This window comes from Brachyhypopomus gauderio, chromosome 1, assembly GCF_052324685.1.
Source record: "Brachyhypopomus gauderio isolate BG-103 chromosome 1, BGAUD_0.2, whole genome shotgun sequence".
NCBI classification, from domain to species: Eukaryota; Metazoa; Chordata; class Actinopteri; order Gymnotiformes; family Hypopomidae; genus Brachyhypopomus; species Brachyhypopomus gauderio.
Window position 1 is genome coordinate 34069880 of NC_135211.1, and position 60948 is coordinate 34130827.

General features: G+C 42.6%; 2 protein-coding genes and 1 long non-coding RNA gene across 9 annotated transcripts; 2 read left to right on the top strand and 1 right to left on the bottom strand.

The window, feature by feature from the left end:
- The first annotated feature begins 33365 nt into the window (after nt 1-33365).
- Nucleotides 33366-45325, top strand: LOC143518471 (uncharacterized). 7 transcript variants are annotated; one of them, XM_077010958.1, is made up of 13 exons: nt 33386-33461; nt 35241-35400; nt 35813-36000; nt 37661-37854; nt 38246-38336; nt 38616-38765; nt 39165-39282; nt 39847-39973; nt 40194-40289; nt 40632-40805; nt 40902-40943; nt 44793-44919; nt 45140-45325. In XM_077010958.1, the coding sequence occupies exons 6-13, from the start codon at nt 38735-38737 to the stop codon at nt 45175-45177; spliced, it is 753 nt and encodes a 250-aa protein (XP_076867073.1). In that variant the 5' UTR covers nt 33386-33461; nt 35241-35400; nt 35813-36000; nt 37661-37854; nt 38246-38336; nt 38616-38734; the 3' UTR covers nt 45178-45325. The 7 variants fall into 7 exon arrangements, with proteins under 7 accessions (XP_076867091.1, XP_076867073.1, XP_076867109.1 ...); XM_077010994.1 differs by lacking the exon at nt 40902-40943; XM_077011002.1 differs by lacking the exon at nt 40194-40289.
- A 2389-nt stretch (nt 45326-47714) lies between these two features.
- LOC143518507 (uncharacterized) lies at nt 47715-49048 on the bottom strand. The gene is made up of 2 exons (XR_013132219.1): nt 48369-49048; nt 47715-48285 (listed from the first exon to the last, which is right to left on the bottom strand). It is a non-coding gene; the product is annotated as an uncharacterized LOC143518507 (long non-coding RNA).
- Nucleotides 49049-56303: 7255 nt separating this feature from the next.
- Nucleotides 56304-60622, top strand: LOC143528191 (uncharacterized). The gene is made up of 3 exons (XM_077024150.1): nt 56304-56418; nt 59831-59895; nt 60305-60622. The coding sequence occupies exons 1-3, from the start codon at nt 56304-56306 to the stop codon at nt 60620-60622; spliced, it is 498 nt and encodes a 165-aa protein (XP_076880265.1).
- Nucleotides 60623-60948: the final 326 nt, after the last annotated feature.

Genomic DNA, 60948 nt, shown 5'->3' on the forward strand with positions numbered 1-60948 from the left:
AATGTCTGCTGTACCCAGTCAGTCCCAAAAATGACAACCTGTCTTTAACTGTGTCTGGTTTGGGATGATGCAATATGGTGGTTCTGTGTGAAGGGGAAATGCCGGTCAAACCCCCTGTGACTATGCGGCCTAGGAACTGAACTCTAGGCCTGCAACACTGCAGCTTATCTCGTGACACGCTGTAGCCTGTCTCCCACAGTTTTAGGAGGACACGTGTGGTGGCCTCCAGGCAGGATTCTGCGGTTTCTGAACTGATTAACACATCATCAACATATTGGATCAAAAGAGACCCTTCTGGCATGTGGCAGGTTTGCAGAGATATAGACAAAGCTTTATTGAACTGTCCCGGTGACAGGGCCAGCCCCTGTGGAAGTCTGGTGTACCGGTACTGCCTGCCGTTTAAGGTAAATGCGCAGAAGTCTCGGCATTCCTCTGCTAGTGGGACACAAAAGAATGCATTAGCCAGGTCAATGCATGTGAACCACTTCATTTCAGGTGACAGTGAAGATAAGGCAACGTATGGGTTCGGTACTGGAATGGTGGGAGTTATCAAAATTTCATTAATGGCCCTTAGGTCATGTGCCATACGATATGTACCAGTGCCTTTCTTCTCCACTGGGAGGATGGGGGTATTCCAGTCTGAATCTGCCTCTTCTAAGACCCCCGCAGCCCAAAGCGCGTCTATGGTCACAGTGATCCCAGCTTCTGCAGCTGGTTTGTGTGGGTATTGTCTCACCCACCTGGGGCGGTCGGCCTGTACCTCAAACTTGACTGGTGGCTGTGAGATGAGGCCCACGTCATGAGGTCCCTTTGACCACAGAGAAGCCGGTATCTGATTCAGAATTGTCTGTGAGTCAGGGTGATCGCAGAATTCTCTCCCGTGGAACCTGCTCAACATTTCATGGGTTAGTTTATCTTTGTCAAAAAGATTATCTTTGTCCCAAAGAAGGGTCTTTCAACACTTCTACCATTGGAACCCAGAGAAGGGTCGAGAGAGCTGAAGGATTTTAGCTAACACCCTATTATCAGCTGTAAGCAGGCACTTTTGTTCTGTAAATAAGGCCATTACTGGCACACCACAGGAGGGGGCATGCCTCAGCTCACAACTAATTGTTGTTTTTCATTGAGTTTAGCCATTTAGTTTCTAGTTAGTTCTATTCAGTTTATTGTATTTTATAATATAAAGGTTATATATATTGTATTTAGTTTAGTTTTATCTGAGCAACAAAGCACAAACAATAAATTATTTTTTTATATTTTAAATAGAAAATTAGAAATTTTATAGCCAGGTACATGTGAGTAATGACCAGAAGCATTTGTGTCTAAGTCAGGAGGACTGAAATTTCAGCATGAGAAACATACAAAAGAACAACTGTTATGTTTCCATGCTTTTTTATGTTCCATGCTTTTTATTATTGCCATAAAATTATACAAAAAATACAAGGAATAAAACAATTACACATATATTTACAATAGGCTGCAGTGTGTGTGTGTGTGTGTGTGTGTGTGTGTGTGTGAGTGGCATGTCCTTCTTGTGTGACTAGCACTTCAGCAGTCACTCAGCAGTCTGTCAGAACATGCCTGGCACTGCCAGGGTATCTCCCTGGTTCATGAGTGTTCTCATCAGAGCATTCACATACAACTATCTACCCAGTCTGCCAGTCCCTCATTTGGGGAGAAAGCTACAGTATTGTGGCTATACCCACTTTAGTGACCCCATTTTGTTTCTCTTTCACTCAGACAATAAAATATTCCAATACAGTGAGGTTATGCACTTAAGACGAAAATTTCAGACCCCTCCATGATTAAAAATTGTCTAAATTGTCTAAAGTCGGGAATAGCCACAATAGTGTAGGTTTCTCCCCAAATGAGAAAGACTGAGTGGATAATTGTATGTGAGTGCTCTGTTGAGAATATTTCAACTTTATTGTATATATTTCTAAACTTACATCATGTCCTCTGTAGCTTCTGCTCTGAGCCAGGCCCTCTGACTGCCTCTCTCACCTTATGCATGTCCCCTGCACAACAATGCAGCTGGGGGATGGGCAGACACACTCAGGACCAGCTTACAGACTTTTGCATGACCTTTTTTGAGGTGGATCAACACAATTAATTTGGTAATTTTTTTCAAAAATTGTTATTTTGAACCCACTTATCTTTTTTAGAAGAAAAACATTACTAACATTACTACATTTCTACCTGAGCCTGCCAAAAGCCAGTGCTGAGGTATTTTGGATCATGAGGCCATGAGGCCATCCTTTGTCATGCAGCGACTTCTAGGTAGACGGGGGGATGGGTGATAGTGTGAGCTATGTTGATCCATTGACTCAGACGGAGAAGAAAAGACCCTTTCAGAGAAATCTGAACTTTAGCTATTTTGACCAATAATCATGTCACCTTTTGCAGTGAGAAAAAAATCCAAAATTAGTACAAAGGAGGCAGACTTGAGATGTTTTGGAATTATAGTTCAAATAATGTCTGTGTCAGTTTTATAATAAAGAGAAAGATGACTGTAGCCACCTACATGTGGATGAAAATTCATGTCACCACACATTTCACTTACTCTGTTGACTGAGAAGCAAGGATAGCAAAGGTTTCCAGTACTCAGCAGGCTTTGTACATGATCCTGGAGGGGCCGTGGGCGGGTTGGGTTCCCTGGTCTTTCTCTGCCTGCCTCTGGCCTCTGGGGCCTTGCTAATAAGTACATTCTGTACATTTATCCTATGTTGCACTTACATAAACACACACACTCACACACACATACATCAGTCATTTGTGCTGTATGTCTTACTTTCTGCTCTTCATTTAGTAGCAGCAGTTGGTGAATCATTTGAGCTGTTTTTTCTGCTCTTCTGTCTTTTCCCTTTTTACTTTCTCTCCCCCTCTTTTCTCTCCTGTCCTGTATGGTTCACCTAACCCCAATTGTTTTTATCACTATTGTACTGTATTATACAGAATTGTTTTCTTTTGATCCTTACATGAAAACAAAGTTGTCCTCCAAAGGTGAAAGGGTGGAGGTGGGCCAAAAAAAACAGTTTGAAAAGCCCATATGAAGCAATTTTCAAGCCTAGGGTCACAAACGTCACACACAACACATTGTTAGTTTTCAGAGAGTAGTGAAAATCTGTAGTAGTGATATCTCTTTTGGAAAGATTTCCTAAATTTCCTATTTTTGTTTGCTGGTTATGGCTGTATTTGGAAGAGACACACTGCGAAATCTTGATCTTGATAAGTTAAAATTGCTCAATAATATTATTCTATTTCAAGTAGCTGAGGGTTTTTTGTATACATTTATGTAAAAACATTTTTACCTATTAGCAGTTTTTCAAAAGACAAAACTACTTAAAATAAGGTTAAAAATATCAGAGCCATTTTGACTAATCGATATGCCACTTATATGCCATTATAATTCAAATATTATGTTTGTGTCAATTTCACATTATTTCAACCTTTCACAAATCAAATCTCAAACATATGGTTCTGTAGATGAGGAGACTTCTTGCAAGAGATCTTGCACAGTCTCATATGGCAGCCAAGGAGGTGCAAGCTCTCAGCAGCAACCACCCATACCTGACACACGCCTCATTTACATAACACTGGAGGCAAGTTCAGCTCTTCTCCCCCTGCTGATTCCTCAGGCAATGGGCACTTTTGCAAATGAATGGACGTTAATTGGAGCCACCAGAGGTGTCAGTTTGGACTAAGGTTCTTTGGACCCTCTTTAGGGACTTCAGGGGGGTGGTTGAAATTTCAGGCACTTCTAGTGTTAATTCCCAGTCCTCAGCGGCTGCAGCTCTCCTAATCATGCCTCCTAACTCCTTAGCCATGTGTGCAGGGTGCAAAGCTAATGAAATATGTGGAGCTGCCGATTTGCCCATCATGTACCAGCGTCGCTGTTCAGGTGTCAAACGCACGGAGGCGGCGACCCCCTCGGGCCCTGCCATTATCCCCCGGGTCTCTATTTCCCATACCTGCCCGTGTAGCTGCTCCTCAAACTCTTCCCCATAAACTGGATCCCCTACTGGATCATAAAACAAAGTGACATGCAGTGGGTCGGGGGGCGGGACATAAGGCTCAAGGAGATTGATCCACGGTTTCTAGGACATAAACGCAGAGTGGATGCCCTTTGCGGTGCATGAGTCAGGTTCCAGGAGCCCCCAGTATATGTCGACTGTGGGGGGCCACTCCGTGGAGATCAGGTACATCCCGGTGTTGGTTTCCTGTGAACACTGGATTTTGGTACCGTCCGACAGCGTCACCACCAGCCCTAGGGGACTACACAACACAGTAGCTCCTAGTTTAGTCAGAATGTCTCTCCCGCAGAGGTTAACAGGCGCTGACTCTGAAATGAGGAACCTGTGGTTAATGGCCTGCTGGCCACACTGTAGTCATTGGAACAGTTTTATGCAGACTTTGAAACTCCCCCGAGAACCCACGAACTATGACAGCATCGGTGCTCACTAAGTCATCCGGCAAAACACAATTGATCGCAGAGTGTGTTGCTCCTGTATCCACCAGAAATTATAGTTCTTGAGAGCCGACTGTCAAGGACAGCATGGGATCCGCCGTAGCGCTGCTGTCGGAGTTCTCATTGGGGCCCCGTCATGCGTGCTGCTCAGCCCCCCAGTCTCCAAGTAGGAACTGTCCTGGGGCTACAGAGGGGTTAGGTGCAATCATGTACGGACCTCTCCCCCTCCCTCGCCCGCTGACATACTGGGGCCGCTCCCTTGAGTTATGAGGACACTCTCTCGACCAGTGTCCCTCCTCCCCGCAGATGAAACATCCACCCGACATATCAGGACCCTGTCCGCCAGGACCACCCCGAGTGCCTCTGCCCCTTCCACGACCTCTGCCTTTGAAACCCCCGTTAAATCTTTCGTGTGGGTGCTCCCACCCCTGTTGCACATAAGGAGCGTATTGAGGACCGTGGGGCGGGCCCCCGTACGTGTACACCGCCTGCGACATATCTGGTTGAGGTAGAGCTAGGGGAGGGCGATGGGCTTGAACCGGAGCTACCGTAGCAGCTTTTAGCTTTTTACCCTGCTTGTCTTCAGTGGCCTTGCGCCGCGCCTCAGCTAAGTGTAGTTTTAGCAGTTCTACTTCACTTTTGTCTCGTTCCTCTTTCTTTTCTTCCGCTTTGTCTAGGGCCTTAGTTAAGTGATGAATGAGGTGCTTGTTCCACTGGTCAGAATCGCAATCTGTTAAATCTGGATTTGTTTTCTATGGCTTCCTGCACATGCTTTGGGACGCCATCCAACACAGCCTTCCTAAACCAGTCACTGTGGGGGCCTTGGGTTCCTGGGTGAATGCCAGTTTGGGACACCCAGGTGTCTACAGCTTGGCCTAGGTAAGCTGTGGGAGTCAACTTATCAGACCATGTGAACTTGGGAACTGCGGATGCAGCACGCACAGGCCATTTTTTACGGAGGGCATCCCCTAATGCCCCAATGTGCCTGTTGAGAGGGGCCTCATGTAATGCATGAGTTGTGCCTGCATCGTACTCGATATCTCTAAGGTCTGTGGTAGTGCAACAACGCGCTGCCACCCCCCTAAAATCTCCTAGAGCCAGGATTTTTCCGGCAGTAAGCTTATCCAGTTTGGCCAGCCAAATGCCTCCCCCCTCGCTGAGAGGAGGAAGTTGGTCAGTCAGGGCGATTACGTCAGTCAATGTCCAGGGCTGATATTCACGCACCCCTGCGGGTCCGGACACGAGTGGTATGATTTCGGCTACTTCAGGACTTTTATTACTCATTTTAGATCTAGTGCCTGCGTGAGGCCCTGCAAAGCCCTTCTGACAGGGCTGCTCTGAGCAGCCAGACTGTGGTGAGTGAAGCTGCTCCCTGATCTTGCATAACTCTTCTCTGGCGTCTAGTAGTTCCGTTTTCATAGCTTCTGTGTCAGCTCCCTCCTTCTCACTCCCCGATACGTCTCCCTCGCTTGTTCCACTCGGCTCTGTGTGTGTGCTATCTGTATCTGACTCCATCCAGTTCCCTTCCAACACGCAGTCAATCCTCACCGCGCATCCAGCTCTCCCTTTATCTCCCCCCTTGCACCCCTTAAGCCCCCCGCACACAGCGAGCAACTAGCTGAGCAAACGGTCACGCGTGCCCGTTTGCTCAGCTAGTTGCTCGCCGTTTGCGGATGCTTGAGACAGAATTCTCTGCCTCTTGAGCCTGTGAGACATTTATCTAACGTGTTTGATATTTTCTGGCACGCGTGCCCGAAATCTCATTGTGTGCGCTCGGCTGAGCAATTTGGCTCAGCAACTTTTCGTCACCAGCCAATTGGAAGCTCGCTTGGAGTCACATGACACTTCAGTGTCACGTGGTACTAACGGTAGCGTAGACCAAAAGAAGAACAAGTTGCGGAGCTGCCGTAACTTGTTCATTATGAAAACTGTAAAATACATTTTTTTCTATTACTTTTTTTTCTAATAAATACATTTATACAATTTCTGTGTTGTTTTTTGCTAAATCCAAGTCGAGTTGAAGAAGAGCATAGCCCCTGGTAAGTAGTTAACTGGATAGAATACAGCTACATGCAAAAATATATATATCAAATATACATCAAAAGTAGTAATCAAAAGTAAAGGAAGAAGTTGAACAGATAATAAATGAGAAACAAGAGGAGACAACAACCATGAGATATAAGATAGTTAACATGGTTTATTGCATCGAATTCGGCGATAGAATAAAATAATAATACTTTAATCAATTCGGTGTAGGTTTGCCACCTGTCCCGGTTTTCACGTGACTGTCCCGGTTTTCCTTCTTTTTAATATTCGGTCCCGGCAAAAAAAAAATTAATTTAATGTCCTGTTTTTCACTAGGTTAGTTCAAACGACTATTTAGACTGTTTCTGCACACTTTAAATCTGTCTTTTTTTCTCGCTGTGTCCATTTTACACCCCCCGGTAACATTTTACGTTCGCCACCCCCGTCAACATTTTACACTCGCCACCCACCACCCCGTGTCATTATGTCTGTTTTGTCAGACAGGTGGTAACCCTAATTCGGTGTCGTCAGTATATGGTGTCTCAACCAAATGAAAATGCTGCTATGTGTTTCATAAACACATGTTTCACGACACCGAATTTATTAAATTATTTTTTTCTTGTTCTATCGCCAAACTCGATGTAATAAGCCATGATAACTATCTTATATCTCATGGTTGTTATTTATTATTTGTTCAACTTCTTTCTTTACTTTTGATTAGTGATGGCCGTTATCGGCGTTAACGCCGAAGTGTCATGTGACTCCAAGCGAGCTTCCAATTGGCTGGTGACGAAAAGTTGCTGAGCCAAATTGCTCAGCCGAGCGCACACGGTGAGATTTCGGGCACGCGTGCCAGAAAATATCAAACACGTTAGATAAATGTCTCACAGGCTCAAGAGGCAGAGAATTTTGTCTCAAGCGTCCGCACACGGCGAGCAACTAGCTGAGCAAACGGGCACGCGTGACCGTTTGCTCAGCTAGTTGCTCGCTGTGTGCGGGGGGCTTTAATGGTTTTTGCTGATGGATCTCCCTTTGATTTGCGTTTTCTGACAGCTGTCGGGCCCCCCTTCCTCTTAACTCGCCTGTGTGTTTCTGGTGTGGATTTTGAAGCGCATTCGCAGCCCTCTTCCTCATCAGATGCTTCTGAGTGTGTGGACTCTGCGTCTGAGCTACCGTCTTGTGAATCAACATATTCATACCAGCCCTCCTGCCTCGCGCGTACTTCGTCAAATGGTTTAATCCCTGGGGGTTTCATTGTGGATTTATCGCGTGTTCTATTGGGTTCCCCGTCGACGGCTTGGTTAACTTTTATAGTTCCCGTTTTAACATTGACCACAGGATACATTCCACCAGCCCCTCCGTGCGCTCCTCCTGCACCCTCCACTGAGGGAGCTGAGGCCTCTACGCGCTTAGGCTCATATGGCGGTGGTGCGAGATCCTCCTCTCTGTCTGTTATTTTCAGACCGCATTTTCTAGCCTGTTCCTGCATGACTCCCAGCCAGTACTGTTTGTACTGACGACTCCGCACTAGATCTTTTTCACCTTTAATAATTTTACGTGCCAAGCGTTTGCGGTTTAACATTCCTGCAGTCTTATGCGCATGTTTTAGTCGCTCTACTTTGCTGCGAGACTCCCGTATTTTATAGTCAATAATGTCCCCCAATGACACCCGGTCTTTCCCTTGCCACCTCGTTTTCGAGATCCATGATTTTAATTTTGTGGAACACTTGTTTTTTTGTTTTTTCCATTTCTTGGGATTGTCCTCAATAGGGGTGATTACCTTACTGGTCAGGGTTATCTGTTCGTCTAAAGTTTTCCACTCCCATAATCCAAAACCCCACTTTAAATCAAACTGCTGTTGGATCGTGTGCATTTCCCCACCAGGCATTGTTGATAAATCACTGATACTCGCCTTCAGTCGTCTTCAGGTTCTTGGTCCGAAATCAGGTGATTCTGGGGGTACCTCAGGTCCCCGGGACGCCTGTGACCCAGCTGACTCGAGATCGCCGCTCGGTCTTGCCGTCGCCTCGTCAGGCAAACGGGAGGGTTGCCACACCCCAGGAAACAAAGAAGACACTTGTTAGGGACTCCAACCCTGTATTTTCCTTTAAATCGTCTATTTTTATTTATTACCTTGTTACCTGTAGCCTTGATTTATCTTTTAATTTGAATCAAAACAAAATTTAATTTGGCATCGACCAAACACCATTAGTTCATCACAATTTGGTATTTATGCAAATGTGCAGAATTTTTGTTGTAACAGGTATTCTGCTTACCTTGTTTTATGCCGGCATGGATGAACCAAAGGTCTTTAGAGGACAGGCCCCTGGGTTCCCCTCCAAGAACATCGGGGTCACCAACTGTCGAGGGCTGACCACGTTCCCACCACTTCAGCCCAGCGTGTTCGTTCGATTGTAGGAGAAAACAGGAGCCACCAGCCAAATTGTTGCAATGCTATCAAAAGGCTTTATTAAAAATCAGAGATATATCTCGGGAGAATCTCAGAGACATCAACACTACCTGTGCATCAGAGAATTCTCAAAGAGTATGATTAGACGCAGTCGTTATATACTGTTTTCTCCACCCCTCCGTTCACTCTTCTATACCTTACATGGTAATGTCATCCACACGTACCACACTTCTTCTTTCTGCACCCCCAACACTTTTCCCTAATAGACTTATGGTCCCTGCCGATGGACTGATAGGCCGGAAAGAGGCCACCATTCATGAAGATGCTGTAAATTCATATTTCCTCAACGTCGGCACAATCAGGCCTACGCCTTCTGCTTTTTAGGTCTCACTCTACAGTGTGGTTTGCTCAACATCCTCTCCCTAGGGTTCACAGCTCGGACACATCTTAGACAGTGGTTACATTTTACTTCTGTATTATGTTAAAAGAATACTGTATTATGTTAAAAGAATAAACAAAGCATGTGTTAATTGCTAAGCAAAAAACCCCAAATCACAACATTAGCCTAAATTCCAGCACTTTTCAAATCTGAAACAAAAAGCAACATTAAAATTGATCAGGTAAATGTTCCTTCCCCTGTTTTTCTTTATACCAACACACATCGTTTCGGAGAACACTGCACAGAATGTGGCAAGTATAAACGCCTCCGCCGTTCACGGAAGTTTGCGTGAGGTGGGCGGAGCCACTGTGATGATGTCATTATTGTTTGTGTGGCCCTCTGACACAATTCAGGTTTCTAATGTGGCCCCTTGTAAAAATTAATTGCCCACTAATTGCCCATTAATTGCCCATTGATAACACAGACAGTAAGCAGTGAGAGGCGTGCTTCATTCAGAGAGGGAGGGGGGAGCCAGAGGCCTGGCACACAGTTTTTGTGTCAAAGTTTGCGGTGGAAGGCGAAAGCCATCTCTGACAGTCTCTGTGTGGGGGTAGGAGCAGGTAACCAAGACAACGACCTTCTGGGAGAAATTTGTTTGGGCGCCAATGCAGATAATCATGAATGAAGAATTTAGCAAGGAGCTCGTCCTTGAGTGTATGAACACACGAACTCCCCTTAAGTCAGCGGTCTCCCAAATGATCCAGCTTCATGCGTAGAGCATTGATTCCCTCCATGATCAAATCCAGCTTTTTAAAAGTCACAGTCTGTGTTTCAACAGTTCCAACAGTTCAAACAGCTCTACCCACCGCGTCAATCAAGTTGGGCAATTTTCTTTTAATTTCCCGATACACCAGGGCAACACCTAATCCAATCAGCAGAACCCCAGTGATCAAAGTTTCAAATAAGAACACATCCTCAACATCTTCCAGGGAGAGAGGCGCACGACACAAACTACGCCACGTCCCCCCTGAGCCAAACACATATCCAGATGAGGATGGTCCGTCCAGACATGTGGGTTCTCCCACACCATGACTCCACGTGGAAAAAATAATGCCAATTGCGTTGAGAGACCACCTGATCAAATCCATTTCTTTGCTAAAGTTCGAAGAACCATGTCAGGAAACTAAGACGAGACAAAGAAGCTAAGCTAGCTGAAACAGAGGGAGTGCAGGAGCAGAGATAAAGTGCGACCACTTCTCATGAAAGCCGGAAGAGAGCCCTGTTCTCCTGAATCTGTTCTCCTGGCCAGCTATGGAACTCTGAGGGCTGTACAAATTGATAATCCAAATTATGAACCCTAATGGTTTTGGTCTATGTCTGAAAGATTACTCCAAAATAAATAATCTTAACAATTTGGGGGCTTGCTTCCGGGATCTTTCTAGGTAAGTGAAACGATTAGCACTTTTTTAAAAACCAGTTAAATATTCTAAACTGTAACACAGAATAACTTCTCCAAAGTTCAAGGAGAAACCCTTCTCCTTTGAGGGTTTGTCATGTTCATGTCAGTGGCTACAATGGAGTCTGTGAGGAGACTTAATGTACACTCAGTACATGGCATAGTGTGTTGGCTCTGGGGTCATCCTGATAACATTTGCACTTGGAAGCTGGCCTCTTCTCTCAGGAAAAAAAATATATATATTTTTTTGGACCAAATGGAGACCACAACTTCAGCTGGGTATTCCCAATCTTCAGTCTCTGAAACTTCCTCCTCTGGGTTATTCTCTGGGTCATCTTTGGCCTCTGACACTTCCTCCTTTAAATCCTCCTGTCAGCCCAGCTTCTCTTCTCTTCTGATCATGGTCTTCTCCTGTCATGGTGAAATACGAGGTCCAGAGCTTCAGCTGCATTAGATCTCTTGGTCATTGTGCTGCCACAGACTGAACTGTGAGTAAGGCCTCAAAAATGTTTAACTTTTTTACTCTACTACTTATAGAGTTGTGAGAAAGTTTATAATGCTACATTTTTCTTTCTCAACTACATTTTTCTTTCGTCAACAGCAGTGGCAGCTGGCCAATATGTTCAGATATTAAAATGAGTTCATTATAAACTGTGATAGTTAGGAAATTATTTATTCACACTGTGTGTCAATAGCCATGTTTGAATTTATTAAGGTCACACTTACTCTCTGCATGTCATGAGTAACAGAGTGAGAACACAGAGTAGAGCAGCTACTATGCTAAGCACAAATAACCACACAAATGCACAATAAGAATATATGTAGAACAACTGGTTTATTTTTTTGTATTACATATACTTTTAATTTCATTGCTACATATTTGCTGCCACATTAACATTGATGTTATAATTTTCAAATGTCATTGATTTCACATATTTTAGCCTGTTATACTAATTGATCAGGCACTTAAAATAACTAATACATGGGTCATTTGTATGCAGACAAAGTGGTCAACACAATCTCAAAATAATACAAAAAGACTGCTAACACTTCACTGGTGTTTATTACACCTTACACACAAGAAGAAAGAGATCATAGAAGAAAGAAAAAGAGCATTTGAACCATAGTATCACTGCGAAATAGGTTTGCATTTTATCACAAAGCAAACAATATAAACAATCCAACAGAACAAAAACAACAATATATATATATATATATATATATATATATATATATATATATATATATATATATATATATATATATATATATATATATATAAGGTGATTTTGGTCCATTTTCTTAATAATTTACCCTGGAAAGTTACATAATACTCTCTTTAAACTAAATATGCAGAAAGTTCCTAAGTGAGTTTGCACATCAGATTGCTGAGTGGTGTTTTTCTGGATCATCTGTCATCTCTGAGATGGGTTGTGCCCTGTGTGTTAGTGGTTTCTGATCGAGACCTTTCCAGTAGATCAGCATACAAAGGAAAGGGTCTGAGACAACCCTTAAACTCATCAGACAGTTAAGCATCACATGAAATTCCCAGAAACTCCACAAACTTAGACGCAGGACAATATCTACAATATATGGGACAACTGTGATCATTACAAATACCAACACTGTATAATCTGGTTTCCTGGTATTGTAAGAGGTTTCATGAGTGTGTGGTGGAGTTCTACAAGTGACTATCCATGTTATGACTGTCAGAGCTAACAACAGTGGTAGACTCAACAAATAGAGATCATAGAATTGAAAAAGTTCACATAAGAAGGTATAAATGAACACAATGGTTGAGAGTATAATGGAGCAAGAAGGAAAGAAAACATGAGCAGAGAAGTTTTGATGTCTTATGGAGAGAACACTCTCCAGCACTACCATTATATTTAGGTGAAGACCATAGTGTCTCGCTGCTGACCATAAAAAAACAAGTTTCTGGCACATCTTGCCTGTGAACAGGCAGTTTTCATCCTGTAGCAGTATGAACACTATGTATGGATCCAGAAAGAGTTCCAACAAGTCACTAAGGATCAGTGTAATGACGAGGACTGAGATTCGACCTCCGCTCTTACGATGACGCCACAGAACACGACCAAACCACAGTAGAGCTGCCACACCTGCACATGCACCAATGATGAGGAAGGCGGACAGCCTTTTCATGCTAGCTTCTCTATTAATTGGTTGTCTATAGTTTAAGGACGGGGCATCTGGCAAAATCATGTTCAGTTGACTGGGTTGTTCTTTGTCCTATGATGATGAGATTTAGAATGTTTAAATTAAAAATAAATTTACTCCTAATTCAGCCACAATCCTTTAAAAACAAAAAGGAGGAGGTGGGATACAAAACACCAAATAGGCTGATGAAAGTAGGAAAAGGGGCAGAAGGGGTCATAATACTGTAGAATGTATGTGCACAACATAAAGCTGATAATGTCACCAAAATGGATCAGCAGTAGACATGGGAAACAAGGAAAGCCAATTATCTTTCAATTATCATAATCCTTCTAGGCTCAATCTCACACTCATCATTGTTAGAATCTATCAATTATGTAATCTCAGATAACACAGGTCAACAAAAAAAAAAAATTTACTGGTGCCCAAAATATTTTAATGAATTTGGGGTATTTTTGGGGTGCTGATTCTGAATATGCTATCAGTTTTGCCAGATTGGCTCAAGTTTTTGAGATTTTTGGTATCTTATTTATAGCACTTATATAGCATTAGCATATAGCATTTATAGCACAAGAAGAAGTTGTCGTAACGATCCAGACACATTCTGTTACATTTGTGGTGAATATACACTGCAAAAACATAGAAGAAACATAACAGACTTCATAAAAAAAGTGTATTTAGCCTATTTTGGGGTTATGCTTGGGGACCAAGACAAGTCTTGGGCACCACACATAGTGTGTTTTTTTTACACATTTCACGAAAAATCTCAAAAACTTGAGCCAATCTGGCAAAACTGATGACATATTCAGAATCAGCACCCCAAAGTTACCCTAAATTCGTTGAAATATCTTTGGCCCCAAAAATGCTGTTGACCTGTGTAATTTATTCCTATTGTTAACACAAAAAAGGATTCTAAGTTCTAAGAGTAGCAGAGTACTCTTTATGAATTCTAAGACTAGTTCTGCAAATTAGTAACACACACCATATTCATATACAGTATATATAATTATGAAACATAATTATAACTATAATATATACGAGTGCTCCTAAGTCTTTCATTGCATATAGAAAAAATAAATATACAGATTCTTATCCATTTTATATTTTCTATGTCAAAATGTGAAATGACATAATACACATATAATTTGTTCTTACCTCTGTCGTGAACAGTTTACAGAGTTAATACTGCAACAGTGAAATGTTCTTAAATGATGGAAGAGAAGACTGTCCCTCCTCCTGTCACCAAACCATCACTGCTGAAATAAAAAAAAGGGTGAATGTGGTAATGAATGTTTCCTGAACTGTGACCTTGCTATAACATATAAGTTTATAGAGCACCTTTCACTTACTGGCAAATAGATGAAATCTTACAAAACTTATGAAGATCAGCTCTGGACACTTTTTTAAACCTCTATAAGACCTGTTGAATTAAAAAGACATTTTTTAAGGAGTGAAGCATTTTAAAAGTGCTTGTTGAAATTACTGAACTAAATAGTCAAATTACATTTGTAAGAAACATCCATTCTTCAAATGAATGAGGCTGTGATATCAATGTGTATCATTTGGAAGATGATTCTTAATTAAGAAGTCTGGCTGTATCTTAAGACCATCAAATGCAGACAGAATTATAGTGTAATGTGGTAATGACTTACTTCAAGTTTGCAAATGAAGCATGTTATTACTTGTTGAAGCCACAGATGCCACAGAACAACTAAGAGAAAACCTGCTACCATAATATGCATAAAATCTGATAGAAACACCTTTTACAAAAGTCTGTGTGAAAAACAAAAGTCTGAAGTACCAGATTGCAACTTCACAAGAGGCACCCCAAACCAAGTCTCAGAGTTTTTAAAAGTGTATTCAGAGAATAGATGGCTGAAATAACATTTTACAGGAGCAAACAGAAACAGAATAGGTTTTGACCATAGTTGCCAGTGGTAAAAAAAAAGAATGTTATTATTAATAGGAATGCTAAGATCAGCAGCAATTTTTTATTAAAGCGTTTTTATTCATTTGTACTATTGCAACAAATGATACAGCCTCTGTGCCTCCTATATTAGGGCGTACTCACACTAGGGTCTGTGAACCGGCCCGGGCACGGTTCCCTGCCAAAGCACGGTTCGTTTGACTAGTGTGATCGTGTGAGGGCACGATTCACTTGGACTCGGGCTCGGTTCGCTTCTAGTATGAGTGCTATCTGTGCCTGGGCCCGCTGTATCGGTGTCTTGTGTAATTGGTTCATTTTCCCGGAACTCAAACATGACGTCAGTGATGTGACGCTCATGTTAAACAGTCATGGAGGCAAAGGGATTGTTGTGGTGTGTGGCAGAAGTTCAGTGTTTACTGGAAATTTGGGCGAACGAAAGTATACAGCAACAACTGGATACAACACACAAGAACACCGTGATTTTTGGTAAAATATCTGACCTTCTTCAAGCTCGTGGATACAAAAGGACCATAGAACAGTGTCGTGACAAGCTGAAAAAACTTCGACAATTGTTGTGTTAAATGATCGATAAATCTGTGCTTGCACCGTGTTTCTGCACTCCCAAAACGACTCAAAAATACAATAAAAAGAGAATTGGGAAGTCCATAGTGTTGTATGAGCACGCTTTTTTTCCAAATAAAGTCGCGTTGTGATAACGTAAGTGTGCTTGGGCGCGGCTTGATAAAGGCTGTGTGAGTGCAGGCCAGAGGGGGAGTGGGGATAACCGGGCCCCAGCACGGAACCAGCAAACCGTGCCTAGTGTGAGTACACCCTTAAACGACATATTAGCTATATTTTTAATCTTACTAATGTCTTATTAATCTACTGTCTCAATAATATTCATTTGTTATTAGCCTAGCAAAATGTTTGACTGCATAGATAATTGTGATTTTACTAAAAGTTGTCCACATGGGCCCCACATGTGATTTATCTGAGCAGGGTTTGATCTGGGCAGTATGGGTATTATCTGGGAATGGGCTTTGAGTGGGCTTTTTGAAGGGTTCCATTTGGGCCCCAGTTGAGTTACATTTGTGGGCCACACTGGGGTTATAAATCCTGGCCCCAGCTGGGTTATAGTTGCAGGCCCCAGTCGGTTCCACATGGACATTATTTTTAAAACATATCCAAGTTTTTTTTATTCAAGCTACAAAACAGACATATTTACACAGTGCATAGTTTTATACCTCAGCTCAAGCAAAAGAATGGCAGAACTGCATATTTCTCTGGCTCACAAACAAATGAATTGCATGCCGTTTCAGTTTAACCTGTGAAGCAATTTTAATAACTAAATTCATTCAAAATGTTAAAGTTAACAAAAAAACAAAGTTAATGTACCGGCCTCTGATTTGTGGAATAAACCATTGGCCCAATACCCCTCACCTCCACTTGTGCGCCCCCAACCCCACGAAAGTCTAGAAGGTTCTCCCGCTGTGACAGAAAGTAAGATTTTTTTAATGGCTTTGGAGACATCACACACAGACGTAAGTTTCTGTTCCAGTTTCTGTATTTTTGCTATCTATGTGTACAAGAACAAATTTACAAATATAGCCACAAGCGGCGATTGGCGGGTTCACACACAAATAGGCATTTTGGCCTCAATAGGCAAAAGGAAGCCCAAAAGGTCCTTTAGACCTAAAAGTGAAAAGAAGCTGTTTGGGTTTGGCCAGTGTGTGCTCTACAGATAGTGTGTGATGACATCTGCGTGTGTCAGAAAGGGAGACACAGAAATAGCACATCTGGCTAGGGCTGCATCTATGTGAACAATATAGGAAGGCCTGCATGCGTCTATACATGATTGGGCCTGTATATTACAGACAGAGAGATTGGGGGAGCCAGAGACTATGCTTTGTTAATTCACTCCTTGCACACCTAGTATGCCTAACATGACTGCCCGTGTATTCAAAGTATGAATGTAGTCTGCAAAGCCTGGCATAACATGACTGACATAACTGATATGGCTGGCATGACTGGAATGACATCACTGGCATGATGAACAAAAGTAACATGACTGATATGACTTACATAACTGGCATGACTGGAATGAGTGTCATGACTGGCATGACTGTAATGACATGACTGATATGACTGACATGACTTATGTCTGACATGACTGGACTGACATGACTGATATGACTGGACTGAAATGACTGACATGACTGATATAACTGACATGACTGGACTGACATGACCGTTATGACTGGACATTACTGGCATGACTAGCACATACTATACATATACTATAGACAGTGATGCCGGTAACGTGTTACTTAGTAACGCGTTACTGTAGTCGGACTACTTTTTTCAGTAACGAGTAGTCTAACGCAACTACTATTTAAAAACTAGTAGTCAGATTAAAGTTACTTATCTAAAACATCGTGCGTTACTATTTCTGCATTTCGGGGGAACGTAGGTTATATTTATTCATTCTTATTTTTTGGCTACACGTTTCTTACGCGGTTACGTAATCTCTGCTCTGCGGCGCCAAAGTCAGATGGAAGGAGAGGTTCGCCTTTAGCAGCTGGAAATACAGGCATTATTTTGATTTTATTTCGGCTCAGGAAGACAACATTAAGGTCCGTTGTACACTCTGTCCTGGCGACAGAGTGCTGTCTACTTTCAAAAACACAACGTCAAACCTGAAAAAAAAACCGGGGCTTGGCGGCGAACGTAAATTGTTACCGGGCGGGGTGTAAAATGGACTAAATTCAGTATTATATCGCGATCGATCGATCGCCGGTGGTTGGCGCCAGATCGAACTAGTAACTCATTGAATCATAGATGTGGATCAGAGGTAAATAAACTAGATTTTTTTTCGGCGTGAGATATCGGAAGTGTGGCGTGTAAGCGTGTGAAGACAGTCAAATGCGTGTGTCTCAATGCGTGAGAGATGGCAACCCTGTAAGTGGGCGGAGTTGAACAGAAAGACTGTCTTATTTATTTATTTAAAAAACATGTAGGCCTAAGCCTATTTCAAGAAAAAGTTTACAAATGCCAGTGTCATTTTTGATGTTCCGGTTAAAATACATGTCAATAAAGTGAGTATTGGCAGAACTGGTAGTCATTTTCATGTTATCAGCCTCTGCTGAAAGTAACTAAAAGTAATCAAACTTAGTTACTTTTAAAAGCAAGTAGTCAGTAACTTAACTGAGTTACTTTTTAAAGAAGTAGTCAGTAGTCAGTAGTCGGATTACTGTTTCAAAGTAACTATGGCAACACTGACTATAGATATGCATACAAACTATACCAGGGATGTCAAAGTCAAATACACCGAGGGCCAAAAAACCAAATTTGCTACAAGCCGAGGGCCGGACTGGTTCAATGTTTATTAAAACATATTGAAATGATTGCACATAGCCTATTGAACCAAGACCCAACACAGTGTATACTATTTAATGCTTAAATGAATAAAGCAATATTTTCTTATGGATCTGTCAGTAATTTCAAGTGAAAACATTTTTCAACAAGCAAACAGATAAAACCAAACTTCCTTCAAAGAAAACATATCCTGTACATTAAATTAATAAAGTAATAAAGGTTTGAAAAGTGCTGGAATTTAGGCTAAAGTACTTGAAAATGCTTGAAATTGTAACGACTTCGTTTCACAACAAATGTATTACGTTAACAAATACGAGCCTCTTGTAATTCCAGGACAAAACATGAGAGAACGTGAAGACGTTAAGATTGGGCGTTTTGAAAATAAACCACCATTAAATAATGTGATAATTATATCGCTAATTATAGCAAATTATTTAGAATCATTTTGAGTATATGTATAACTATTTAACTTTATTAAGTTTAACGTGCTGGGAAATATTTAAATGGACCTTGAAAGTGACGTACAAGTGCTTGAATTCCACCTTTAAATAATGTGAACAAAAAAGCGAATTATTTCGAATCATTTCGACTATATGTATAAATATCTAACTTAATTAAGTTTAACTGGTGCGCGCAGTTACAAAATTCGAGAGGTGCACGACCTTGCGAATCGACAGCGTGCGACGCCCTCGCGCACGGGCGGAGCCACTGCGATTGCGTCATTTTTGCCGTGCAGACCCTCGCCGCTTGTGTGTGCTGCAGTGACTTCGCAGGCTACCGTTGCATTGTGGGGAATGTAGTGTTTGTGCGTGCAAAACACCATCGGGCGGCTGTGGCCTGCGGGCCGGTTCTAATAGTAATTAAATATCATCCAGGGGGCCATAGATAATCAATTCGCGGGCCGGATCTGGCCCACGGGCCTTGACTTTGACATATGTGAACTATACATACTGTGGCGAAGTCAAGAAGGAGGTCGGATGCGGGTTGCTCATTTTTAGTTAGTTTATTCAGAAACCAACAGTGCAGTTTGGCTCTTTAAACGAACAGAGAACGCACCACAGCGCCCACACACACTCTTGCCGTGCCTACCCCCCTTTCTCACACACAAGACACAGAGACGATGAGCACGAACACATCCTAATTCGCGGAGTGGCTCCCCCCTAGCGCGTGCGTCGTATGTTTTATTTTTATGTTTTATTAGAGATTTTTAGGCCTGTGTAACCACAAGCTGGTCCGTGTGTGCCGCTAAAAGTGTGCACCATACATTCGCGCGCAGCACAGACGTGCACTGCAGAATTGTAACCCCTTGTTTGCCAGTCGTTACATTTATTTTTCGCTGTAAAATATGTTCAGTTAATTGTTAAAGGAAGTCAATATGTTGTGAATATGTGTAGTTAAGTGTGAATTGTAATGTTTAGAGCTGATATGTGTTCATATAAGGCTAAACCGTGATATTGACGGAGTTAAATGACCTATTATAGGTCAGGTTTTTTTGCTAGAGTTCAGATTGGACCCCTTTTTTTTGTTTGATGGCGAGCCTCCCTGGATTTCGACCCTGGACGCAGTCTGCAAGTGCTGTGGACAACTGTGATTAGTGAAAGTGAAACTATTCGTTTGCTGTTGCTGAACTTTCATTCATCTTCAGAGCGGTAGGAGAAACGCGTACCATTCCACAGATTGGATATTCCAACTGCCACCTGTGAAACAAACGGACATTAATTACACCTACACACACAGATCACAAGGGAAATTATATTGTATAACTATTTGAAACATACATAGATATTTTATTGCTGATTGTAATTGACACCAACTAGTTAATATATATATTATATTATATTATTATTATATGCATAATCTACCTAGAGATATTATTCATATTGGATGTTATGATTGTTTTGTTTTATTTTTTATTTTAAAGAAAAAATTATTTTTGCTTACCTTGTCATTAAAAGGAGGTTACCCTAACCTCCCAAATTCCAAAACAGTGGTGCAGTGTCATCTCTAGTGTGGTGTAGTCCTTGGCTCCGTAGATGATCCTAGGTCTTCTGATTGGCCCACAGTATTCCCTTTATATTTCCTATTAATTAACCTCAAACACTTACCTTTGGTATTCAGCACTAGTATTTAAATACTGAAACTAGTTAACTTATTGCAACTTCCTAGTCAGTCTGTTACAATAGGAACTGGAATTTTGGTTCTAGGACCTACGGTGTAGGAGATATGGACAAAAAGTCAATATGGTCTGCTATAGCGCCACCATCAGGCCAATTTGGGTCCCTGTATGGGAATCTGGTCCTTGGAGTTAACACACTATGTGTGTGAACCCTAAAAAAAGAGAAAATTACTTGAGAATATGATGCATAATATTATCTAGCTTGCTACTAGCAAAAACAACCATTAGCTGTTAGTATTGAAATGTAGATCACAAGCAGTTAATTTGTAATGGCTAAAATGAATAATAATTTTTAACATTATGTTTACACATTCGACACAACTAACCTAGATATAGTTAACTGTGTAAAGCCATGGTACCAATAAGTACACACCACGAGTAAAAACCAGAGTGAGGGGTGGACCCAAGTCCAAGCTCATGCTGACGGAAAGATAGACAACGCCTGTCGTCAGTGTGAGAGAGAGTCACGAGCACACAGTAGAAAAAACAAATGAAAAAACAACACGGAGAAATCAACGCGAGCACACAGTACAAAAACAAATAAACAACGCGGGTAAGTCAACGCGAGCACTCAGTAAAAAAAACAAACAAAGCAACGCGGATAATTAAACGTGTGCAAAACGAAAATGAATCGTAGCGAAACGGGAAAGGCAAAACAAAAGGACACAGAAAAAACTCAACGCATATAACAAAACTGAGGATTCCAGGGGAAGAGCTGGCTGCAGGCAAAAACACACCGCAGGAAAATAAAACCTTCCCAAAATAAAGGTAAAATGGATAGGAAGAAAACAGTGGGGGAAAACTTGAGAATGGCTAGACAGCAGCGCAGGAGATAGAGACTCGAATAAGTGAAAGTAAAGCAAGAGCGAGTAAGGTGGCGAGACACCTTGCGAGTGAAAGCCACCACTAGAGAAGGAAGGGAAAGGCTGAAAGTGCAATGGCATAACCACAACAATTCAGCAGTGATTTGTCTCCACAAGCTTCCTTAAGAAGCCCATAAAACAGCTGAGACGAATCACTGCTGATTATGCCGATTTAGTCTGGGACTGACTCGGGTGCATCTTGCGGAGGTAGAGGGCGTGGCATCTGAGCCAGCCCTGGCAGAGCCCCCCCTCTAGGCCCGAGACCTTGCAGGCCCAGATTAACAGCCCTATCGCGACGGAGGTCATGGATGAGAGAGCGGTCAACAATGAGGGACGAAGGCACCCATGACCGCTCCTCGGGCCCATACCCCAGTCCACGAGGTACTAGACATGTCCCCAGACACAACGCTCATCCAACAGCCTGTTGACAGTGTACACGGGGCCCCCGTAGGGGTGCACGATATGGACTAGAATTGCGATGTGCGATAACGTTGTTGGATATCCCGATATCGATGTGAACCACGATAAATTAAGATTAAAATACAGAAATGTAGTGTCTCTCTGAACAGCAGCATGTTAATTTGTTTTGTTTTTTACTGTGTAATGAATCCAGAATAATTCCAAATATTTTGCAGGTTTATTCAACAATAGATTCAATCTAGGTTTATACTTTCACGAGTGAGCGACTCCGCACACCTCGTTAACCTCCGCGAACGGCGGAAGCGTTTAATCTTGCGTGTCACATTCTTTGCAGTGTTGTCCGAAACGATATGTAGGCCTAGTAGTATAAAAAAAAAACACCCCTCAAATACAGGGGAATGAACTTTTACCTGGCCAATTTTAATGTTGCTTTGTGTTTCAGGTTTGAAAAGTGCTGGAATTTAGGCTAAAGTGTTTGAAAAGGCTTGAAATTGTAACTACTTCGTTTCACAACAAATATCTGTCTGACTGAACAATTCTCTTGTATTACGTTAACAAATACGAGCCTCTTGTAATTCCAGGACGAAACATGAGAGAACGTGAAGACGTTAAGATTGGGCGTTTTGAAAATAAATATCCATTAAATAATGTGATAAAAAAGCAAATTATTTCGAATCATTTAGAGTATATGTATAAATATTTAATTCAATAACGTGCTGGAAATTATTGAAATGGACCTTGAAAGTGACATACAAGTGCTTGAATTCCACCTTGTATAGGTGTATGAACCCTGCAAACATGACTGTTCTCATAGCACCGAGACGCAGCGCGCGCGAACTTTAAATAAATAATAACATTAAATAATGTGATAAAAAAGCGAATTATTTCGAATCATTAGAGTATATGTATAAATATTTAATTCAATAACGTGCTGGGAATTATTGAAATGGACCTTGAAAGTGACATACAAGTGCTTGAATTCCACCTTGTATAGGTGTATGAACCCTGCAAACATGACTGTTCTCATTGCGCCGAGAAAAGAACGTACAAAATTCGAGAGGTGCACGACCTCGTGAATCGACAGCGCGCGAGGCAATTGCACACGGGCGAAGCCACCGCGATTACTATTTTCGCCTCCCGGACCCTCGCGCCGCATCAAGTGTAAACCAGGCTTAAACCAAATCGCGTGTCTGATGAGCGTGTTCACCCCACTCCAGGGTTGCCAGGTCCTACAAAAGTTTTCCGCACAAAATCTGCGAGTGTAAGTTGTCGGCGGGGGGGGGGGGGGGGGGGGGGGTGTTGCGAGTGTGAACTGGAGACAAATTAAGTATTATATCGCGATCGATTCTTAGTGTTGACTTGTAACTTCCGCAGTAGCCCAACTCAAAAGTAGCCCAAAAAACCGCACCCCGCGGCCCCAGAATTTTTACCCGCGGCTGGATTTTCAAACAAGCCCAATTTGGCGTGAAAACCGCGAACCTGGCAACTCTGCCTCACTATGCCTCTTGCCTACTTACGTCACGTGATCATAGTCTGCAGCGCGAATAGCTCCCTCTATTGCTGGACTAGGATAACGCAATTAGAGTTTGCTGTTATTCAAGGAGTTATCGTGGCTCTTTCGATGTGTTTATCGTGAAACTTCACATCGCGATAACGATAAAAATACGATTAATCGTGCAGCCCTAGGCCCCCGTCCACCATATGGGGAGCCGGTGGCACACGGGGCAAGCTACACAGGACCGGACGGAGCCGAGAGAAAAAGAAAAAGACGAACATTTACAATGTGAAGTAGCAAAGCAAGAGCAAAGATGGAGGTCGCTGCACCATCAGTTTGGGCTACTTCAAGACAAACTGAGGAGAAACCTACCTGAAAGACGCCATGAAGAAAGCGAAAGTACAGAAGCTCCGGGGTCTTCCAGAATTCAGATTCTACGAAGTAGAGAGGAGACTCCAAGAGCAGGTCAATATCATCAGCACGAAGCTCCTAGAGTAACACACACACCACCTCCAGCTAGAATGCCGACACTCAAAGAAACCGATGACATCGAGCATTTTCTCACCATGTTCGAGCAAATAGCACAAGCTACGTGTTGGCCAAGAGAAACATGGGCGTTATACCTGGTGCCATTACTTGAAGGCAAAGCCCGAGCAGCGTATGTGGCCATGGATGCGGATGACGCCAGCGAATACGACAAAGTTAAAGAGGCAATACTAAAAAAAAATTAAATAAATAAAGAAACTTACCGACAGCAATTCCGGAACGCCGCGGTGAAAGAAGATGAAACCCCAAGAGAATTCTTTACAAGGCTAAAAGGTCTTTACGAGAAGTGGATGGTTCCGAAAGAAAAATCTAAAGAGGAAATAGGAGATACCATCATACTGAAACAATTCCTGAGGATGGTAAAGCCGGAACTAAGAAGCTGGATTATAGAACGCAGTCCAACCTCGGCAGACCAAGTCATGGAGATAGCGGAGGCATTCCAGGCAGCGAGACAAACCGAGGCAGAATTCCGGCATGGAAACGTCCACAGAATACATCATGCAGAGCCCGGTAAATATCGGGGTGGTAGTAGCGGTGGTTCAAGGACACAATACACTAGAATAACCCCACAGAGTCATTGGCGTCCTAATAAAAATAGCGGAAGGGTTATAGTAAACAGCGATAAACGTCAGGAAGAAGCAGTATGGAGGTGTTACAATTGTAACCAAATCGACCACAAGGCAAATGTATGCCCTAAACGTGAGAGTAATTTCAATAGATTATGTTACATTCCTCAACGCACAATGAGCACTGAGCGACAGGAAAGCTGTACAGATAGCGTGGTGTATGTAAAAATAGGAGGGAAGAGATTTAAGGCTTTAATAGACACTGGTGCTAGCCAGTCCATTGTAGGTACCATGCCTCCACAGACAAAGGAGGGGGGGTGCTTCCCCTAGGTGCATGGCCCACGTCAGGACGGATGTGGAACTACGTCATCAGACGAATCCCCTTTAAAAGGGGGGATCCCCCTTTGTTCGGTCTCTCTACCTGGCTGCATCAAAGTAGCTACCTAGAGACGAAGAGCGCGCACACCTTCGAGAACAAAGCGGTACTGGTTCTGCACTCGCGCCCGTGCAGCACGCGAGCGACGCAAGAAGTAACTAGTTCGCTACTTTTATTTCTTTTGCGGAGTTCGCGAAAACCCAATCGCTTCAGCTAGCCGACGATTAAGAACTGTTTGAACATTCGCGCGACGGCCGGACCTCCGCGAGTTCATCTTAACGTCGACAGCGTTCCCTGGGACACCACGCAACGGACCACCGAGGGACCGCCGATCGAACGGCCACTGCAGCTTCCCCTGGACGGAGCAACGCGATCCAGCGGAACCTTCTCCTCAAAAGCGCACGAAGGAGTCCTCCTCAAGAGGCTACCTGGCCTACTGCGCGGGCCGCGGACTGAACAACTCAAAGTAAGACTGTGCATCTGGGCAGACTTAGAACAATATCTTGTTTTACTCTTTTCTGTGTGCTTAGATCGATATTTTGTGAGTGAATGCTTGTTTGCAGTGGTGTTAATCACGTTCATGTTAAACCGTACTCTGTTTAAGGCTTAAAGAGATATTCTGTTCAAAGCTTAGATAGGTATTCTGTTTAAACTTGTTCGGTTATTCACACTGATTCCTATATTTCATAGTTAATATCCAGTTCCTCGTGTACTTGTTAAACGTGTGTCCCACGATATGCTCGTTGGGGCTGTATAGTGACTGACGAAACCATGCCTTAGTTAGTTAGAGTAAATTTGCGTTGTGTTCGTGACCGTAGTGAGAGCTCGGTTTGGTTTTCGCGCCATCGAGTTTCTCTTTGTCTAAAGGATCTCCTCCCCCATACGCACGTCCACACACACGTACCCACGCACGCGCATCCGCGCGCACTCGAATACACATCCACACACACACACACACACACTAGCCTACCCTGTTGCCCCCTTTGTTTGTGATGTTTTTAACTATTATGATTTGTGATTAATAAATGTTTTATGTTTAAATGCTGTGGTTTGAGTAGTTGTTTCTCTGTTACAACCTGAAGCCAGAACTATTATTTGAACTGTAACCTTCAGATTTATAGTTTGTTAATCAAACAATTTGGGCTACGGGAGTTGACCACAATTAGTGGCGACCTTAGTTAAATGAGTTTATATAAAATTCGGGAAAATTTAACAAGGTCTGAACTCCCACCATTTCGTAGGTAATTTTATGAGACTGATTACTAAATAAATTTGGCCAGCACCTACACCATGATCCTAGCAAAGTGTTTACCTGAACTTAGACTCGATCACTCAAGTTCAATACGAGTAAAATGCATACATGGGGATGAACAGGTTTACCCCACAGCAGATGTCAGCATTGAAATTAAGGGACAAACATATATGCTAAAGGTTGGAATTGTACAGAGCCCCCCATGTGACATCATATTAGGCAGAGACTTACCAATTTTAATAGACCTCTTAACTGAGCAGCAGAGTGTAGCAGAAGGGATGACAGCAACTAGGCTGCAAACCAAAAGAGAAACGGCTCAAGAAAAAGTTTTACTGGAAGAAATGCCATTTAATATGGAGAAAAAAGGCAGGACAAGGCGAAGGGTACAGTCTTGGTAGAAAAATGAGAAAACCCTAATATTCAGACAGAGATTCTACTTAGTAACATAGCACACAGAGTCAGGATCAGTCACTCAAACCATTATTTTTAAAGTATGCCAAGGACAAAGCAGCAAATAAAAATGACAATTTTTGACTACAGAGTTAAAGGTGACCAAGAGCAGTTAGTGGTACCAAAATATTTAAGGCAAGGTCATTAAACTAGCACATTCAGAACCATGGGCAGGCCACCTAGGACATGCTAAAACATTTGACAGAATAGCACACAGATTTTCTGGCCTAGTCAGCATGTAGATGTTGCAGAGTTCTGTAAGACCTGCCCTGAGTGCCAACTTACAGCATCAGCAAAAAAAATCTGATAAGGAGTGCCACTAATAAACCTTCCCATAGTAGAGACCCCATTCACCCGGATCGCTATGGACATCGTTGGTCCCTTACCAAGAAGTCAGGCAGGAAACCGGTACATACTTGTTATCTGCAATTATGCAACTCGCTATCCTGAGGCTTTTCCACATAGGAAATTCAAAACATGCCAGTTGGTCAATGCTTTGATGCAGTTAATCTCAAGAGTAGGCATACCTAGAAAAATACTCACTGACCAAGGCACTAATCTGACATCTAAGCAGTTCAGGGAAGTGTTCAAACTTCTAGGGATTAAGGGGATAAGAACTACACCTTACCACCCTCAGACAGACGGCCTAGTGGAAAGATTCAACATGACATTGAAGAGCATGCTGAAGAAATTCGTTGCAGATTCAGGCACAGACTGGGACACATGGCTCCTGTAATTACTCTTTGCTTACAGAGAAGTGCCACAAGCATCTACTGGATTCTCTCCTTTCGAATTGCTATATGGTAGAGAGGTCAGAGGTCCCCTTGACGTACTGAAGGAGGCATGGAAGGTCACAACACCGATCAAAAGCTCAACAGCCTATCCTATGTCCTCAAGATGAGAGAGAAGATGGCAACACTAATGGAGATCGTCCAAAAAAACATAGAGAAAGCCCAAAAGCATCAAAAGGTGGGTTATGGCAGAATGGCAAAGAATAGAGGACTCGTTCCAGGAGAAAAAGCCCTTATCCTTCTGCCAACATCAGATACCAGCCTCTTAGCAAAGTGGCAAGGGCCATACGATGTCATACAGCGGATCGGACAAACATCATATGAGCTACTTCTCCCTGATAAGAAAAAGAAGAAGCAGATATTTCACATCAACATGCTGAGAGCATGGAGAGAGCCCAAAATGGACATTTCAGAGCAGATGTGGATTAGAGCTATTGAGGAAGAGGAGGAGACAAGAAAACAATACTTCCCAATAAAGAGGAAGGATATCACTCAACCTATGCCACTCGACCTATCCCATCTAGGAACAGAACAGCGCAGACAACTTGAAATAATTATCCCAACAAACCTCTTCAAAGAAGAGCCAGGCAAGACAAACATCATGCACCACAATATACGTCTGCTGAAAGATGATCCTATCAGACAGACAAACTGCAGAGTGCCCGCACGCCTGATGCCAGATCTGAAGAGAGAGGTGGAAACTATGTTGGAACTTGAAGTAATAGAACCATCAAGGAGCGAATGGTGCAGTCCAGTGGTATTGGTTCCAAAAAAAGATGGAGGCTTATAATTCTGTGTAAACTTCTCAAAACTGAATGCAGTATCAGCTTTTGACCCATACCCAATGCCAAGAGCTGACGAACTGATAGAGAGGCTGGGTAGAGCAAAGTATTTGACAACACTGGACCTGAGTAAAGGATATTGGCAAGTCCCATTGACACCAGCAGCAAGAGAACCGACAGCATTCCGCACACCTAGTGGCCTGTACCACTTCACAGTTATGCCTTTCGGTCTCCACGGAGCGGCAGCAACATTTAAACGGTTAATGAATGAGGTGCTTAAAGGCACAGAGGAGTTTGCAGCTGCCTATATAGATGACGTTGTCACTTACAGCACAACCTAGGCTGAGCATGTGCAACAGGTGAGAGCAGTGCTGCAACGGATTGCAGATGCTGAGTTGACAGTTAACCCAAGTGTTACCTTGCAAAAGGTGAAGTCTCTTATCTAGGATATGTCCTAGGGGGTGGAGTCATCTGCCCACAAGTCAGTAAAATTGAAGCTGTGAAGGAGTGCCCTGTTCTGACGACCAAGAAGAAAGTATGTTCATTCTTGGGACTGGTTGGATGGTACCGCAGGTTCATTCCAAACTTTTCCAGTAGAGCAGCTGTATTAACAGACCTGGTATGCAAAGATAAGCCCAAAAGAGTGAAGTGGACGGAGGAATGTGAGGCAGCATTTCAAGACCTGAAGGCCTGCTTGTGTTCTGAACCAGCCCAGACTTCTGCGCAGCCCAGACTTCAGTAAAGCCTTCCTTGTCCAGACGGATGCATCTGAAAAAGGATTGGGTGCTGTCCTGCTTCAAGGCGAAGAAGGGGACATGCAGCCTATCCTCTATATCAGCTGGAAATTGTTCCCAAGAGAGACAAATTACTCCACTGTAGAAAAGGAGGCGCTAGCAGTGAAGTGGGCATTGGATTCATTGAGGTATTACTTAATGGGGACCGAGTTCACATTGGAGACTGACCATCGAGCACTGCAGTGGATGCAGAAGATGAAGGACAGTAATGCAAGGATTACCATGTGGTATCTCTCCCTGCAACCTTTTAGGTTTTGTGTGAAGTACCGCAAAGGAGAACAGAATGTGGCTGCGGACTTCCTCTCTCGTCACCCTTAGCTGTGACCTCTTGAAGGGGGTTGTGTGTGATGAGGTCAGAGATCTGCCCCACACTATATGCCATTTTAGAGACTGGACCTACCAAGTACACCTACCAAAGAGCTTGGGGTGGAACAGCTCCAGCCCTTATACAGGTCAGAAGGGCCCATGACCATGCAGGGAGCTGCAGAAGGACACTCAGGATTAAAAGAGAACTGGACATTAAATATACTTACCGGTAAAAGAGATTGACAATGGTCATTTGAACAAATCATTAAGACTGTATTATTCCTCGCAGCAGTGTATGATGTAAATAATGAATTGTATTATTCCTCTGTACGACACACCTACCCAGTATGTCAGTTTAGCCCAGGGCGGGGCTCAGGGTATTTAAGGGTGGTGTAGGCTAGAAGGAGGGACGCCACGGTAAGAGAATATGAAGTGACCTGCTGACTGAAGTTAGTCCAGTAAGGTTGTGAGCTGTACAATTGCTGATTCATGTCTAGTAGACATTAGAGCTTACTGAATTGTTTTATACTTGGATTTTTCTCTTTTTACTTTCACTTTGTTTATTAATAAATTGAACATTAAGTAATCCAATGGAGGTATCCTGTGCCCTTGATCTGATGAACCCTATACTCTGTACCTGACCCTCGACACACATCTCCGACAGGGAATGTTACAAAGCCCCAGCCTACAGCTCACCGATCTTCCCAGCAAGGCAGTGTGCAGATGACGATGTATGTGATGACGAAGTATGTGATCGGTGGAGAGATTCTTCAGTATAAATAACCATAACTTCTATATTTCACTACAAATTCAAATAAAAATTGAAATGTAGTCACTATATAGTATGGACATGAGATTATAATGTTCAAAATGAATGAACAAATGAATATTTAATGATTAGTTCATTGCGCTGAAGTGCGGCGCGTGTGAAGTTACAAAATTCGAGAGGTGCACGACCTCATTGCGTCATTTTCAATGACACCCTCGATTATATACATATGATTCTCTCACTGGCGCTCATCAGCGCTGGATGGATGACGGCAGTGTAGTCATATTTGCGGAGTTCATACACCTTAACAAGATGGAATTCAAGCACTTGTACGTCACTTTCAAGGTCCATTTCAATATTTCCCAGCATAAAGTTAAATAGTTATACATATACTCAAAATGATTCTAAATAATTCACTATAATTAGCGATATAATTATCACATTATTTAATGGTGGTTTATTTTCAAAATGCCCGATCTTAACGTCTTCACGTTCTCTCATGTTTCGTCCTGGAATTACAAGAGGCTCGTATTTGTTAACGTAATACAAGAGAACTGTTCAGTCAGACAGATATTTGTTGTGAAACTAAGTAGTTACAATTTCAAGCATTTTCAAGTACTTTAGCCTAAATTCCAGCACTTTTCAAACCTGGAACACAATGCAACATTAAAATCCGTCGGGTAAATGTTCATTCCCCTGTTTTTGAAGGGTGTTTCTTTCTACTACCACTTATCGTTTCGGAGAGACGAGAAAGTATAAGGAGGGAGGTAACTTTTCTACGTAATGTCAGAAAATCTGAAGGCGGAATGACCCGTAAGTCAATCAAATGACACCGCCGTCATCTATCCAGCGCTAATGAGCGCCAGTGACAGGACCATATTTCAGCCACAAAACAGGTAACACGCACGTGTGGTTTATTATGATTTGACGGAATTTTTCCCCCAAAAAATTAAATGACGGAAATCCGTTGTAGTGACGGAGAACTTTAACCCATGGTCCAACTGCAAGAATAGCGTGTTTCTTTATTACACGTTACATGTGCCCTGTCGCATAGTAGTACACGTCATATTTCCCCAACACTGAGGCCCTCCCCCAATATCTCGGTTACACCACAACGTGGACAAAGAGTCCGTTAGTGGGAGGGCTTGAGACCAGGACCGCCAGGGCCTCCTGCTTTACTGGCAGGCCTGTCCTTTTCCCTGGAGCTCAGGGCATCGGGAGCATTGATGCCCCTCACTGCCACAGTAAAGACACCTGCCGTCTTGGAGACGCGCCTGCCTTTCCTGGTGAGACAGGCATGTATGGCCTAGCTGCATGGGTTGCGGCTCATCACTGGGTTCATAGTAACCAGTAGACTTCATATCAGGACTAGGGACCTGGGGTCTTTTAGCGCTTTTGCGTTTATGGCAGCGATTTTCCAGTCGCAATATCAGCATGGTAAATCGGTTGAGAAAAAATTGACACTGCAAGGGAGTCAGTTTATAACACTGCACTCTGGTGCTGAAACGTTTGAACACTGAGTATTGTTGCACAGTGGTACATTTGAACTCTTTATGTAGTTAAAAATAACTATTGCTACAACACTTTGAAAAGTGTTAAAATAACACCCTGAGGAGTGGACCAATATAGACCCTTTAAAAGTGTTGAAGTTAACTCCCATACAGTTATTTTGTGTGTCGAATTTGCTGTGTACTTATATGCAATGCAAACATAAACTCAGTGAGCTATTTTAATAGAAACATGTTTTAGGTATGTAGTTGTCACAGAGCAGCTCCGGACCCTTCCCTGTGGGCATGCCGTTACGTTGTCTGCGTGTCGTTATGTCCAAGTTTGTACTTCCGTGGGCGTGGGTTGTTTGTGAGCGTGTTCGTTAGTATCACCTGTGCATTGTCTCGAGGTCACGTGGGTCTGTGTTATTCACCTATTTAATGTGCGTTCGCGCAGTGTCTTGTGCTCGTCTTTGTCCAAAGCTACGTGTCAGCGTGAGTGTGACTGTGTCCTGCTTGCACTCCGCACAGAGCTTGTTCGTGTGTGTTTTCATTAAATGTTCAGTGTGAACCGTAATCGTCTTGGTGCCTGCTTCCCTCACCCAAGCGTTACAGTAGTCTACTGCTGTGTACGGTGTTACACTGCTCATCCTCTCATGACTGGTCTGTTTCTGTTCACCTGGATATGAAATATGCCTACTTAATTAGTAAATTAATTAAAGTAAATCAGTTTATTTTTAGAACCTACAGTGTTTAGCAGACACATTTTCACTGTGTCTGATGAAGAAAACCTATTACATGTATAGTTATAAATGAATTAAATTAAGACTTAAGACTCAAAAAATGACTCAAAAACTGAATTAGTGCACCATTGGAAGAAAGGTGAAAAGATGTGTGCATATCTATAAATGAGCTGTGTGTAACTTTGCCGTCAGCAGTTTAGCTATGCAGAGATAACCGAGATAAAATGTGTTACTGCTTTTGGAAACAACAACTCACATGAAGGTGTATATAAATAGGCCCTAACAGAAACCTGCTTGGTCAACCACATTTTCCAAACCATCGCAGCTCAGGTACTGAACTTTTCAACATTCAGTGGATTAATTTATGTTGAAGGTCAATCCAACTTGAAAGGTTTTATATGTTCTAGAAAGATGTGAGAGGCCTTCTGTAATTGTAATTCACTAATACATTGAGAGCAAAAGAGATTTGTTTTGGAATATAATGAAATCATTTACAATTAGTTAAATCTTTACCTACAGGTAAATTAGAAGAACACATGGCAACCTTCACAGGCAGCAGAGTTTTGAGCGTCTAACACAGTGCAAAGCTGCTATTTTATTACATTTCCTGCTGTTTCCTTAGCTGTATTGTTGTCTGATTAGCTGTATTTCCAGATAGCATACGATGCTGGGCCAAATGTGGCAGTATGCCGGCAGATCTGGCTGAATGTCAGCAAAGGCAACACGGTATTGGGCCATTTGCGGCCCACTGCTGGTCTACCGGAATTTTTCAGTTGTGCTGTTTCAGTCTGACATTAAACAAGCAGATCTGCATAAATGATTTATAACTGATATATAAACTTTTTTAAACTGCATAAATGATATATAAACTTTTAATATAATTATAAAAATTATAATGTCTCATAATTTAAAGACAAATAATGAATATAATATAATATAATATAATATAATAATTTACCTTGTGTTGTCTTGGGTCCTGTTAATTAAGTGTTACTGTTTATATTTGCATCCTGAGCTAGAGAAAGTGTATTATTAGTGTTTAGTTTATTATTAGTATTAATTCATTTTTATGAACAAAATGGTTGCTAAATGCTAGTGACATGGGTAAATGTTTGCCATTTACAAATATATATATATATATATATATATATATATATATATATATGTTCAGATTACATATCACATTGTAAGATGCATAGTTTATATATATATAATTTATGTTTCCGAAAGTTGCCCATTTTACTCTGTATTAGAGTAATACATTAGTGAAGCTGTCTTGTGGTCCTCAAAGCAACATGGGGGCGTGACATATATGGGGTGGGGGAGGGGTGGAGCGGGACGGTCGTTGAGTGAACTGGTCTGAACCTGCTTCATCCTGAGGAGAGCAGCGCCACCAATGCGGGAAAAACAAGTCAAGCCAACCTCATATGGTGAGTAAAGTTTCTTTTTTCTTATAAAAACATATGTGCTTCTTTTCTTGTTTAGGTCAGAGCCGTATAGAGAGAGAGTCGCGACAACGGAAGTTCAAAACGCTTGATGGTCACGTGATTCACGGAGGCTTCAGATAGTTCCAGGAAGTTCAATTTGAGCGCATAAACACACAGACAGAACTGCGATTTGAGGATTATTGTGAACATATGGCGACCAACTTTAGGCTAATTTTAGAGCACATTGCTGTTTAATGCTTTGATTGTTTTATAATTGTTATATATTACGTTCATTTATATATTTAGAGGGACAGGAAGAGGTGAGAAATTCAGATTAATTTTCTAACATTAACATATTGTAATGAACCCCCTTTTTATCCTTATCTCTATGTAGCCAGTTACGTAATATTACCGTTTACTGCCACTAGAGGGCTCTAAGCCACTGGACCATTTAAATAGCTGCCACCACCTTTGTGTCTCCGGTACGGCCCGAACGAGCCTGATCAATCTTCCCCCGCCCTTCAATATCACCATCAACACAGGTTTAAGCCAAATAACAATATTTATTCATGATCATAATTTAAATTACCTACAGCACGACTGACCTTCCCTCCACTAGACCCATGACATCACTGCACACACACACATTCCCCCACCCCAGTTAAAGTAATACCTCTTTAAAACATCACGGGAAAAAAACCCCTTCGTCAAAACACTCTTAAAAGACACTGTGTATCACCGCACACCCCCACGGGCTATTTAGAGAAAGATCGTCGGCTATCCTCACTGAATACCCCAGTAGACCATCCCTTCCCACAGCTACCTACCCCAACTCATACAATGTTTAGAATAGAAGTCTCTACCAGCATTTCTGACCAAACAATCACGTGCTACTTTATAAAACCCAAAAATCACACCACAACACACATTAATTAAGGCACATCACCTACTACCACTTCACACACACACACCCAATAATCACACTTAATTCATTAATGCTGGGAGGCCTATACTAATTCATCAAACGGTTTATCTCCCACCCTATCCCCATTTCTCAACTGACACACATACACATAAGTTTAGTTTTAAAATAACAGACTCCCCCCCCCCCCCCCCCCCCCCCCCCCCCCCGTGTAGCTGTGGAGTCGGATGTCTTTGTTCAGCACGTTAACCCAAATGCATCACGCAACACTCAGCAGTCTCTCAGAGTTCCTCTGGTATGTCGCGAACACCTCCAAAGTCTCCAAGTCGCGTTCGCATTCTCTTTAGTCTCCACAAAAGTCCCTCAGAGTGCACCCACACAATCCGGATTCGCAGGAAAACAGTCCATTTCCAAACAAAGCGTCGCCATGCACCATCGCCCCCCCCAACGCATCTCTTCCGTTTTTAATCCCACTAAACCCCTCCCCCTAATTAACCCACCCTCTTTCTCTACGTTCATCACAATATCTTTAAATCATGGTGATTTCTGTAATCCCATGGTATTGGGGACCTAAGTAATCTAAATAACTAATGTACATTTTCTGACAGAAGGAAAATTTTCTTTGACTTCATTGTGCAGAAATATGCTTTAAAAGGGTACATTAAAACACATTACATTTACATCCAGACAGTATATGACATTAAAATACATTGATAAATTATATATATATATATATCTTGTCTTTTTAATACACACTTATTTACAGCAATTAATTCATTAAATAAATCTCTAATAATCTCAAATATGAATATCATGTCAAGCAGTTTTTCTGTGTCTTTTCCTCCGTGTTGTTTGTGTAGTGTCCACCATGGTTTGCTGTGTTGCATGGGGATGCTCCAATCGAGCAAAAATGTATGGTTTCCCCACTGATACTGAGAGGAGAAAAAAAAATGGTTGTCTCAACTAAGCAGTAGCAATCTTACCCTCACTAAAGATTACAACAGCAAATATATATGTGAGGTAATCATCAAACACTGCATTTGCACTTTTCACAATAAACACACTATTGGAAAGCTTAATGCATAATTTATTAAAATACAGAATAGTGAACAAAAAAAAATCAAAGACTCCAGACAGACTCGGGTGCAGGGTGAGGGTGCTATCTAGTTGCAGGCTCCATTGAATCCCCTATGGTTCTTTGGCTTAAAGAGAGAGAGGAGAAAAAGACAGGAGAAAATTATTATTATGAGTATTGATACAATATGAATTTGAATTTGTTGCACATCCTTGGTTGTTTTTTATACATGTAATGAGTGTATACGTATCCAGTAAGTGTTCTCTAATACTGTGTATTCACCCGCTATGGGATATGTATATGGGTAGACAAAACTGAGTTGTCATGTGTGAGGAGTAAACTCACATCACTCTGCAGGCACATTTTGAGGCAGACCAGTTCATCAGAACCAAACGGCAAGACTAGACTGAGAGCAGATGCTGTTCCCACCATTTTTGTGCATCGCCCCGCACTCAGAAAGAGGAAGCCCCCTGCACTACGATGCACCACTGGACCTGTAAAGACAGGGCCCATAGCTGCTGATCACAGCTATAGTGTTGACACAGGTATAATAAGTATTAACTCCTAATAATTATATTATTTCTTTAAGTGATAGAATATTTAAAACTTAATCACACTAAATAGTATACGTCTTTTATATCCAGCAGTTTCAAAAACTGAGGAAATACGTTAATAAAATAAAATAAAAATAAATAAAACGAAATAAAAAGGAAAATAAAATAAATAAAAGTATGAATAAATAAAATAAAAGGAAATAAAACGTTAGCTGGTATTCCAAAATGGATATCCTCATTTCACCTCCTCGACCCAACACACTCTACAATCACACTCAAATGTTATATTTAACCAATACTTAGCTGCCCCGCAAAAACATCGCATTTAGGTGAAATGGCATTAAGATAGGAATTTACAATTAATAGGCTGTCGGTCGTTAATGTGAAATCTCGCTAACCATATTTTTTTTTACAAGATGCGGCTCGCGCGCGTATTACAAAATACTATGGAGATATTGTTTTTAACATTGTAAAGCGACCTTGAGTTTGTGAAAGATATATAAATAAACTTATTATTATTGCAAGTTACTTATTTGTATGGTAATTAGCTCAGAAAAAAGTATTTATGAGCATGGCCGGAGTGGGCCACTTTTTCAGCCCGGGAGTTTCATGTGCAAATCCGGCCCAAAATTATATTTCCATCCCAATCGGCCCAAACTAGAGACTGACATGAGCCGGCCCATCGGGAATCCTCCCGAATCTCCCGATTAGCCACTCCGGCTCTGTTTATGAGTGATCTTTGTTTTTTAGGACAAATCTTTGTTTTTTTTTTGGCTCCTTAACCTATATCCTTTTGTGTTTGTTACGAACATGGGTGGGTTAAATGTGAGTAGTAGCCATTAAGCTACATCATCTCTGAACTATGATAAAATTGAGAAATTGATAAAATATTCCTCACTTATCATCTTGATCATCTAATTTACTATATGATGTTACGCTTTAACCTTTTCTTACCTTAGCGCAGCGTGTTCGTTGATTGCAAAAGAAAAACATTACCAGTCTTGTCTTTATCCTTTTATTAAAAAATACACATAGGCCTATTAATTAATTTAATACAGAGATCTCTGGAGAGCTCACATTACCTAATCATGTCACCCCATGTGCAGCTCTGAAGCTGTCTGCTCTCTTCACCATTATATATGCTTCCCTCTAAACATAGGAACTGCACATTCCATAATTCAACCTACAGCTGTCTCTATTCTGGAAGCGAGGTCTTACTACCTGGCCTCACCACATAAGGCCACAGTGAGCCTTCTCTTACACATCCCATTTTTAGCCTACTGCAAACGCATGGAGTATTGGAAGTGGCACACAAGCGCTTACACAGTCATTCTTACTAACAAGCAACTTGATCCTTAATATAATGTAAGCAAAACATATAGTGATTAATATTAGAGATTCGATTAATACTTTATGACTAGTCAAAATATATAAATTATGATAAGCTGTTGATTCAATATTGTAATGTAAACAAACTATGAAGGGATTAAGATGAAAATCACAACAATAACTTGGTCAAAGATAGCATGATATCTGCTGTCAGCTATCTTTGCACCATTTTCTTTTAACTGATGAATGTTAAACAGTAACTAGAATAATTATTTCTAAAAAAATATTAATAAAATGCCATTGTGATTGTGTTTTCCTGTAGGTGGATGGTGGCCAGTTGTCCTTGACTACTTGAACTGCACATTTAACACTGAGGTAGAAGTCGTTCCAGCTGCTTGGGTGAAAGATGGCATTTGCTACGGGCCTCCTTATAAATGATACTGAGAGCAGTCAAATCTCAAGAGCAACCACAAGACTCGTGGATCCCATACAGCATTCGTGTTATCTACACAGCAAGTAAGTATACAGCGTGTTTTGATTACAACACTATAATCGTGATTTTAAGTAACAATGGTGCAAAATAACATTTTTGTCATATGTTATTGATGCACAGTAATCCAGTATCAATATATTTATTGAAACATTTATGATTAAACTTCACTTAAGCTAAGCTATGCTGGAGTGCTCACACAAGTGTTTAATAGTTAAAGGAATTTCTATATATTTTAAAATATATAGCACTTTTGTAAGTTGCTCTGGATAAGAGCGTCTGCTAAATGCCATAAATGTAAATGTAAAATGTCTGGGTACATGTGGATAGTGCCTTAGACATTAAGTGCCTGCCTGCTTTACAGAACAATACAGCGTCACAGTTTATGGTGGCTGAAGTTTGTCTTTTAATTATTAGGTGATTACAGTGCTGCTAGAAGAAAACTACCTGTGGAGCACACAGATATACAAACTGAGGAAGAAGACCAACCTAGACCCAAAAGAAGAAGGTAAGTGACCTGTGGTTGGTTTCAACAGGTGACCAGCATCAAAACATGCATCTCCACTTTTGGGGATTTTGACTTTTTTGCATCATGTGATAGTCATGTTTGCCTAATGTTGTGTGCATTGCAATATTTTGAGCAAAACTGTGCTCTTACCCTGCTAATTGAACCTTCACACTCTGCTCTTACTGATGCAACGTGCAATTAATGAATATTGGTCACTTAATATGTACGGTAGGCATTTTTGAAATGAATGAAAATGTATATTATACATTGTACTTTCAGATTTGCACCTTGGGTCTTGCTGGTGGAGGTGACATCAGGGAGACTGTTTGGGCTGTAACGAAGCAAACATTTTCAACAGTGTGGCCAAAAGGATCAACTGGTGAGGAGTCAATGGAAAAATGCCACTGCATCTAAAATCAGTACTGATTGGTAAGAGTTAATTTCTGAATTTTTAAGCGTGTACTCACACTAGGGAGTCTGTATCATGATCGAGCATTTTTGATTCTCAAAGTCCAGTTTGTTTGACTAGTATGATCACTCTGCAGCCAAAGACAGTGCTGAATTAATGTTTATAATCATCATCATGAAATATCGGCATCTGCCATAAAAAAACCTTTATTTTATTTACATAAAATAAAGTAAATGTAAGTAAACTGCATTTTAATTTTATTTGCATTTTTTCGGATTTGTTTTTGTACATTTTTTATATGCCTTAGGCTGAAAATGCAGAATGAGATTTGTGTATGTGGGCAAAGCAGTGAACATTAAAAGTTTGTATTTTTAAATTGAACATGGTCTTTGTTTGATTTATGATATTGAATTTTGTAGATGCTATACCGAGAAATCCCATCACAGCCAAAGCAACTGATTTGGATGTTGAACGGTGTATGAAGTGGTTGCTTCAACTCGCAGGGGACCGTGAAGGAGGAAGACGAGCTCGAATGAGGTACACAGATTTCAGTTGTGCATTACTTCCAGTGTATCTTGTCAGTCAAGAACATAAGTCCATAAAACAGAAGTTTATTAATTTAAATTGATTACTATCACATCAAACTCGATGTGACTTTAAAGTTGTGTTGTTAGGTTGTGTGAAGTTGTTGCTACCCCTTTTGCTGAGGCTTTCGGTTTTACGCGTGTCAGAGAGGTTGGCTTAAGGGTGTGGGTTGGCGAACCTCAGGAAGGACTCAAATGTAGATATTCCAAAAAGGTGATTTATTGTGTGACGTGAAAAAGGTAAACAAAACACTGTACAACACAAAATTAAACGAAGGTATAAATATGTACACTATTCACATTTGTTGGTTTCTACTATAATCAAACCAAAGAATGAAGTCAGCCGCAAGGCTATAACTTCTACGACCCAGTCTGCTAGTCGTTATATCCCGCAAGTGAGAGCCCTGAATCTACTCTCCCATGACTCTTATACCCTAGGCCCCGCCCAGGCCAAAACATTGTACCGTCCTTGGGGTGTACATCCCCAGCAACACTTTAATACATCCATTTCTTACAGGACCTGCAACACACAAAGCATGAACCCCCCTTCCCTCTCGAACCAGTGGATCCTCCTAGCCCAGAGAAAAGGGACCCCTGCTCCAGCCGGCACTCTTCCAATACCCGTCGACCGCACCAGATCTCCGGTCAGTATATTCATTTGTACATTTTAAATTGCACATTAATATCTCTCTATAGTCCCTTAGGACCACCTTACAAGTTGGTGATGGGGTACGCTGGTCACCACATCACATATCCCCCTCCTTATCGTAGTCACAAGTCGTTGTGATGGGATAAAAAGTCCGCTGTGACATTCTGTGTCCCTTTTTTGTACCGGACCTGAAACTTGAATGGTTGGAGTGACAGGTACCACCTTGTGATGCGAGCATTAGAGTCTTTCATCTGGGGCATCCATTGCAGCGCACGATGGTCTGTCTCCAACACAAAGTCATTGCCCATCAGGTAATATTTTAAATCAAATCATGATTGATTGATTGATTGATATTTTAAAGAGTCCAGGGCCCATTTCACCGCTAGTGCCTCCTTTTCCACGGTGGAGTAGTTCCGCTCCCGAGGAAACAGCTTTCGGCTGATGTACAAAACTGGCATCAGCTCGCCCTCCTCACCCTGGAGCAACACCGCCCCCAGTCCATTGTCTGATGCATCCGTCTGGACTGTAAATGGTCTGCTGAAATCTGGGCTCTGCAGGACCGGTTCTGAACATAAACAGTCTCTCAAACCTCTGAAAGCCTTGTCACACTCCTCTGTCCATTTCACTCTCTGTGGTTTGTCCTTTTTGGTCAGTTCTGCAAGTGGTGCCGCACGTGCTGCAAAGTCAGGAATGAACCGTCGATACCATCCTACAAGTCCCAAGAAGGACCTGACCCTCCTCTTAGTTGTCGGTGCTGGGCATGTTTTTATGGCGTCGACTTTATCGACCTGTGGCCTGATGACTCCACCTCCAAGTACATAACCGAGGTAAGACACAGTCTCTTTTGCTAGGTGACACTTTGATGGATTAGCTGTCAATCCTGCATCATGGATCCTCTTCAACACAGCTTCTATATGCTTTAGGTGATCTTGCCAAGTCTCACTGTAGACCACCACGTCATCCAGGTAAGCTGCTGCGAACTCCTCTGTTCCTTTCAATACTTCATCCATTAGGCGCTGGAAGGTTGCGGCGGCCCCATGCAAACCGAACAGCATTGTTATGAAGTGGTATAAGCCGTTAGGGGCATGGAACGCTGTAAGCTCTTTAGCTGCTGCTGTCAATGGGACCTGCCAGTAGCCTTTACACAAGTCCAACGTAGACAGAAACTTAGCTTTCCCAAGCCTCTATATGAGCTCATCTGCTCCCTGAAGATGTCTTTGGGAATGATGCCTTGTAACTCTCTGCACTGCATTGGTGTCAAGTGGTTTAAGTCCAGTGTTGTTCCAGAGTGTTTGGTGCCTGATGGAAAGTATTGCTCCACACACTCCTGCTCTTCTCCTGTTGCCCTTACCCATAAATGCTCTGCAGTCTCTTGTTCCCGTTCTCTCCACTGCCAGAGCATGTTGATGTGGAAAGACTGCTTTGTTTTCTTGCAGTCTGGCAGTGACAGTTCATATGTGGTCTGGTTCACTTGTCGTAACACCTCATATGGGCCATGCCATTTTGCAAGCAGGCTCGTTTCTGATGTCGGTAGTAACACCAACACCTTCTCTCCTGGCTTCAATGTTCTGGGCCTAGACGCTTTGTCGTACCAGCACTTCTGGTACTGCTGTGCTTGCTCCAGGTTCTCTCTGACCATCTCTGTCACACTCGCCATCTTTTCCCTCATCTTCATCACATGTGAAAGAGCATTTAGTTGACTTGTAGTGTCCTGGCCTTCCCATGCTTCTTTCAATACATCTAATGGGCCTCTCACCTCTCTCCCGAATATCATCTGGAATGGTGAAAATCCTGTGGATGCTTGGGGCACTTCACGGTAAGCAAACAGGATGTAGGGTAGCCATATGTCCCAATCTGACCCTGTGTCAGACACAAACCGGCATAGTAGCGCTTTCAGGCTTTTGTTAAAGCGCTCTACCAGGCCATCTGTCTGAGGGTACGGGGTGGTTCTGATGCCTTTTATGCCTAGCAGGTTAAAAACATCTTTCATCTGTTTTGAGGTAAAATTAGTGCCCTGATCTGTTAAAATTTCTCTAGGAATGCCTACCCTGGAGATAAACTGAGTCAATGCATTTACCAACTGTCGTGTTTTAACCTATTTGAGGGTGAAGGCTTCTGGGTACCTAGTTGCATAATCACAGATGACCAAGATATATCTATTGCCCGCCCTACTGCGCGGGAGGGGACCCACTATGTCCATCGCTATACGCGAGAATGGTTCCTCTATTATGGGTAAATTTATGAGGGGTGCTCTGTCTGACTTTTTGACTGGGGTAGTTAACTGACACTCTGGGCATGACTTACAGTAACTTAAAATGTCTAAGTGCTGTCCTGGCCAGTAAAATCTGCTAGAGATGCGACTTAGCGTCTTTGCATTTCCCATATGGCCCGTCCATGGCTCGGAGTGCCCAAGTTTTAAAACCTCAGTTCTCAGACTTTTTGGAACAACTAGCTGTTCCATCTCTCTTTTCCTCCTATATAATATTTTGTCCCTCACAAAGAACTGGTTTTCCGTTCCCTCTCTGTGCTGTCCTGCTTTGGTAAAAAGAGACTTCAATGTAGGGTCCCTTTCCTGTAGTTCTGCTATATTTATTTCTGGCAATTTAAAATCTGGCTCAGGTATTACCACTTGTTCTTTTATTTCTGTGCCATGTATTTTAGCCTGCCTTTTCTGCTGTCTTGTCTTTTTGGGTTTATAAGTTTCACTGTAGGGGAGCTCATTGAGGGTCTTAATGTTTTCCTGTTCTGCTCTTTTGGCACTTGATCTAGTAGCAACCATCACTTCAGCTTCACTTTGCTGCTCTCTCAACAGATCTATAAGCACTGGGACATCTCTGCCTAAAATGACCGAATATGGTGAACTATTCATCAGTCCCACCATTAATGAGTAAACCTGCCCCTTTATTTCCACCTTTACTTTGGCAGTGGGGTATGTCTGTTCATCCCTGTGTATGCACTTGACTTTGAGCTGACCAGTATGGTTAAGCTGGTATTTGGGTACACAGGAGGCCAAGATCATAGTTTGGCTCACCCCAGTATCAATGAAAGCTTTTAGCTTCCTCCCCTCTACTTTTACATTTAAAAGCATGTCTTTGGCATCTTTGGGATATAAATTGCTCTTAGTAGGGCTATAACATAGCCGGTTAGTACTGCTGTTAAGTTTTGGGCATACACTCACTCTGTGTCCTACTTCATTACAGTTGAAACACCTGAGGACTCTCTCTGGTTTAATCTTAGCGTTGCCCCCTTTTCTATCTGTGTCCCTGCCAAATCTGGAGTAAAACTGCCCTCTTGTGGTAGATTTAACGTACTGCGGCATTGAACCACCTCGAGCTCCACCCCCTGACTCACCGGACTCTCCGTGTTGGCGTCGTTCTTTGGTGAACTTGCCCAGCTTGAATGTCCCCTTGGCTCGTCTTGCTGAAACGTAGGCCTCCGCCAGCTTGACTGCTTGAAGAGTTGAACTCGGGCTGCGTCCTATAATCCAACTTCGTAGATCAAGATTGATCATCCGTAAGTACTGCTCCATGATGATTTCGTCTCCGATCTGTTCTTTGGACTTTTCGCTCGGTGTCATCCACTTTTCAGAGACCTTTGAGGCGAGTGTACAGCTCTTTCGGTGTTTCGTCTTCGCGTACGTCTTGGCATCTGAATCTTTGTCGGTAAGTTTCTTTGTTTATTTCATATTTTCGCAGTATCGCCTCTTTTACGTTTTCATAGTCTAACGCCTCTTCGGCGTCCATCGCTACGTAAGCGGCGCGGGCTTTTCTGTCTAGCAGCGGCACCAAGTGTAGTGCCCGGCTCTCTTGTGGCCATGACGCCGCCCGTGCGAGTCTCTCAAACATGATTAAAAAATTTTCAATATCGTCTGAGTCTTTAAGCATTGGCATTCGCGGTGTTGGCCAGCTGGGCAGTACAGGCGTTTGTACTACCTGTCCGTTTGTTGTGTATTCCGTCGGTGTGGGCCTCAATATCCGCGTTCGCCTCTGCGCCGTTCTTTCGTCGTCCTCCTCCTCCTCGTCGCGCTCTGCCTGTTGGCTCGCAGTCCGACTTCTTTGCATTTGTTCTTGGAGTAGGTTGAACTGATGCTGCATCGAACGCCATCGCTGTTCTTGTTTTGCAGCTTCTCGTTTCCACTGCTCATCTTTATTCCTCTGATCCTGCATTAGAGTCTGCAGCATGTCACATACTCTCTCCATGTTTGTCTCGGTTGCGGCCACCGCTTCGCCGGACGAGGTGGGTTGTGTTTCCTGGTCTCCTCTTGGAACTGAACTTGTGCTTGTTTCTTTGGAGCCATTGCTGTCGCCTGCACACGCCGCTGCCGTGAGTCGACCGCCTTCTCGAGTCAGACCACTTCCACGGTCGTATGTCGGGCCGTCGCTGCCACCATATGTGAAGTTGTTGCTACCCCTTTTGCTGAGGCTTTCGGTTTTACGTGTGTCAGAGAGGTTGGCTTAAGAGTGTGGGTTGGCGAACCTCAGGAAGGACTCCAATGTAGATATTCCAAAAAGGTGATTTATTGTGCGACGTGAAAAAGGTAAACTAAACACTGTACAACACAAAATTAAACGAAGGTATAAATATGTACACTATTCACATTTGTTGGTTTCTACTATAACCAAACCAAAGAATGAAGTCAGCCGCAAGGCTATAACTTCTACGACCCAGTCTGCTAGTCGTTATATCCCGCAAGTGAGAGCCCTGAATCTACTCTCCCATGACTCTTATACCCTAGGCCCCGCCCAGGCCAAAACATTGTACCACCCTAGGGGTGTACATCCCCAGCAACACTTTAATACATCCATTTCTTACAGGACCTGCAACACACAAAGCATGAACCCCCCTTCCCTCTCGAACCAGTGGATCCTCCTGGCCCAGAGAAAAGGGACCCCTGCTCCAGCCGGCACTCTTCCAATACCTGTCGACCCCACCAGATCTCCGGTCAGTATATTCATTTGTACATTTTAAATTGCACATTAATGTCTCTCTATAGTCCCTTAGGACCACCTTACAAGTTGGTGATGGGGTACGCTGGTCACCACATCACAGGTTGCATATTATGGACAAGGACCCCAGAAAATATTTTCTTCTTAGGTGTGTCTAAAGAACCATGTTCTATGCTTCTTTGTTGAATTAATTTCTCTTTTTTGTTTGTTTTTAGATTCAGTGAAAGAACCAGTGAGAGAACATGAAGAGTGACACCGGTAAACGCACTAGTTAGGAGTTATGTTGTTATTTATGAATCAACACATACTTATTACATGATTTGTATATAGTTTTAATGAACAAATAAGTACTAGCCTAAGAAATTAATTAATATACTCTTATCAATATAGTTTTATACATTAGCAAGTTTAACTGAATGCAATTGTTTTATTCCTATATTGCATCTGTATTTATTTTTATTCTTTCATTATCATTTTATTTTTTTTATAAATCTTATGTAATTTTTGACAGTTCTTCATTTGCATTTAAATGTGTACACATTTGAATAAAAATATGAAATAAAATTTCTTGTTTTTCAGTTATTTTAAATGATTCAATACATCTGTTATTTACACGGTGAAGTACTTAAATTGAACTGCACTTAAATTTATTTACAGCTTAAATGTTAGTGTATTTATAATATTAATGCAAATAGTTTTCATCTGGGCCATTAATGGGCCAAATGGTTCAAATCCGGCTGAGTTCTGGTAATGCTGGCTGAATTTAGGGCTTATTTTGGCCATATTCTGGGTGACCTTTGGCTAGATAATGGCGGATGTTAGTTGGGCCAGAATTGGCCCGTCATTCCAAACCGCAACCGGGCCAGAAGAATGTGTCGTATGTGGGCCATATCTGGCCCGACAAAAATTTGCTATCTGGGTTGTTGTTTCATTAGCTGTATTATTTCCTGTAGTCATCAAAATATTTTACAATATGCTCAAGTTTTTCAGAATACCATTGCAATCAGTTGTTAACAGAGATAAAACCTGTATTACTTTTTAAGTATTAAGTATGCATGTATTACTTTTCACATAGAAACACTTTGGTTTTATACAACCTATGGCAATGTGATATTTCAATTGATGTTTTTATTTTATGTCATTATTTAGAATAATATAGAATAAATATTTCACAATGCAAATTCTCTCATATGATGTTCAATTACAAACCAGATTCCAAAAAAGTTGGGACACTAAACTTAGGGTGACCAAACGTCTGTATTTTCCAGTCGGTATTTCACGTCCTGTCCCAGGTGTCCCGGGTGTCCTGGGTTTTTTTGTGAGGAAACGTCCTGGTTTTTAAATGACCTTCATTGGAGTTTCTGTTGGTGACTTTTACTGAAAAGCATTTTTAATAAACCAACTGTAAATATCACGTTATTGTAGGATTACGTAGGCATATGTTAAGTGAACAGAGAATGCCTGTGGACCCTTCTGCACAGGTACGGATGCCCAGACGGGTTAACCAACCTCATCTCGCAGTTACATACTGGAATGATGGCTCAGATCTCACTAAACGGAGGGCTGTCTGAGGAGTTTACAGTGAAGCAGGGTGTCAAGCAAGGGTGCGTGCTTGCCCCATCCCTGTTTTCCCTCTATCTCAGTGCTGTACTCGAGCTCTGCCCTGACCAGCCTGAAAGCCAAGACTCTGACGCGCACAGTCTGTGCAAGGGAACTGCTATACGCAGATGATTTGGTTCTAGTGTCTCACTCTGAGGTAGAGCTTCAAAACATGCTGGATGCCTTCCATTTGGTGGCAGAGAGCCTAGGGCTCACTATTAACGTCACAAAAACGGAGGTCATGCTTCAGCCTCCTCGCCACGCAGCTATTGCTGACCCTGTACTGGGCATCCACTCAAGTCAGTCCAGAGCTTCAACTACCTTGGAAGCACACTTGCCAGTGACAATAGCCTGGACAGGGAAGTGGAGAGACGCATTAGTGCAGCCTCTGCAGCATATGGGAAGCTTCAGACCAGAGTATGGATAGGGCCTGGAATCCGACTCTCCACCAAATGCAAGGTATACCGTGCTGTTGTCCTCAGCTGCCTGCTTTATTCTGCAGAGACTTATACCTTGTATCGCCGCCATGTCAACCAGCTTCAGCGCACGCAGATGGCTCAGTTGCGCCATCTTCTCAGAATCCGCTGGCAGGATTGCATCAGCAACATAGAGGTTAGAAGGGCATACCCAGTGTGGACGCTCTTCTTACCCAGTGCCAACTCCGCTGGGCTGGACATGAGTTTCGCATGAGTGAAGCAAGGCTGCCTAAAGCAGTCTTTTATGGTGAGCTGCACAATGGAAGAAGAAGTGTTGGTCGCCCGAAGCTCCGCTACAAGGACTGCCTGAAGAGCCACCTGAAAATCTGCAATATCGAGGCAGAGACATGGGAGGCTGCAGCTCAGAACCGCATGGTCTGGAGAGCTCACTGCAGACAGTCCATCACCAGTGTGGAAAGTCAACTCAGGGCAGAGTCCCAGAGGCGCAGCCAGCAATGTGCGACTAGAGGCTCTCAGTGCCAGTCAGTGCCAGTGCCAGTTGCTTCCCAACTCTCCTGTCATCACTGCGGACGGACTTGCCTCCACTGCATAGGATTATACTCGCACGAGAGAAGTTGCCGGGGTCGTCATACTCCTCAGGAGTGACCGCCATACATACATACATACATATGTGACCCCACAGTACCGTATTCCACCGCTATTCAATAGCCAACTCAAAGAATTAACTAAACAAGGCACCCAGAAACATTAAGAGGCTGGTACATTAACAGTTTTATTATGGACAAGAAATTTGACAGATACACACATCAAAGCGATATCGGACCCACGTCTAAAATCACCTCCCCCTAGCACAACCTGGGCCCTGATAGATTATAGAGGCCGCCTAGTAGAATAACCACGCAGAAACGGACCAACAATGCCCGCCTGGGTTCCACCTCCCCGTAAGAAATTACCCACTATCGTTCCATTAATTCAGTAAGCAAACAATAAAATGAGAAAAACTTACATAAATATACTTCCAGTCACCCACACTAATCAAATCAAAATAAACCAAACGTGACACTGCAACCGTCCATCCGGCGGGGGGACAGAAACCCAGCGTAAAGGGGCTAAATATCCTCTACCTTTCAGCGTGCTATTCCCAATCGTCGTTCCCAAATAAACAGGGCACCAGAATAACCAGGGGAGGGTATTAAAAACCACCCTGCAAAGCCTCCAAATAACACTAAGACGTCCCGTTATTAACTAGTTAAAGTATAATGCAGAGATACCCAAAAAAAAGGGGAAGAAAAAAAACAGTGGCTATTGTTGCTGGCTGTACAGACCTAAAAAAACACAAGGAATGGTTATCCACATATTAGTATGAAAGCTGACCCACTGAGGCCAAAATGCCTCTAACTATGCATACCGGTTAACTGTAGCAGGTGGAATGCACCGCACAACTTCGCTTTGTAGTACTTCCAGATATTCCCCGGGACTCTATAAAGCATACAAACAATTAACTACCTGTGCGTGTAGCCACATACCATACCATAGCATATACGAGGCCTGTACTTGCCACACAAAATCTGCCACCCAACACTGCTGGTTCAGAAAGCCCCCAATCTCCTTTTAAAACAAATAAACAAACAAACCGTTAATACACTGGACTGGGACCGCCGGTTACTATTAAAAAAACACCAATGCCTGACGATACTACGACAGTAGTACACCATACCATAACTGCCAGCATTTACAGAGTGTCTAAACAAAACTAGCCATACCTGTATAAATGTGGGCTTCTCACACACCCGCGGCGCCAGCAAGCTCAGTCCCGTTCCTAGGGTCTTCCCCAAAGGTTTAAAATGCCAAATAACTTCACCCGATCTTCCCGACGCTCAGATTTGCCTCCACGAGATCAAACGATACTTCGTCCCCCCTACGCGAGACTATATAGCGGGTGAAAGCGAAATCAATAACAATGCAAGCGTCAAAATAAAAGCACCCTCCTGCCGGTACAGAGCCCCCGTCGCACAAGGAGGCTATAAGAGTCGCTACAGGTAAGCGGCCATTTTTAACCCAACGGTCTCACCTTTTGCCCCAGACTTCTACCCGTCACACATACATACATGTTAAGTGAGTGCATGCCACAGTGTATATATATAAAAAATATAATTGAGCTTTTATACTCTGATATTTTAACATATTTATTAAATACTGCCACATATCATGAAAAAATTCTTACTCATGTTTTCACAATTCACATATCAATCAGCTCTAGCTGAAATGTCATTTCTATATCATTCATTAATAGACATACAGTTTGAGTAATGTTAGTCTAGACCTGTGTATTATTTAGGTATAGGCCTACATAATTAAGAGGCACATGCTCCAATTAGGCAAGCTCTAACACTAGCTACCAAAGAACATTTTCACCTGTTAAACACAGACACACATTCTTAGCATTCTTAGTCAAAAGTAAACTTCTACATGGTGCACTTATTTTGAGGGCAACATAACTTTATAGAAATTGTGATACTAATCAAATCTCAAGTTAATTAAAGGCATGCTAGCTAAACTAAGCTAGTTTACTAAGCAAGTTTAAGCACCGGACTGCTTAGACACTCACCGTGTGAGGGAAAAGCGTGCGGTAATTCTGTGTCCTGTGTCCAGTGCACGCAGTCCGACAGCTGGGAGGCGCTCACTTTGCCTGTATGAAATGTACACAGTCAAAATGCCAGAGTAAATAAATGTGTGCTCTATCAGAGTGGCATTTGCTCTGGCTGGAGTGAAATTAATTCTACTGAGTTAAATGTAGGTAGTTAAAAAACAGAATCAAAATTACAAGAGTTAAACCTAGCACTGTGTTTCACACAATCTGTGAACTAAAAGACTTTTCGTTGGTTGTGCCTATGCCTGCTACTTTACTTTTGTGGCACCAGCACCCAATTCTAAAGCGGACTACACCACCCCTTAGTTTACTCCAAGAGCAAAGAGGAGCTCTGAATGAGTACACGCACACAGGTTACTACTTTAGAAAATACACAGGTTCTTTATTAACCATTGGTCACTATTAAAACTTGGCTGACATAAAAAAAACACCTTCTCTTTAATAAGTATGATAGCCAAGGGATACCACAACTTTATAAAAAGAGTATAGATATGACTACGGTCTTTAAAACATACCCTAGACTGAGCTCTGGGGGTGGGATGTGTACTTGACTACTAAAATTTCACACCAGGGAAAGTCCAGTGCCTGGACAAAAAAAAAGAGAACAAAACAGAAACACACAAAGTTAATACTGATGATATCACTGCAAACCCACCCTTAATTGGACACTACACACCTCAATCACTACAGAAGCAACCTCCCAAGCCCCCCCCCCCCCCCCCCCCCAGACAGCTTCAAAGAAGGTCCCAGCAGTCATTCTACCACACAAAAGTTTAAGAAAACACAATCAAACAAACAAAAAAAAGAAGTTACAATATGACATACGAGCCAGAGCAGGTCAAAGTTAATCTAAAATCTTAATACAAGAAGAAAAAAAACAAGGAAAACCCCAAAACAGCGGCTAGCCCCAGTTCGCAACTTCTTATACCTGGTAAACAAAAAGAAGCAAGAGGGCAGCGTCACATCGGCATGATACATTTCTAGTGCTAAAATTAGGTGACAATCAGTTCCGGAATCTCAAATATAGTCCCAATAATTAGGGACATAACCAGGTCACGTACTTGATTTATAAAAATAAACACAAATGCCTACATACCCCAAATCTCAGGCAGTACCTCTCCACCGTTCGTCCGTTTGTCACACTAACGTGTCCCAGTCCTTTTCTGAGCATAGATAAAATACCTGTATTACTGGGCAAACAGCAACTATAATCAGAGGCCCGGATAAAACAACCATACCTTTCAATAACGTCTGCGTTCTCAACGTCCCGGAGGAATCGTTCTCCGTTGAAGTAACACTCACGCCGACCACACGGATCCTCACCGCGTCTCAATTCCGGTCGGATAACCTACTTTATTTTCTCTTCCACTGTCCCTGAAGTTGCGATTACCGTGCACGGACGCTAGCTCGCTATTGCTAATCAGGACCACCCCCCCCCCCCCCCCTTTTTAGCTGCCCATATATCGGCTGGTCCAAAACAACCACAGGAAACTCCGCCAATGACGTTTTGCGACCAATTAGGCATGGCCACAGGTCCCTACCTGCTACTAGGGGTGGGCGATACTCGGAATTTTGGTATCGATACGATACCGATACGATACTGGTCAGTATCACCGATACCGATACTTCCAAACCGTTAGGGGGGCGATACTTTTTACTTGAAATTATAATCCATTAATATAATAATTTATATTAAATTATATATATTTTTGATGATGCTGGTCCAGCGTGCCGCGTGCCAGTGATTATGCCTCGTGCCAATGGTGGCACGCGTGCCATAGGTTGCCGACCCCTGCTGTAGACGGTCAACCAGTTTCAGCTGTGGAAAATTCAATTAAAACAGGTGAATACACCACAATTAAGCCAACTACATGAAAGTCTGATGTATGGAAGTCATATTCCATTGTAATTAATGGAGAGGGAAATCGGCTTGTTGTGATTGATATCAGAAAGTGTTGGTGTACGTCACCTGACGGCATGTGTTTAGACTGTGGTAAGAAATGGGACAGCGCAATCCATCGCTATATTGCTGTTTTAATAAATACATAAAATTTCAAGTACTAAATCTAATTAATTTAATTCATATTAGGATTGCGGGCGGGGGCGACAGAAATGTGTATGTGGCGGGCGGGTGCGGGATTAAAAACAAGCAATTTTTTGGCCGGTGCGGGCGGGAGCGGGACTAAAACAAGCAGGTGCGGGCGGGAGCGGGATTAAAACAAGCAATTTTTTGGCGAGAGTGGGATTAAAACAAGCGGGAGCGGGATTTAAAAAGCAGTCCCGCGCAGACCTCTAAACTGCAGCAAAATAATCGATATTTTCGCCGTGGTATCGATCCGATACCGATCCTCACCTTTGTATCGATACTATCGATATAAATATCGATCCGCCCACCCCTACCTGCTACACTTTAAAATTAGTATGCCCTGCTTAGGCTACATTTAGTGATTTTATGAATTTTTCGGCCAAAACACAATCTTTTGACAACAAACGACTACCAAAACTCCACCCAAACGGCACTGCTACCCCTCCCCCACCCGCGGGCAGCGAGGACTTTCGCGCCATCCACGACTACTCCACATCTGACTGGATCGCTCTGCAGTCTGCCACCTGCAGACTTGTGTGCTGAGGTAAGTTTCTGAATTAATTTAAAGCAGCATACATTCCGCCTTCAGTGTATTTTCACTTGAGCATTAGGTGATTAATATGAAGTCTCAATCCGAGTTCAGAAGACTTTAACAAGTCCACTAGCAGTAACGTTCGGTGGCTGGTGTTAGCTGTAGTTAATGCATTTGAAAGTAGTTGTAGGATAGTGATGCTTCTGACAATAGCAATGATAACAGAAAATCCCTAAGTGTGTGACAGACATAATATTCCGAAAGCCACTGGGTTCCGTTTTCTGTTAGAGACTCTTTTCACCCAGCTAATCCGTAGTGCAATAACGGTCGGTGACCGTTAGCTAGTTGCTAGCTGATAGCGATGAAGTACACTGCCATTGAATAGTCATGGACTATCCACAACAATAATGACAATGATAATTACGGTAGTTGAAAACAAGTTCAACCCTGAAATGTAAAAAATGTTCAGAAACCCTAATGCTTTTCTAGGTACTTGGAAATTTTCTCCATTCGCCGTCAGGCTTAGCAGCGCTGATTTTTCATGGTATCACTGGACTCGCACTTAAAATTAATGAATTGGTGGCTAATTGTACGTGATACCGAGTGACTGTTGGTCATTTTGAAAACATTAAATCATGTTGAACATGTCCGTGTTCTGTTGTATTCCGTTCAGTAGATCAAAAGTTTTGAAAATGGTGATTTTTAAACGCTAAATAAAGTAACTGCCCGTTCGAAGGCAGAATTAATTCATGGTAAGGCAGGTTTTATAAACTCTTAACTAGAGGTCTGCGTGGGACTTTTTTTTAGTCCAGCTCCCGCTTGTTTTAGTCCCGCTCCCGCCAAAAAATTGAGTTAATTAAATTTAGTACTTGAAACTTTCTAATGTATTTATTAAATCAGCAATATAGCGATGGATCACGCTGTCCCATTTCTTACCACAGTTCAAACACATGCCGTCAGGTGTACATCAACACTTTCTGACATCTATCACAACAAGCACGATTTCCATCTCCATTAATTACAATGGAAAATGACTTCCATACATCAGAATTTCCTGTAGTTGGCTTAATTGTGGTGTATTCGCCTGTTTTAATTTAATTTTCCTCAGCTGAAACTGGTTGACTGTCTACAGCAGGGCTATTCAACTGGCGGCCCGCGGGCCGGATGAACTTGATCCGGCCCGCAGCCCGTCTACCCGTGAAAATGACATAATCGCTGTGGTTCCGCCCGTGCGCGAGGGCCTTGCGCGCTGTTGATTCGCAAGGTCGTGCACCTCTCGAATTTTGTAACTTCCGCGCGTCGTGCCTCTGCACAATAAACAAAGTCATGTTTGCAGGGTTCATACACCTTTATAAGGTGGAATTAAAGCACTTGTACGTCACTTTCAAGGTCCATTTCAATATTTCCCAGCATGATAAACTTAAATAAGTTAAATATTTATACATATACTCGAAATGATTCAAAATAATTCGCTTTTAATCACATTATTTAATGGTGGTTTATTTTCAAAACGCCCAATCTTAATGTCTTCACATTCTCTCATGTTTCTCCTGGAATTACAAGTAGTGTTGTCAAAAAAATCGATATATCGATACGTATCAATACTGAACATTCTGAAACGGTACAATACTCGTTTCCCTTAAGTATCGATTCTTTTTACATAAAATGCGCTTTCGTTTGACCCACCCAAGCTGCCGTAATGCACAGGACAGTTTGTAATGCTAATATGGCAGCTAAAGCAAACGCAGTGCTGTTGGATTCGAAGCAGATACAGATGGAAAACTGAAGGACATGAACAAGCCCGTTTGCAAGCGATGCTTTTGGAACATTTCAACGAAGGGCGCTAAAGCCTGGTTGAGTGACCATAGCGCTCGACTCTGCGTGCACCTCCGCGAGCGGTGGAGGCTTTATACTTTCCGCTTTGCAGTGTTGTCCGAAACTATATGTGGTAGTATAAAAGAAACACCCCTCAAAACAGGGGAATGAACACTTACCTGACGAATTTTAATGCTGCTTTGTGTTTCAGTGTGTTTCAGGTTTGAAAAGTGCTGCAATTTAGGCTAAAGTACTTGAAAATGTTGAAATTGTAACTACTTCGTTTCACAACAAATATCTGTCTGACTGGACATTTTTCTTGTATTACATTAACAAATACGAGCCTCTTGTAATTCCAGGATGAAACATGAGAGAACGTGAAGACGTTAAGAAAAATGCACGTTACGCTATTACGTTAACTCTTGTAATTCCAGGACGAAACACGAGAGAACGTGAAGACGTTAAGATTGGGCGTTTTGAAAATAAACAACCATTAAATAATGTGATTAAAAGCGCAATATTTCGAATCATTTCGAGTATATGTATAAATATTTAACTTAATTAAGTTTAACGTGCTGGGAAATATTGGTACAAGCGCTTGAATTGAACCCTGCAAACATGACTTTGTTCATTGCGCTGAGGCGCGGCGCGCGCGAAGTTACAAAATTCGAGAGGTGCACGACCTCGCGTGCGCCGCGCTTCAGCGCGATGAACAAAGTCATGTTTGCAGGGTTCATACACCTTGTGGAATTCAAACACTTGTATGTCACTTTCAAGGTCCATTTCAATATTTCCCAGCACGAGCAAAGACACTTTGTCAGACGTTCAAAAGACGTCCACTGAAAAGCCAGAATGAAAGTTTTTGCGACGTTTTTTTTAAACGTCTATTACTGCCGTTCAGTTGCAGTTTTTGCACGTCCTGACATCCAATAAAGGTCCTAGTCAGACGTTCAGATAGAAAACTCATCATAGACGTTCATGTTAAGTTAAAAGGTTAAGGTCCTAGTCACACTGTCAGATTTTGAACCAGTTTTGAACGTCCACCAGACATGCAAAAATGGGTCTGGACTGACCGACGTGATACAGACTTGATTTTAACGTAGGGTGACCAAACGTCCGTATTTCCCGGGACATGTCCGTATTCCACGTCCTGTCCCGGGCGTCCCGGGATATTTATTAAAACAGTGGAAATGTCCTGGTTTTTAAATTACGTTAATCGGGCCATTAATTATACAGGCACTAGGACCCTGAGCACGGCGCAGTATGACACGGAATCCCTGAGCCTCATCATACTCAACTGGCGGAGAACCAACAACTTACGTTCGCCACCCCCCCCCCCCCCCCCCCCCCCCCGCTCGACAACTTACGTTCGCCACCCGCCCCCCCCCCCCCCCCCCATGTCCTGGTTTTCCAAAACAAAAATATGGTCACCCTATTTAACGTCTTTCTGACGTAGCATGTTTGTTGGGATAAGTTAAATATTTATACATATACTCGAAATTATTCGCTTTTTTATCACATTATTTAATGGTTGTTTATTTTTGAAAACGCCCAATCGTAACGTTTTCACGTTCTCTCATGTTTCATCCTGGAATTACAAGATGCTCGTATTTGTTAACACAAAAGAACTGTTCAATCAGACAGATATTTGTTGTGAAATGAAGTTACAATTTCAAGCATTTTCAAACACAAAGCAACATTCATTTGTTTGTTTATAAAAAAAATAAAAAGGCTTTAAAACGGAAATTAGCACCGTATCTGACTTTGGTATCGAAAATGATATCGAATTTCAATATTTTTTTAAGTATCGTATCGAAGTTGTAATTCTTAGTATCGTGACAAGCCTACAATTGGCCCACATACACATGTAGCGTAATAAGACTTGAACATGAATTTTGGTGTGTCACAGGATTATGACAGGGCCCAGACCAGTGAAACAGCTCACATTCATATGCAACAGAATATGTGCAGGCACATTTTTACTATTATGGGAATCTGTTTCTGAAATTTAAATATTAAGTGTGTGTATGCACAATTTTAGTCAATTAAAAAAATAATGAGTTCGGCCCACGACTTTGTTCTAGATTTTGATTTTGCCCTCGGGTCAATTTGAGTTTGACTTCCCTGCTCTTGGTAGTACAATTTTTGTTTGTTCATAACAAATTTTGACAAACTGGTCTGCCATCTCCAGATCGAGCAAGACTTTGCTCTTCTTTTTGGAGAAGAAACATCAGCAAAACTGCTTGAGAGGTGGCCAACGATGTTCAAGAGCAAGACCATCGAACAGGGTAAAAGCTTGTCACACATCAGCCCTGAACTTCAAGAGCTCATTCAAGCAGCAGAGTCACCTCAGTCAGGAAGCAGTGACTCAGAGGGTATGTAATTAAAAATATTATATTCGTGATGTGCTAGTTGGGAGGTTCAAATCGCTGTTGTGAGTCCGGTTAGAACTCCAAAGAAAGGTTTAGTCGCACTCCAGTGGGTTTAACTTGCGTTTGCTGTTTTATTCTCACTTTAAGTGACATGTGTGGTTCTACTTTCATATCCACGCACACAATCACGACGGGGTGGCAACGAACTGTAAACAGTGACAACAACTTAGAACTGTGATTCAGTGCAGCTCCTTTCTCATCTCCCTGCAGCTCACATGTGCTCTGCATGTGGCTCACATGTGCTTTAAGCTCCGCCCCTTAAAGGTCCAGTACAACAGTTTTCGGCAGCCTTTTTAACAGCCGCCCCCGTATTCACCTGTGAATACGAACAACTAAAAAAGGCTGAATAAAGGGGGTAATTAGTCTTCCTCAGGTAAGGCGGGTAGGCTGACGAGTCTTGCCACGGGTCGAATGTAGGTTCTTCTCTTCACTGACACTTCAGCTGATCTGATCCGTTTGTCTGGTCCAGCAAAAACTTGAAAGACTTTCCCTACAGGCCAAAGAGCTTGTGGAAGCTGATTATCCACAATCATGACCACATCTCCTACTTGTAGATTGGCGGATTCAGTTTTCCACTTCAGGCGGGCTTGGAGTCCTGGCAGGTAGTGCTTCAGGAAAGTTCTCCAAAATTGGTCGGCCAGAATTTGACTGTGCCTCCACCTTCTTTGCCCGAGAATCTCTGAGCTGTCATAGACGACTTGCGGCAGCGAGGCATCCCGCCGCCCCATAAGGAGATAGTTAGGGGTTACTGGGTCAGGGTCTGCTACTTCAGATGAGGTGTAGCCCGGGGGTTTTGAGTTGAGCATCCCCTCAATTTCAATAAGCACTGTGCGCAACACCTCTTCGGTGACGGTTTGGGATCCAATGATGACTTGAAGAGCAGTCTTCAGCGAACGAATTTCACGCTCCCAGCAACCTCCGAAGTGTGGGGATCCAGGAGGTTGAAGGCAAACTTGATTTGCTGGCAAGCCAGCTGCTCTTTGAGTTCAGGATGAAGTGTTTGAAATGCTTCCTGCAATTCACGTTCTCCTCCTCGGAAGTTCGTCCCCTGGTCACAGAGAATCTCCTTAGGTTTCCCGCGCCTGGATATAAAACGTCTCAGAGCCATTAGAAATGCATCTGTGTCAATACTGGGAATTAAATCAAGGTGGACTGCTCTCGTAGTTAGACATTTAAACTATATCCCCCACCTTTTCTCGTTACTGCGTCGGATCTTGATGTTGTACGGCCCAAAACAATCCACACCAGTGGAATAGAATGCCGGCTTGAACAGACGCAGTCTGGCTGGAGGGAGGTCCGCCATTCTGGGTGGATTAGGGTGACCTTTCCACCTCTTGCACTCAACACAGGATTTCTGATGGCGACGTACGGCTTCACGTCCACGTAACACCCAATATCTCCTTCTGATCTCAGCAAACACTCTTTCTGGTCCAGGATGTTGGAGCCTCTCGTCATAATCCTGGATGATGAGTTGGGTCAGGGCATGTCTGGGGTCCAGAACAATGGGATGCACTTCATCCACAGTCATGTCAGGATTACGAGGTAAACGGCCTCCCACTCTGATGAGCCCTATCTCCTCATCGAACTCAGGTGCAAGTAGGAGGAGACGACTAGACTTAGCAATGGGTTTACCTGCCTTTAACTGTGTGATTTCCTCTAGGAATGACTCTCTTTGGGCCTGTTGTAGAGCTTCTAGTTCGGCAGCAGCATAGGACTCAGCAGTGAGAGGGTCGTTAGGGTCGGCTGCCCCATGAAGTTGATTTGCGATGGCTTTTAAGAAGCTGTCCCAAGTCTGGTACTGATGTGGGTCTGGAACACTAGAGCTAGACATAGTTAAACAAACGACTTGTCGTTTCAGCTCACCTTCAGGATCACTCTGAGGTGGGGGTGGTAGATTGGGCCAGTCATTTGGAGTCAGTTTCAGGAATTCAGGTCCGTCTGTCCATCTACTGCCTTTGCTGATGTCTTGGATAGTGAGGCCACGAGTGATGTCGTCCGCCGGGTTGTCTCGTGAGGGCACGTACCTCCATGTGGCCGCTTCGGTTAACTCTTGTATTTCCGCCACACGAGTACCCACGAAGACTTTGTATCTGCAGGAATCTGAACCCAACCAGACTACATACTCCCTGTATGTAGTTTCTCTCAGTGGTTCATCTAGGCAGGGTGGTTGGAAAAATGAAAAATCTCCACTTGGAAAGAAAGGTGCACTCTGCTGGGGTGTAGCTGTATAGTTATAGGGCAGACCTCTTGATGGTTGGGTAACTCGAAGTTGAGTTAAGTCTTGTAACAGATTTCCTTGGTTGCTGAGTGTTGGATATTTTTGCTGCTGGTAGAGTCCATAACCACCAATGTACACACTTTGAGGTGGAGGAGGCAGGAATTGAGAGTGATGGGCTGCTGGCTGGGGCTGTAAAGCAACCATCAGGTTTTGGAACTGTTTACGGAGTTCAGCATTTTCTTGACGGATCTCTCTGAGAGCAGCACTGACTTCAGAAACGTGGTGGGTTTGCTGCTCTCCGGTGACTAGTCCCCTAGATTGGCTAAACTCAGATTCTCGCTCCTCACTCTCCCCCAGGCTCATCGAGCTCTGACTGATTGGTGGTGATGGAGATCTTGTAGCTGGAGGCTCTGACCTTATTCGATCCATAGATGCTCCCTTTTCATTTATAAATGGTGAACGAAATTGACTCTGAGCTCCAGGTCCACTGAGGTCATAATGTGATAGGTAGGAAGGTACTGATGGATTTCGTTTGGGTCGAGCGTCTGCTACTGCTGACTCTTGATTCTGCATCTTTAAACAGCAATTTGCTTATCCGGCTCGAAGGACCATTAAAAATATTATATTCGTGATGTGCTAGTTGGGAGGTTCAAATCGCTGTTGTGAGTCCGGTTAGAACTCCAAAGAAAGGTTTAGTCGCACTCCAGTGGGTTTAACTTGTGTTTGCTGTTTTATTCTCACTTTAAGTGACATGTGTGGTTCTACTTTCATATCCACGCACACAATCACGACGGGGTGGCAACGAACTGTAAACAGCGACAACAACTTAGAACTGTGATTCAGTGCAGCTCCTTTCTCATCTCCCTGCAGCTCACATGTGCTCTGCATGTGGCTCACATGTGCTTTAAGCTCCGCCCCTTAAAGGTCCAGTACAACAGTTTTCGGCAGCCTTTTTAACAGTAATGTTAAATTCATAACATTTGAGTATATGGACACATTATCCTCCCACTGTGTTAACTTGAACACTGATTCATTTTACTCTTTGTTTGCCTTTTTTTTTAAATGTTCACTTAGATTGGGACAGTGACCTATCATCATTGCTGGTGTTGTTGTATTTACTCCCTCCTACTTCCCCAGGCCGCAGAAAACCAGGGAGACTGTCAGCTACACAAGCCATTGAAAGACTTGTGGAGTTCCTAAAGGTTAGAAACAAGCCTACTGGCACGCACGCACACACACACACACACACACACACACACACACACACACACACACACACACACACACACAGTAAATACTTACCTGGTTCCTACTTATTGCTTTTGAAACTTGGCATTGGCATGCCAACAAGCCTACTGCTATACGCTCATCATAAATATACTTACTATTTATGAGAGTGCCATTGAGTTGAATATATGTTGCATGCTCACTGCTACATTGATGTTGGGGCTGATACTCAGGTGATGTACATGTACTTTTATCTCTTCATGAATAACAGTCAACAGTATATTTTTAGTACCAATTGTGTCATTTGGACATTCTGTGCGAGCCCTCTCAGCATCACCTCAATAACATGGCATCTATCTATCTGTCTGTCTATCTATCTCACAGACCGGAGACAGCATCCAGGGACATTTAGACGCCATCACCCAGACCAGTCAACCCTACCTCCTCGCGACTGGAACGTGCAGGACCAATATCCACAGATTCTTCATCGTCATCGACAAGATTGCCATCCCATGCCATGCCACAACATCACTTGGGGCCTTTGATGAGCTATTCAAAGCGCATTTTGTCTTCGGAACAGAGTTCAGCGAGTGTCTTGGTAACATGTACACCTTCATTCAGACCACCATTTTTAACATAGACATTGGACTAGTCAAAGAAAATCCTTGTGTCATTGAGCTTCGATCAAGATTTCTGCAGTAGTCCCGATAGATATTTTACCCCAGATATGATTTGTTTCATTTGCAAGACCCGTCATTCTGACGCAAATGTTTTGGTGAGGCATTTAAAATTAATGCATGGACTATGTCCTGGAAGAACTCTCAGGTTGAAATGTGGTGAGACTGGTTGCGCACATGTTCCTGGAACCTTTTCTGGATTTCGTAAACATATTAAAAGAGTGCATGAGAAAAGACCTCTTAATGTTGAGGCTTCTGAAGCTACTAACCATTTTCAAAGCAGTCATGACATGTCATTAAATGCAGAGGTACCTGTTACTTCATCTGATTTAGTTGTCCCATGTTCGAGTT

What these genes read in the sequence shown, in the direction of transcription:
- LOC143518471 (XM_077010976.1), top strand. Translation starts at nt 38,735, where the DNA reads ATGCCACTGCATCTAAAATCAGTACTGATTG. An exon ending in ACAAAGTCATTGCCCATCAG is followed by an intron (nt 40,290 to 40,631) that starts GTAATATTTTAA and finishes CTTTTTGGTCAG; the next exon opens with TTCTGCAAGTGGTGCCGCAC. An exon ending in TCGACCCCACCAGATCTCCG is followed by an intron (nt 44,920 to 45,139) that starts GTCAGTATATTC and finishes GTTTGTTTTTAG; the next exon opens with ATTCAGTGAAAGAACCAGTG.
- LOC143528191 (XM_077024150.1), top strand. Translation starts at nt 56,304, where the DNA reads ATGTTCAAGAGCAAGACCATCGAACAGGGTAAAAGCTTGTCACACATC. An exon ending in AGGAAGCAGTGACTCAGAGG is followed by an intron (nt 56,419 to 59,830) that starts GTATGTAATTAA and finishes CTACTTCCCCAG; the next exon opens with GCCGCAGAAAACCAGGGAGA. An exon ending in GACTTGTGGAGTTCCTAAAG is followed by an intron (nt 59,896 to 60,304) that starts GTTAGAAACAAG and finishes TCTATCTCACAG; the next exon opens with ACCGGAGACAGCATCCAGGG.